Below are 72,089 nucleotides of genomic sequence, written 5' to 3'. Positions count from 1 at the left end.
GACATGATGCTTAACTAAAAACGATCCAATTGTCTCTTAAATAAGGAGAGGAAACACAAGTTCCTGAATGAAAACTTAAATGTGTCAGGACACTATCAAAGACTTCAGAAGGTAAATTGATTAGGAGAGCTAACATGACTCAGGTGGAGCTAAGGGTGTCCTTGAAGAGGTATGCTTAAAAATGTTCTTTAAAGAAAGCTTTCTAAGGTAAGCCCTGTCTAATTGAGGATCTCAAATAGGCTGTTTAGAGAAATTATAAACTGATGCATAAGTAAGTGATGCAAAAATTAAAACCTGTCAGCCATCTTACTAAACAGGACAGAAAGTTAACTGAATAAAGCAGGGAGATATTTCTGATGAAGTTTTTCTCTTAGAAGTTTGGGGTTTTTCTGTGCTTCACCTATGCAGTCGTTTACCATCCTATCTGAATTAGCTATTTGACAACATACTTTTATTCATATTTTATCTTAATCTAGCTTGGGTTAAGTATGATTTTTAAAGTAGGTAGATAAATAAAATGTAGGACCGTAGCTGACTCACCTTAGCTTCCCAGTCTATCATCCTGTCTCCAGAGGGTAACAGAGCAGGCCTCCTTTTCAGATGCATTGTCCAGATGGAGAGATGACTGGACGGGTAGAAAAATCTGACAGTAACCATGAAAGCTTTCTAGTACATACTAAAATACAGAGTGTGCACTTGAAACCTTTTTAGTGACAGCTTTATACCAAGGTGAAACTCATGCCTCCAAATTTCAACTATACAAAGTTAGTTCTCTGGTAAATTTCTGAAATGTGAAAGAGATTTGGAGTAGGTGATCAACATACTGACGGCCTTTCCTAGTCATCACGAAGATCAATATCTTTATATAAATAAATATGAGACAATCTCTACTTTCTGTTATTAACTCTTTATGTTTTCAAAGTCTGCAAATATCAGAACACACTACCAGAATTGGTTTAAAAATTATACAGTTATTAAAAAAAATCCAGTATAGCACTTACTGATAAATAATAGACCATGTTATGAGAATTTGTTCAATTCTTCTGGCCATTTATTTCAATATATTTGTATTTTGAAATAGCTGTCTATTTCAATAACACAAACAGATCAGAATAATTGTGTTCATTACTCATGTGATCACTAATTTAATGGAAACTAGAACCTGATTTCTGACTTTTTTTGCCTTTTGCACACATCTATTTAAGCTTGCAGTTACTAGGAAATTAGTGTAGGATTTACTATAGTTTAAATAATAGAATGGTGAGTTCACTGAATTATTAACTTGAAATTGTTGCTCATAAGATTAAATTTTGTCTTTCTTATTAATTACAGACATTTCTGACAGTGTTGGTCTTAGCATAGGCAGAATAAAAAGATGAATTGCCCTTCTAATAAATAAGAGGAGCAAGAGACGTGCGCACATCTGCAGGGCTATGATCTTATTGGCATCATGGATATGTGGTGGCATGTCTCCTATGACTGGAGTGTTAGAATGGAAGGAGACAGGCTCTTTAGGAAGGACAGGCAGGGGAGACGAGGAGGGGGTATTGCCCTCTATGTCAATGACCAGCTGGAGTACATGGAGCTCCACCTGGGGATGGATAAGGAGCTGACTGGGAGCTTATTGGTCAGGATTAAAGAAAGGGCACGGACAGGTGACCTTATAGTAGCGGTCTGCTACAGGCCACTTGACCGGGAAGATCGAGCAGATGAGGCCCTCTATAGACAGATAGGAGCAGCCTCATGTTCACAAGCACTGCTCCTCATGGGGGACTTCAACCACCCCGATATCTGTTAGAGTGACAACACAGTGGGGCATAAGCAATCCAGGAGGTTCCTGGAAGGTGTTGGTGACAACTTCCTTCTCCAAGAGACAGAGAGGCCAACAAGGAGAGGTGCTGGTGGGGAGTGTGAAGCTCACGGGCAGCCTTGACTGCAGTGACCATGAAATGGTGGAGTTCAAGATCCTTAGGGCAGTGAGGAGGGCGCACAGCAAGCTCGCTACCCTGGATTTCAGGAGAGCGGACTTTGGCCTCTTCAGGGATCTAGTTGGCAGAGTAGCATGGGATAAAGCCCTGGAGGGAAGAGCGGCCCAAGAAAGCTGGTAAATATTCAAGTATCACCTCCTCCAAGCTCAGGAGTGATGCATCCCAACAAAGAGGAAGTCCGGCAACAATGCCAGGAGGCCTGCATGGATGAACAAGGAGCTCCTGGACAAACTCAAACACAAAAAGGAAGCCTACAGAGGGTGGAAGCAAGGACAGGTAGCCTGGGAAGAATACAGAGAATTTGTCCGAGCAGCCAGGGATGAGGTTAGGAAAGTTAAAGCCCTGATAAAATTAAATCTGGCCAGGGATGTCAAGGGCAACAAGAAAAGCTTCTATAGATACATCAGTGATAAAAGGAAGACTAGGGAAAATGTGGGCCCTCTCCGGAAGGAAACAGACCTGGTTACCCAGGACATGGAGAAGGCTGAGGTACTGAATGACTTTTTTGCCTGTCTTCACTGGCACGTGCTCCAGCCACACTGCCCAAGACACAGAAGGCAAAGGCACGGACTGGGAGAATGAAGAACCACCCACCGTAGGAGAAGATCAGGTTTGAGACCATCTAAGAAAACTGAAGGTGCACAAGTCCATGGGACCTGATGAGATGCATCCTCAGGTTCCTGAGGGAACTGGTGGATGAAGTGGCTAAGCCACTATCCATCATATATGAGAAGTTGTGGCAGTCCAGGGAAGTTCACACCGACTGGAAAAGGGGAAACATAACCCCCATTTTTAAAAAGGGAAAAAAGGAAGACCCAGGGGACTACAAGCCAGTCAGTCTCACCTCTGTGCCCGGCAAGATCATGGAGTGGACCTTCCTGGAAACTATGCTAAGGGACATGGAAAATAAGGAGGTGGTTGGTGACAGCCAGTGTGGCTTCACTAAGGGCAAATCGTGCCTGACAAATCTGGTGGCCTTCTATGACGGGGTTACAGCTTTGGTGGATAAGGGAAGAGCAATGGATGTCATCTACCTGGACTTGTGCAAAGCATTTGACACTGTCCCGCATGACATCTTTGTCTCTAAATTGGAGAGGCATGGATTTGACAGATGGACCACTCAGATAAGGAATTGGCTGGATGGTTGCACTCAGAGTTGCAGTCAATGGCTCGATATCCAAGTGGAGACCAGTGACGAGTGGTGTTCCTCAGGTGTCAGTATTGGGACCGGTGCTGTTTAACATCTTTGTCGGTGACAGGGACAGTGGGATTGAGTGTACCCTCAGCAAGTTTGCCGATGACACCATGGTGTGAGGTGCAGTCGACAACACTGGATGGAAGGGACGCCATCCAGAGGGACCTTGGCAGGCTTGAGAGGTGGGCCCGTGCGAACCTCATGAAGTTCAACAAGGCCGAGTGCAAGGTCCTGCACATGGGTCGGGCAGGCTGGGCAGAGAATGGATTGAGAGCAACCCTGAGGAGAAGGACTTGGGGGTGTTGGTTGACAAGAAGCTCAACATAACCTGGCAATGTACACTTGCAGCCCAGAAAGCCAACCGTATCTTGGGCTGCATCAAAAGAAGTGCGGCCAGCAGGTCGAGGGAGATGATTCTACCCCTCTACTCTGCTCTCATGAGACCCCACCTGGAGTATTGCATTCAGCTCTCGGCCCCCAACATAAGAAGGACATGGACCTGCTCGAGCAGGTCCCAAGGAGGGCCACGAAGATGATCAGAGGGCTGGAGGACCTCTCCTAGGAAGCCAGGCTGAGAGAGTTGGGGTTGTTCAGCCTGGAGAAGAGAAGGCTCCGGGAAGACCTCATAGCAGCCTTCCAGTACCTAAAGGGGGCCTACAAGAAAGTTGGAGAGGGGCTTTTTACCAAGGTATGTAGTGATAGGACAAGGGGTAATGGCTTTAAACTGAAAGAGGGTACATTTAGATTAGATGTAAGGAAGAAGTTCTTCACTGTGAGGGTGGTGAGGCACTGGAACAGGTTGCCCAGAGAAGTTATGGGTGCCCCATCCCTGGAAGTGTTCAAGGCCAGGTTGGATGGGGCTTTGAGCAACCTGATCTAGTGGAAGGTGTCCCTGCCCATGGCAGGGGGGTTGGAACTAGATGATCTTTATGGTCTCTTCCAACCCACACCATTCTATGATTCTTTGATTCTATTCCTCCATGATTATTTATTTATTCTATTATTTTGTCATTAAATTACAAAAAATGGAAATTTTTAACACATTGGTACTAAAATTCAGCCCAAAAGTAAAATGTAGCTCTTGACTTTGAGAGCGGTATGAAAATCTCTCCCTTTACAGGGAATGGCTATTTTTTATAGTATATCTTTTCAAAATAAAGTTCCTACATATTTTATCGAGATTGTTTCCATTTTCAAATATTTCAATTTTATGAATTCTGCTTAAAGAGTTTTCTGAAGGTGCCTCTGAAAGAGGTGCACAAGAAACAGACAAGAAACAATGCACGTAAGTGGCAGACCAACAAAACTTCCAGTTAGATACTAGGAGAAAAAAGTCAAAATGAAAGTAGTCAAACACTGAAACAAGTTTCCCAAATAGACTGTGGGATATCCATCGCTGGAGATACTGAAAATTTGATTTGGTGTAATTGATTAATCTAATTGAGCTTTGAAGGTGGATCTAACTTTGAAACTGGCCCTACTTTGATCTGAGAATTGGACTAGATGACCTAGAATGGTCCCCTGTAACATAAATTATTTTGTTTCCATTGTCCATTTATGTATAGAAATAATGATACCTATTTCTGAACAGTGGCTGTAAAACATTGTAATAGAACAGTGCCTGTTGTAGCTTTAACCAGTTTGAAAAGGGATATAATCACTGAGTGTAATTCCTTTCAGAGATCTACTAGAAACACTTGGTTATATTAGGCACAATTTGGAGGGAAAGTTTGTAATTTTATGAAATCAACAAATGTATTTGGGGAAACAAACAAACAAACTTACGTTTATTTGTGTCAGGTCTAAAACAGAAGCAACAAACATGAAATAAGTACTGCTGTGGAACAACACTTCCCAGTGGATTTACTCTGTCCAGTTTGGGGTCTCCTCATTGCCAGTGAAATGTTGATCAACTTGGGCGAGTCCAGAGGACGCCATGACAATGGTCAGGATGGGAGGATTTGCCCTGTGAGAGGAACTGAAGGACTGGAGCTTGTTCAGCCTTAAGAAGAGACAGCTGCAAGGGAACAGCAGCCTCCCTTGTACCTGTGGGGAGGTCATCAAGGAGATGGAGCCAGGCTTTTCACTGTGGAACATGATGGTAAAAGGAAATTCAAATTGTAACTGCTTAGCAGTGGTAATGCGTGACCAAAGAATGATTTGGCATGGAGGTCAAGAAAACCCAACTGCAGAAGGGATTAAACTGGCTGGAAGCAGGAATGCCAGAGACAGAATGACTCCCTGTAAGGGAGTGAAGTCTCCCTTGGTGATGAGATAAGAAACAGCTGCAGCCTTGTTTTGTAGCAATCCTGGAATGATGTGAGTACTCAGGGGCCACCTTTGAGCAGTGGAGCTGGTGCTGGGGGATGGACCCAATGCCAGGCTGAGGTGCCCCATGCTAACACTCACATGATTGGTGCTGGTGCAGGTGTATATAAGGAACCAGCTTGTGATGTATTTTTGCCAACTCCTTGTAGAACCGCGATAGGACTCTGTCTAATGCCAAGGTCAACCCATTACAGCATTGTTCTTTTTTTTTTTTTTAAATATATTTAAGCACAAACATGTATTTAATTCATCTCAAGAAGTAAAATGAAAAATCCCCAACAGTGGGAAGATGAGAGACAATACATGTAAGCAGAAATAAGAGAGAATCAGACTGGAAATGAGGAGAAATCTCTTCCCCATGAGGATGGCCAGGCAGCAGAGGAGGTTGCCCAAAGAGGCTGTGCAGTCTCTGTCCTTAGAGGTTTTTCAGATCCAACTGGACATGGCCTTGAACATCTTGGTCTGACCTCAGAAATGACCCTGCTTTGAGCAGGAAGTTGGGCTAGAGATGTCCTGATGTCACTTCCAGCCTGAATTATCCTATGATCCTATGAGCTAAATTTGTTGGCCAGTTACCTGGTTAAATTATCCATAGTTTTAGGAATGATGTATTAACAAGGAAAACTTACACCTTACCTATAATAATAGGAGTCTGGATGTTCTACACCAAAACAAATTTCATCCTTACTGACAGCTGCACAATCCACATATGTATTCTCCAGATACTTGTTTGTAATTATTACACATCAGGTAGGAAATTCATGTCAACTATTCCTCTAACTTCCAGAGACTTTCAGCTGTAGCCTTTACAATGAATCATGGATTGACCAAAGACCCTGGATGATTTGAAGAGGTGTACCATATATATCAAATATCTCAAATATAAGGAGAAAGTAAAGGAAAACTGAGTTTATCTTTCTGTGCATGAAGGAAAGGGAAGACATTTTACTCAAATGTACTATAAAAAAAGAGTTGCTTTTCTGGATATTTCAGGCCTTTCATTGCTTGAGTTATATCAAGTTGCAGTTGTCACAGTCTACTGTCAGAACTGGTAGGTTCATTACTATGTGATGTTTTTCTCTAGAAAAGCAAGTTTTTCTAAAAAAAAAAAAAAGTGAAAGATTCTAACAGAATTATATATACCCTTAAGTTGCAGTTCATCTAGAACTTTAGAAGGATCCAGTACATAGCAGATGTGTCATCCTGTATTCACAATTCTTATTGGTTTATGTAGCAGGTTTAGTCCTATAAAGGTTCTTAAATTCAGATAAATTATTCTCTGTTATATACTGTATTTCAAATAAAATATCACATGATTTTAAAAGCTGTAGTAAATCTGATATTGAATAAAGTCTAAAATTAGTTATTTTTAGACTCAAAATATAATTTTTTGAAAGTATGGCTCATTTCTTTGTTCACTTCATATTTCTGAATCAGCCTTGAGTGTTGACACAAAATTCATTGACATGAATTTTTACATAGTATTCCTGGTCACAAGAATGCAGATGGCATTAGAACTGTGCAAAAATTCTTACTTGGTTTATAATTGCCTCTTTGTAAAGATAGAAAATCAATTAAGCAACTTGACACAACAAATGCTATTACTGAATATAGACCTTTTTGTAAAAGGAAGGTGACAATTTCTCTTTCCATAACTGTGACAGGTGTGATACACTTAACTGATCAACTGGAACCAGATCTCATTTTCAAATTGAATCTCAAGTCTCTTTAGAGGTTGTTCTATACATTATAACCTTAATATAACTGCCTTTAAAGAGCACTTTTTTCCCCCATTTCTTTCAGATAAAGACACATTTAACCCTCCTTAGAGTTGCCCATTTTCTCATTTTTCTTCTTGCTCTTTATTATTTTCTGAGTTTTGGTGCAATTTCTTCTTATGTTCCTCCTTTGCTGTCTCTTGCAGATCAGCCTACTTGTGGCCTATCTAGTGGGACTTTCAAAGGCTGCATTCCCTGTTACATCTCTTCCTTGCCCTGAGCAATTTGAGGCATAAAAGGTACATCTTTTTGAAGAAAATAAAAGGAACTTATCATGCATATGTTGTGAAGCAGTTTTAATGTGATGTTAAAAGTAGAATTGTGCAGTTTATTTACATGATAGCTTGAAAAAGGATAAAACTTGAGGTAGCAAACAATCACTGAGAAGTGAAAGAAATCATATATAGAGCATATAGAAGCATTAACACTAAATATATTCATTCAGTACTCCTTAAGTGTCACTAATTTGACTTCTTACTCATGAGTTGGTTATGGTGTGCCAGACAGCTGGGGCAGCCAGCTGACCTATTTTACTCTCTCTGGACCCAAGGCCCAGAAATTTCTGGAAATCCACCTTCAGCTATTTTCTCTGTTATTAGTTCACCTGTCTTTTAAAGTTTGCAAAGATCAGGCCAGTCATATTTAATACATGAGCTTTGTTAAAAATGACATATAACTAATCATGGAAGAATGTCTTCCTATAATAGCAGTAGTATTGATTTTTACAGCCATGGCGGAGTATTCTGATACAATCCGCTCACTTCTACTTAATGTTTTTCTCGCAGAAACTGAAGTTTTTCAAAGAGTATATCAGTTCATAGTTGGTTGGACACTGTTGTTCCCTAAAACAATATTGTCATGTTTGGGGTTTTTTTATGAAAGTATATATTTAGTTCAAAAAAGAATGTTTATACAAGCTTAAGATAGACTTTAGTACCCCACTCTGGGTATTCTATATGCTAGCCTTGCGAATAACAGGCTTTATAAAATAGACAATATTTAGACCTAAGTTAGTTTATTCTCTCTTGGACCCACCAGAAACTTGTATTCTTAATGGATGACACTGCTAACAGTTCAACTCATTGCCTGTTTGCAATTTCTTTTAAAAGTCATTACACAAGTATATAGTAAAATATAAGTAAAGGGATAGAGGTAATATCTAATGAACTGTTTACTATCTATCTGCCTAGAATTTCTTCTTCAAAAGGAAGCATGAAATAAAAGTGGAAACAAGCACTTATTAATATGTCAAAATCAATAAGGTCAGACTAAAGAAGGACTGTGACTTGAAAAAATGCTACCCTTGACAAAGGGGTACCACTTAAAAGATATACATGGAGGAAAAGCATAAATTAATGTAAAAATAACGGTTATATGAGCTAAAGAATTTATTGTAAAATTTCACACTTCTTTGGAAATATGTTTAAGTTATTATAAACTTTCTTTTGAAATTTTGGATTTAATATTATTACTGATTGCAGAAGAATAATTGGTGTTCCATTTAACAGAAAATGAGATCTTTGTCTCCTGTTAATTATCGTTAGGATCTCTTGCATTTTCAAAAATATTTTATCTGAAATACACTAGTTGGTACTAAATCAATCCTCTCCTGAAAGTCTGCCAAAAACTGTTAAGTTAATTTTTTAAAATATAACTCATACATTAGCTTTTTTGTCTTTTTATTGGAATTTGTTTTTCAAAAATACCATACATATATTTTTATTATAACCTATTGTTACCGCATTCTGACACTTTGGTAGTTCTTACAATCTTTAGTTTTAGCACAAAAAACTACAAATGTTACTGTTCTTTTATAACATCAGATTTATACTCTTTCTAAACCTAGTCCCCTCTGTATGGAAGAACTGAATTTTCTCTACTTTCACTATATGTTAAAAAACTTTTGTGAACATCAGGTATACATGTAATGAGAAATTTATAGAATACTCTGTAGATGAGAGGCAGGCAAATATATGCTTTTTGAGGTTCCAATATAAACCCTATTTCATTTTCCTTTACATGCTTCTACAGCTTTTGTTAATGTTTATTTATATTTTTCTTTTACATTTACAGTTTTACTTGGGAACTGGAGAGGTCTGAAGCTTCCTTATTAGAATTCCTGATATAATCACATCATGCTGTAATGCGCTCACAGCCCCCTTATGTATAATTTGACCTTATCCATATCAAATATTACATAATCTTCTACATTAATAACATTGATTTATAGCAAAAATGACTACTTAAAGAAATATCTATTGTTTAACACAAGTTAGACAAGTATAGCTTCAAATCAGTCCATCCTTTTTTGCAATACAACTTGCAGTGATTCAGAAAATTTGCTAAATAAGATGATAATTCTCACTTCAATACTTATTTTGTAACATTACTGACTAAAAGATATCTTTCCCTAATTTGAATACAGCTCTGATATACGTGCCAATATGGTACATATCATTAGTAACATCATGGAGTCCTTTTGAGGCACGTAAAATACATATATTGTCTGAGACATATAAAATAATTTATAGACAGCCAATATTAGAATCAAAAGACATATATAAATACACAAAATGTTGGAAATTAAATGTCTTAAGTTATTGTGTAGTTATTACACAATAGGAAGGACCAAAAAATGTGACAAAAAACATTAATATGAAAGGGAATTTAAGACCTTTAGGAGGAAAAATACCAAAGCTTGATTCTGTTATAACAATTGGGACAAAATTCACCAGATAAAATCCAGAATGCTGTGAAAAATAAATATGGGATATCTCTTTCTGCACTTGAGAAGCTGAACTGATTGTATGGGGCAGTGCAATGATATCTCAGGGTAATTTCATAATCACATGTTGGACCACTTAATTCTGGCAGAGAAATATTTTTCTTATTCCAGAGATTAGTTTGGTTGGCAGTAGGCCAGATGCCCAAAGCAAGGTTTTTATACTTCTTATTTCTTAAATGAGGAGAGTCCAAGTGTGCAAGAAAGGAGAGGTGAGCAATCAACTGAAGCTATATGGCTAAAAAAATATGCAGAATCCAAGATGGATACCTGGCCCGAACACCATCTGGCAATAACTGGATCATGTCTCCTCTATCTAGGGCTCCTTCTCTCTATTATATTTTATCCTTGGACAACTAGCTGGAGAGGACCAAGCAAATCCAGGCAGCTTAAGGGATCCCATAGTTTCACAATATGGACACTCTGGAGAACAGTTCTTGAGCTTACTCCCTAGTTCCCTTTTATAGATGTACCCCTAAAGACATGCATGGAAGAAGGTGCCTGACTAAGTCAACCAATAAGAAGCCTTACGTACAGCATTTTGTCTTAAATCTTGAATTTTTTGTAGGGTTTATCTACCTAAATGAAGGTGTGGGAAAGAACTGCCTCTCTCATCCTAGTAGTCTCGCACACTATTTTTTTGTTTCAACCACTAATTTTGGCTGTTGCAGCTTTAAATTTTATTTCCAAAAGCTGAGCAATCATGTGGGTCTAACATAGACTGAAAGGTACACACACTTTTTATGAAAAGGTAATTGATTGCAGATATATATTTGGGGTAGAGATTAGATCCCACCTTTTGCCACGGAGTGTTCTATATTTAGAACTATCTATGCGAGAATTACTTGTACACAGTATATTGCATACCATATAATGCATACACTGTGCATACTTTTCTGTTAAGTATACTACACATTATACACACAAGTCTTTCTTTTTCCAGTTTGGACCATTGTTTCTTTAATTATCTTATGCCAAACACAACAGTATCAAAGGAAAGGAATTGAGAGCACTTTCAACTGAATTGACAGAATCATGGAATCACAGAATGGTTGGCTTAGCAGGCACCTCTAGAGGTCATGTTGTCTACCCTGCCTGCTCAAGCAGGATCAGCTACAGCAGACTGCCTAGGACCATGTCCAGACTGCTTTTGAGTATCTCCAAGGATAGAGACTACTTCTCAGGGCAACCTATGCCAGCACTTGGTCACCCTCACAGTACAAAAGGGTTTCCTGATGTTGAGAGGGAGCCTCCTGTGTTTCAGTTTGTGCCCATTGCCTCTGGTCATGTCAGTGGGGACCACCGAAAAGAGCCTGGCTCTTATATATGTTAAAGAGATCCCTCCTGAGCCTTCTTTTCTCCAGGCTCAACAGTGCCAGCTCTCAGCCTCTCCTGATATGAACGATGTTCCAATCATTTCATCATCTTCATGGCTCTTTGCTGGACTTGTCCCAGTAAGCCCATGTTTCTCTTGTACTAGGAAGCTCAGACCTTGACTGAGCACTCCAGATGTGGCCTTACCAGTGCTGAGCTGAGAGGAAGGATTACCTCCTTCAACCTGCTTGTGACACTCTTCCTAATGCAACCCAGTAGTCTGTTGGTCTTCTTGGCTGCAAAGGCATGCTGCTGGCTCATGGTCATATTCTTGTCCACCAGGACCCCCAGGTCTTTCTCTGCAAAGCTGCTTTCCAGCCAGTTGACTACCAGCCTGTCCTGGTGCCTGGAGTTACTCCTTCCAAGGGGCAGGGCTTTACATTTCCTTTTGCTAAACTTCATGGGATTCCTGCAAGCCCATTTCTCCAGCTCTTCAAGGTGTCTCTGAATGGCAGCACAGCCTTTGATATATCAGCCCAGTTTCGTATCATAAGCAAATTTGCTGAGGGTGCGCTACCACTGGTATTACACTACAGCAGTTGTTTATAACTTGCTGGTGGAACACTTGCATATGAATCCCTCCAAGCAGTGAAGGAGAGCAGTTAGGAAGTCAGTGACAATCTCTTGTAGCCTGAGTGACTGATCATGCCTCTCTTGGAGAGAAAGAAAAAGGAAGAAGATGTTGCACTTTAAATATTAACCAATACGATCCAATCTTTTTAAACATTGTGAACCCAAGTTCAGCACCTCCTGAAGAACTTTCAGTTTTATTTAATGATTTATTGAGTCAAAGGAGGAGAGAAATAGTAGAGCTTTTCTTTGCTAGACTAGTAGGTAAGCTGCTTTCTTGAAAGCAGAAGAGCCAGGTCCAGATTTTTCTGCCAGTTAATAATTAATTTTTCAGATAGAATAGCACTGCATCAGAAATTTATGAAGTGCTCAATTTGACTTTTGCAGTGTTGCATGACTAGTGCAGTCCTCTGGGAGATTAAAGCAATGACAACAAAAACTTAAAAGACTAGCTAGGAAGACTTTATGACTTTTTAGTGCAAATATTCTAATTCATACATGAGATACAAGGTAAGCCTCAGACCCTTACAAGTTGCAGCTAAGGGATTCACAAATTAGTTAGATCTTGCTAGTGAAACCATGGAAATGACAAGTTAAAAAATGGACTAAATCTGTATGTTGTAAATGTATGTAAGATGTAAATTTATGGTGTTAAAGGAAGTACAACTTTAGCAAAAAGCAAATGGGTGAAAAAACTTTGCAGTAAAATTAAATGAAGTTGTTGGCAAATATAAATGTGTCCATAGAGTTACTGGGGTATAATCTTCCTATCATCTTCCTTCCTTCCTTCCTTCCTTCCTTCCTTCCTTCCTTCCTTCCTTCCTTCCTTCCTTCCTTCCTTCCTTCCTTCCTTCCTCTCTCCCTCCCTCATTGTTCTTGCCAAAGCTACACACTACCTCAGGAAACTCATATGGTTGAAGAGGTTAAGTAGCACATAAGTCACTGATTTGATTGATATGACAGCATCATTGTTGTGGTTAAACCACGACAATCCTAAACAATGAACTGCAGTGCAAAAGAGATGGGAAAAACAAATCAGACAAAACATAGAAGTCTACATAAGTCTACATCAGAATTAATAATCGGGATAGAAATAAAAATAGAAAAATAAAAAGATCAGTAGTACTAATCTTATGTCCAGAGTAAGCTAAGTAACTGGGCAACTAATCATCTTGCAAATTGTGCCATTATAAAGGTAAAAAATGCAGAATAGTGCAGCCATAACATGATCTGGAAGTATATGAAAGGAATAAATAGAACAAGATAGTAATGCAATTCACAAAATAAAAAAAAAAAATATTTATTGGGGTTCTGACAAAATAAACACTTAAAATAATGGAGAATATGGACTGGGACATGTTCAGTAATAATTAACATTACAGGTTTCCATACTTAAAGAAAAAGGATTATAAAAATTATAAAGTGAATCAGTAATGCAGAAATGCACGGCTTTTTAGTAAAAAAGACAATACCTCTGTATAGACTTTGAGGTCATGGACCTGAATGTTTCTATCTAGGACCCCCTGGCATTGCATGTGCAAAAAAGAAGTCCCACCATGGGATTTGAAGGTAATGTACCTGGCATACTCTGTGAATATAGAGATGTTTTTCATATACTAAATTGCATTTAAAAAGTAAAACGTCACCTCTATATAGACCTTTACAGTTCTCCAGTGGCAAATATACAAAGGAAAGTGCCCCAAGAAAGTAAACAGCGATGTGATATGAGATCTGACTTAGAAGAACTACAGGTGATGTGCAGTTCTGTGCCTCAGAATTTAAAAAGGATGTTAAGGTACTAGTTGGACTAGATGATAATTGTAGGTCCCTTCCAACTGAACTACTCTATTCTATTCTGTTCTATTCTAAAACAGAGAATGGCTTTGCAAAATAGTGCCTTCGGTGTGAGGAAAACATGTCATGCTAAATAAACCAAAATACAAAAGTAGGCAAATGTGCAAGGCTATATTCAGTAGTTTAAGTTATCTCAGGCCTTATTCAGAAAGCATTTCTCAGAAAGAAACACCAGCAGGTGAAGAAGAACCTTTAAGAATCATGGGTGTGACTCTGTTTCCATAGGACTGGTAACTGTATAAACTACACTTGCTCTAAACCTAGGAAAGAAATAATACCTGTAAGCACTTTAAAAGAACTTGGAAATGAGAAATGAAAAATTGGAACAAGCATGTATTTAAAAGGTCTATGATACGGATATTTTACTATCTGGGTTTTTTTTCATCTTTTACGTATGTATGCTGTTGTAAATTGGCATATTCCTCTTCACAAATAGAAACTGGACATTCAGTTTTAAAGTCAGATTACGAATAAGAATGACTTAGACCATAAGAAAAGATATAGGAGTTTAAAGTTCAACATGAAAAAATTACCAGTGACTGTGGAATTTTCTCAATGAACTTAACTGACATAAGGCTTCTTCAATGAAGTGAAAAACTGAACGTCTAACTGAGAATACGATGCAAAAAAGGGTATGTTTACACTGCCTAAGACTTTATCTTTTGTGACCAATACTGACCCCAGAAAACAAGGTCTAATTTGCCTAAATGTTTGAAAGAACATGTTCAATAGGTGTGGCAAAGGGCTAAAGAGAAGAGACAGTGTTTCAAGGATTTTTAAAATTGGCCAGCTCTAACTTGCTAGCAGCCAGAGAAGACAGATAAAGGTCTGTCAGCTTCAACTGTACTAGCATCTCAGCAATAAGATTCTCAAGTGTTCATGCAGTGTTATTCATGCATTGATACGTGCTATATAAATTTGAATTAACTAATCGTATTTACATGCACTGTCAGCAAAAGGACTTGTCATCATTTTCGTTATTTGCATCATTTGACCTACAGAATCTCTACAAATATTTCTTTGATGTCTCATCAAAGGCAGCCTAATAGAGGACAATGGAAAGTGCATTTTTATATTTCTTCACTGCTTGTAGAGTGCTTATGAATTCATTGATACAGCATGATCCTCTTTGTCATTAATTTTTTCCTTCTCTGGTAGTATGTTATAGGAACCCAGTCAGAAGGAAAGAACAGCTCTGTGTTAGATCTGGGGATAGACAGCAAAATGATGGCAGCTTAACTGCAAAGTAGGCTCCAGTACTGTCAAGACTTGGATGCCTATGGGCATCACTAAAAGCAGACATTTACACATACAGATGAAGTTTATCTCATCTAACTTTAAGAATAAATTATTTTAATATTTATATCAGAACTATTCACGCTACATCCCTTGTAAAGCCAATTAAAAAGAAACAAATAAATGTTCAGGGAAAATATTTCATCTTACTGTAGACTTCTTAATTAGTTAATAATCATATTCCAGATTCCACTGATCTATTTTACTTGCTAATTTTAGGATGAGAGATTTAAATTATGGAAGTACCTATTCTTTCCATCATTTATAAAGGAGTCTAGAATGACTGGCTCAGCCGTAAACCAACAGTAAAGTTGGTAAGCAGTGTGTACTTGGCAAAAATTTATGTGACAAGAAAAGTAGAGAATTAAGGTAAGAATTAAGTAGAGAACGAAGGTTCTTTGCTTGGGCAACAGCTGAACAAGGACTTTAAGGAGTTAAGAGCACAAAGAGGTGGGCATAGAAATTCAGGTAATGAAGTCCTTTGTGGATTACTTTTACTGTCTTTTGAAAGTCAAAGCCCCTTTTAATAACCTCTTAGGTACACTCCTTTTGATTTCAAGTTTTTTCCATCTCACCACAGTCTGCATATCCCTCTAACTCTCTCTACTACTCCTTCCATTCATATAGCTCCCTCTTTTCCCTTTTTTTTTTAAACCATATTCCCTTGACATTAAAGGACTCTTCTAAGATAAAAGACAATTATTTTTTAAATAAATAAACAAGAAAATCAATAAATAAGAGTGAATTAAATTTGCCCTTAATATAGTACATAATCTGAGTTTTAATTATATTTGCCTAATTTTAAGTACAAAGGAATTAGTCATTGTAAGGATAAGAAAAAGACTTTTAAGGAGCAGTTCTTTCAATCTCAATGTAGATGTCTAAAACTGGTTAGCAGAATCACACTCAAAAACACCTATACTTCTTTATTTAGCATCAAGATAGCTTAAAGGGAAACTCTGATGTTGATGACATGTCCAGTGAGCAATAAGCAAAAATCAAGAAATAGAATATGTCAAAGAAAACCTTAAACTTTTTGCTTTGATTTTTGATCTATATTCATCTCAAAATAGCTTCAGGAGAATTATTAAGAGATACATGCCAAATTGCATGCTGATAAAGCAGAAAGGCATTCAAACTGAATTTGAATTAAGACTTAACGGAGCTGAATTAAATAAGCTTCTTTTTTATAAGGTTAAAATAAATCTTTATAAATGAGTAAGACTTTTATTCAATATTTTCATTACGGGTTTCTTCTATCAGACACAATTTGTCTTATTGCCCTTATCTAAGAAATGCATTATTGGGCCTTGGTTCATTATCTACATACCAATTAATTCCTTTTTTGCTTTATTTATCCTTTTTCCTGTTGACTTCTGCTGCAGTAAATTATCTCTTCCATGGAGAACAGGTGAACAGAGAGCAAAAAAGACTTATTCTTGGTAACTAATGAAATTGTAAGGCTAAGTTACCTGAAATTCTATAAAGCATTGCAGATGGCACCTTCCCTTTTAAAGTAAAACTTACCATTTTGTCTGCATAACCAACCTCCACAGGATAAAGGTCAAAGATCATTAGACTGTTTCGATGTTAAGTCTCAAATGGATAGAAAAATGTGCTTCATCTATGCCACTGGTATCCAATAATATTTAAATTAAATTGTTTCTAACTTATAAATCTTACATATGTTCCTGCTTTTGATTACTTAATATATGATGACATGCTGTAATTATTCATTACTGAAGCACACAATATGCCAATAATGTCTAAGATACATAGTTTGCCAAGTGTTTCGGGTTTTTTAAAATTATTTTTATATATGAGTGAATGTACCAACTAAGTTCATATGACATTTAACTAAATGGATTTGGGACTGAATATTTAAATGTTTTTTATGACTTCATAAAAGCCGTCTAAATCAAGTGCTTTTAGTAAAAAATCAAAATCCTGACAAAATTAGCTTTATTGTTATTATTTTTATATCACAAGCTAATGACCATAACAAAACAGCCAGACCTTTTTTTGTCTCTAGGATTACTTAATAGCATCAGATAGAGATAGACTAGATGGTCCAATATCTTACTTTTTCACTTAATAATTCTACCATTTTTTCTCAGCAGTTCATCCAGATTTAATTCATCTGCTTTTCTTAAATATTTCTAAGGAGGATTCTTTCACAGAATTTAAGAAAAACTGTTGAGTGGTCCTTAGTATAATCCTAAAGCAGATAGCTTGCTGCTTGTGGATAGCACAGTTCTCTCAGCTGACTTTTAATAGACCTTTGGTACTCAATCTAAATAAAGTGTCCTAGTTAGGTGAAAGTAATTTAGAAGTTAATTACATGTTAATTTATATACCCCACTACCAGTAAGGAAAGAAACAAGCTAGTGAGCTTTTTCAAATGGGGAAAACAAAGGTATTTGTCTAGAAGTAGAACCTGTAAAGTAGCTAAATTCATTGTTTTTCATCAACAGATTTATCTTGTTCAGTAATTGGATCAATCATCCCCATCCATTGACTTCCAGTTAAACAGGTATCCTCATGCTTTATTGAGCCATAAACCATGAAAACAATGGAAGCCTACCTTGTTTTCTAGGAATATGTTTCATTTGAGTCATGCTGAGAAGAACCCAAAATTATCTAGCTTTGAATGCAATTAAAAAACACCTAAAAAAACCTCAGATGAGATTTGAAGTGGTTATATATATTGAATTCTATATAGTTTAGCTCTAAAATCAGCTGGAAGCTGATTACATTTCTTCACATTTCTGCCTTCTATATTTTTAGTTTTATTTACAGATTTTCTTCTGCTTCAAATTAACATATTTTGGAGAACACTGTAAAGATACAGGAGAGTAATGGTGTTTCATTCCTAGAAACAGTATCTTTGCATGGAGAATTTGTTGCTGTGTAACTCTGCAACAAATTGGTGATGTGCTAAAGATGGACACTAACTGTAACAACTGTGTTCTAAACAAATAACTGCTTTTTCAGAGGTAGCTGAACCTCAGTGTGTAAAGAGTATGTATTACTCAGAGATCATTAGGAGACAGTCACCCTTCTTTACAGATGGAGCAGTGAAAGGAGCTGACCATTTAACTGGACAAAGTTTAGTACCTCTCATACACAAAGAGTGCTGAGGGAACTTTCAGAATAAAATGTAGGTCAGCTGTGGAAAGATTAGGTGGTTGCTAAGCAGAGTTATATACAACATAGTTCTGGATTTCAGCACCTAACCTCTGCTGATGTCCTGGTTTAGATGCTTCAGGTGAGACCAAGAAGTCTGATGAGACCCGACCAGACATTAGATGCTCAAGTCTCAGAAAGCAATTAAGAACAAATGCCTCCTTGCTGTAGCTCTTAACCCAAATTTCAGTCAGAGCCTGTATTTTGGCCCTGAATGTCTCAGGTAAGGATAGTCAGGATTTCCCAGCAGAATCCCAATCTGGGCATGCAGACACCTTTTTCCTGCTGAATCATCACTATGATTCAGACGACGCAGAGGTGCCTGGACTCTATCAAAAGAATTAGGATAAAATCTTAGACTCAGTCATAACCCTTTTTTTCTCTATAGGCCCTACTGTCAGCTCCCCTATGCCAGGGTTTAGCTGCCTGTGCACCAGGGCCGCAGGGCCCAGCTCTCATTCAGCTCTGCTGCGTAACTGGGGCTTGGGCTGCTGAGAGAGAGACATAGACAGTGTTCTTGGAGATGAGGAAGTCACAGGAACAGGCAGTGGTGGGACTAGACCCTTAGAGGCTCAGGTGTTCATGAGGAAAAATGTCAGAAGGAAAGGTAGTATAAAAGCCTAAAAGACCAAAGCCGGGGCAGCCAGGCAGCAGGGTAGGTTCCATCTGGCACTGGTCAGGGATCACTGGGTCAAGCTGGGCCATCGACATCCACAATGTCAATGAAGCTGAGGCAGATGGCAGCTAGGCAATGCTGAGGACCTACTGGATGGAGCCATGGGGCACACTGCATCCCCTCCTGGCTGTCACCTACCAGCCAGCAAAGGCACCTCTGTCGTGGTTTAACCCCAGCCGGCAGCTAAGCACCACGCAGCCGCTCGCTCGCTCCCCCCCCCCCCCGGGATGGGGGAGAGAATCAGGAAAAAAAAACCTCGTGAGTTGAGATAAAGACAGTTTAATAGGACAGAAAGGAAAGAAAAACAATGATAATGATAATAATAATATGACAATAGTAATACTAAAATAATTAAACTATACAAAGCTAGTGGTGCACAATGCAATTGCTCACCACTCACCAACCAGTTAGTTCCCGAGCCACGATCCCCCCTTCCCAGTTAACTCCCCCCAGTTTATATACTAGGCATGATGTCATATGGTATGGAATATCCCTTTGGCCAGTTTGGGTCAGCTGTCCTGGCGGTGTCCCCTCCCAGCTTCTTGTGCCCCTCCAGCCTTCTTGCTGGCTGGGCACGAGAAGCTGAAAAATCCTTGACTTAGTATAAACACTACTTAGCAACAACTAAAAACATCAGTGTGTTATCAACAGTATTTTCCTACTAAATCCAAAACACAGCACTACACCAGCTACTAGGCAGAAAATTAACTCTGTCCTAGCTGAAACCAGGACAACCTCACTGGGGTGGTGAGGACACCCGTCCTCAGCCTGACAGCTCGCAAAATTTTTGCTGTCTTTGGTGTGTGGTAGGCAATGAATGACTGCCTTGTATTTGTAAATTGTGTATGTCCTACTTGCTTGCGTGTCTCTGTGCCTGGCTAAGAATGCCCAAACTAATTGATCCAAAAGAGGGGCAGTAATACTGTCCAAAAATGTGGTTATGTATGATACAATGTAACTGTGTGGTGTAAATCTACATCTGAACTAGTGACCTTCAAGTACTTTTAGATTCAGCAGAGAATAATAGACACTTCAAATCACAGAAAATCACAGAATCACAGGATGGTTGAGGTTGGAAGGCACCTCTGGAGATCATCCAGTCCAACCCTCCTGCTGAAGCAGAGTCAGCTAGAGCAGGTCGCTTTGTACCAGGTCCAGTCAGGTTTTAAATATATCCAAGGAAAGAGACTTAGTAACTTTTCTGGGAAACCTGTTCCCGTGTTTGACCAGACTCACAGCAAAAGTTTTTTCTTGCATGCAGGCAGAATTTCTTGTGTTTCAGTTTGTGCCCATTGCCTCTTGTCCTGTCACTGGGCACCACTGAGAAAAGTCTGGCTCCATCTTCTTCATCCCCTTCCATCCCCTCCTACCTCCTCCCAGCTATTTATACACATGGATAAGATCTCACCTGAGCTTTCGCTTCTCCAGGTTGAACAGTCCCAGCTCACTTAGCGTCTCCCCATATGTCAGATGTTCCAACACTTTAATCATATTCAGGGCCCTTCCCTGGACTTGTCCCTGTATGCCTATATCTATCTTGTACTGGGGAGCCCAGAACTGGAAACAGTATTCTTGATGTGGTCTTTCTAGTGCTGGCTAATTTAAAAGTCAGCTGCAGAATGAGACAACCCATGCTGTAGAGGTGCCTGTTTCTTCATGCTACTTATAAAGAAGACTTGGGTCACAAGCAGCATGATAGATATCTGAATCCTATCCACTTTCACCTCATTTTGCTCATCCCTAAATACCATGTTCAGCCATTTCCATTTAAAACAAGGGAGATCATGCTGCCACCCACTTTTTCAGTAAGAGATGGTAGCTAAAGCATTTCCCAGAAACTTGATGTAACTGCTAAGATGCTAAACAAATAATAGGAAAGAGGGTAAAGGTAAGGAAGGATCAGAAAGGGATGACCTCTATGATCTTGAAAATGGATCACTGTGCAACTAGAAAACCAGCAGCATTTCCACGGGGCGGGGGGGGGGGGGGAGGAACCCAGCATGTACAAACTTCAAACTGTGGCCTCATGGCTATGTAATTTGGAAGAGACATTTTGCTGCTACAGTATTACTAATGGTTTTTCTGATTTTCTCCAATGACCATCTAGTGTGTAACACATTAGCAGTCATGAGAGTAGTATCCCAAGCTTATGACTGCTGTCCTAACAGAGAAACTGTAGGGTTAAGCTTTTGTTGCTTGTTTTTCTTTTATTCTTGTAAATCTCATATAGGCAGCACTGAGATCTGCCTCAAAGCGAATGGCAAACCTTTCCCCTCTTAATGGTTTATGCAATTTCCTAGAAAATGGGCTGCATGTATCTGAATCCCTTCAGAGCAGCATGAAAGCTGAAGCCAGTTATCTCATTTTCTGGATGAGTGCTTTAGCCTGAAACTTGTATGCAAAAGTCAATTGATGCCATCTATGTCTCAAAAACTGAGCCGTCCTCATTTAAACATCACCTTTAAGAGGCAGAATACGTATTTTAAATCCCATTGGACAGATACACTTGGTGTACAGCTAAAGCCGGGAGCTCTGCACCCAAAAGAAATGAGAGCATTCTTAGTATGTTTAGGTTTGCGGTCAGCTAGCTATAACCTAGCTATATAGTATAAGATTCCCTGCTTATAGATGATAACATGGAAATTCATTTCCAAGACACCGAAATATAACTACAGAACCTCAGAACATTGTCCACTTCTTGGATTTGGACATAAGCCCCAGCAACATTTTAACTTCATGCTGGATTTAGATGGAGCAGAAACCAGTTTGTCCTATCCCTAGCGTTCTGGGAAATCTGAGCGGGTGACCCAAAAGGAAACATCCTGTGCTAAAGCTATAGTCCAGTCTGGATGACTGTGGGCCCAGGCTCTGTGAGTATCATGGTATGCATCTAATCTACATTTTTTCAATGGCCTAGATCATTCTCTTGACAATCTAGGCAGATGATAAAATACTTTAGGGAATCACTTCAACACATATCAAAACCAATTCCAACTGTAAGAAGGTTATCAATAATGTCTTCAGACTTTCTTATTGTCTTAGAGAATGCTGATGCTCCTTTTCACCATTTCTATTTTTCCATCTTACATTTTCACTATTCAGTTGTACAAATGAAATACTATACACAATTTTCTTTCTGAGGTTTTACTGAATTTTGAAATAAGATTCCTTATGTATTCATATATATGTAAATACTTAAATGTGTGTTTGTTTTAATAGAAAGATGTTAATATGTTATACAAGCTCATCCTATAAATATCGAGTTTGGGAAATTATCTCTCACTGGAATTTGATAGTATAGCCGTTACTGCAAAAAGATTTTGACTTACAGTTATAAACATTTCACTTCTCCCAATGAGTTTAATTTAAGCTCATGGGTAAGCCTGTGAAAGAATGAAACTATCCAGAAATTCTGCCCATATTTTTAATGTGATTCTCTGCAAAACACTTTTGCATGCACTGAATTTCTTCCCTTTTTGATATTTGATTTTATGGGAAATAATTTTGAAAGAAGTATTCCAGCAATACTTCCAATTCTTCCTTTATTAACATGCCATTAACAGTGTTGGATAGAGCCGATGTCTATAACTTGAATCAAGGATGCAGTACTGAAGATTTTTTTTTTGCAATGAAGCAAAGTGAAAATCAACAGCATGGATATTTGACATTTTTCATGCCCGTAATCTCCATTGTCATTTCCTCTCCTTCCCACCTCCATAATGTATAAAAAATACAAATTTTTCTTTTGAGACACACAGAGAAATTTTCAATTCTATATTTAATATTTGTGTTATTGTTATTCAGCAATGGAAAAAACAAAGTTCTTCACTGCCTTGAGATATTGTACATGACTTGGGAAGTCTGAAATAACACATATGCTTATGTCCTTTGCTGATCAAGAAGCAGGCTCATGCAGATCCTGTGAGAGCATGAACACAATTGCATTTTTCTTCTGTGAAGTAGATAGGAAATGTATTATCAGATTCATGGCTTTGAGACCACTTTCCTCTCACCTTCTGTGATAAACTAAAAGCCTTGAATAAGTACAATGATAATTTTCAACATATTTTGAGTGCACTAATGCAACTTAATTCACCAGTTTTTGTAAAAACAACTGAAGTTTTGAGAGTCATAGAAGGAAGAGAGAATTGGCCTGTTAAAAGGCTCTAAGAGGTTAAAAAGGTGGTCAGATTAGAAAGAATGGTATTGTCTGAGATAGGAAAGTAATATTTCAACACTGTAGAATATTTAAGTTTGACAGAAATAGGTGGACCATTATTTCAACTCAACTGTGTATGGGACTCCAGTATTATATGCTGACATAGTATTGGACTGAATATGATTGAAAGTATTATGGGGATGATGCTTTGCATATTTATTTATTTTGTCTAGTGAATGAAGAACAAAATTTCTTTTCACTATTTTGTTATATCTGGAAGGTGTTATTATAGAGAATATTTATGAAAATGTTACACCAGTAATATAACTAGCTGACATAACTGGAGGCTGTAAAGGGCTTATCTAATTTTCCTGGTTACCTAACTTGCCACTTAGGCTGAACTATAAGTATTTTTAGATGCTTCTTTTGTATTTAACATTACTAAACAGTTCTACAATTTAGCTCATGCTGTATTGGGTTTGCGTGGCAAGGTTTTGGTAGCAGGGGGGCTACAGGGGTGGCTTCTGTGAGAAGCTGCTAGAAGCTTCCCCTATGTCCGATAAAGTTAATGCCAGCGGGTTCCAGGATGGACCCGCCACTGGCCAAGGCCGAGCCCATCAGCAACAGTGGTAGCGCCTCTGGGATAACATATTTAAGAAAGGGAAAAGAAGTTACAGGGGAGTAGCAGTTGCAGCGAGAGAGAGGAGTGAGAAGATGTGAGAGGAACAACTCTGCAGACACCAAGGTCAGGGAAGAAGGAGAGGGAGGAGGTGTTCCAGGCGCCAGAGCAGAGATTCCCCTGCAGCCCGTGGTGAAGACCATGGTGAGGCAGGCTGTCCCCCTGCAGTCCATGGAGGTCCACAGTGGAGCAGACATCCACCTGCAGCCCGTGGAGGACCCCATGCTGGAGCAGGTGGATGCCAGAAGGAGGCTGTGACCCTGTGGGAAGCCTGCACTGGCGCAGGCTCCTGGCAGGACCTGTGGACCCATGGACCCGTGGAGAGAGGAGCCCACACTGGAGCAGGTTTGTTGGCAGGACTTGTGACCCCACAAGGGACCCATGCTGGAGCAGTTCATGAAGAACTGTAACCCATGGGAAGGACTCACGTTGGAGAAGTTCATGGAGGACTGTCTCCCGTGGGAGGGACCCCATGCTGGAGCAGGGGAAGAGTGTGAGGAGTCCTCCCCCTGAGGAGGAAGGAGCAGCAGAAACCACGTGTGATGAACTGACAGCAACTCCCATTCCCTGTCCCCCTGCGCTGCTCGGGTGGGGAGGAGGTAGAGAAAATCGGGAGTAAAGTTAAGCCTGGGAAGAAGGGAGGGGTGGGGTGAAGGTGTTTTTAAGATTTGGTTTTATTTCTCATTACCCTACTCTGATTTGACTAGTAATAAATTAAACTAATTTTTCCCCAAGTCAAGTCTGTTTTGCCTGTGACGGTAATTGGTGAGTGATCTCCCTGTCCTTATCTTGACCCACGAGCCTTTCATTATATTTTCTCTCCCCTGTCCAGCTGAGGAGGGGGAGTGATAGAGCGGCTTTGGTGGGCACCTGGCATCCAGCCAGGGTCAACCCACTACAGGTTCAAAGGAACATAACTTATATGGAAAGCTAAGAATTATATTTAGTCTAACTAAAGTCTTAACAGCCTAATCATGTGTTATTATTAGTCCAGTTACAATGACACTAATGTTTATAGTTCAAATTTCATACAGTTAATATGATATATACACCAACCTTGAAGTAGTGACTCCTGCCCTCTGGGCCCTGAGATCATTGGCTTCAGGTCAGGGTATCATCAGCATCCCTAGTGCTTTGCTGGGAGGAACATTGTGGTGGGGACAGCTGATTTCTTCCTCTTTATTCTAGGATTTGCTTAGGGTTATTTTCATGCATTTGCCACAATTCCACTTTACATCCAAGCTTACTGTATATGGTTTGTTTTACAGTAACTCAGATACTTACTGTTTGTTTTCTTTGTTAGCCCTAAAACTGGTTTTACATAGCTCTCAAGACTGAATTCCTTCAAGGACCAGTAACCAAACACTGGTGAAATGCTTATAACCTTGGAGCCCCTAGTACAGTCCTGTGTGCATATTTTCACAGCTTCTGCTATCATCCCATGTCTGTACTACTCTATGTTGTATTTTACTCCAAGGTCTTAGATAGTTCATGCCACTCTGAATAACTGATTGTTACTACTGTTAGTTACGAATACAAACATATATATGTATGTGGTATATAAAAATATATATATGTAACATTGTTACACCACTCAGTTGTACAAAGCTAAGCAAAAGCTAAAACAAGTAGGTAATAGTCATCTGGTTGTTAGATAACTGCTGTTACAGTTAAAGAAGCCTAATGAAGCTCCTGGCAGGTCAAGCTCAGATAAAGCCTGTAAATCTTGAGGCCTCTGTGGCCACCTTAGCACACAGTCTGCTGCAAGCAATAGCAGCACCATATTTCCTAGGCTACAGGGCTACACACACTACACTTACTTAGAAGGAACAGGTATATAGCCTTACTAATTTTATCCTGAGTGGATCAAAATGCTCCAACAGATGAATCTGGGTGGCATGCTTTCTTGGAGCACCTCATGGATCTCTTTCATCCTTGATTTCTTTTGATTAAGGTTAAGAGTAATGCCTTTACTTGAGGCTGCTGGAAAAGTTACTGCATGAGTCTTTACCCGTCTTGTATGTAGAAGACGATAGTGGTGTCCTTGTGGACCCTAGAATTGAAAAATATCATGAGTCCACTAATACAGTCATAATTTCTTTATTATCTAAATTTGACTAGATACCAAATAATGAGTGCTGGTTTAGTACTTTTAGCTCAGGAAAGATTTAGTACAACTTTAAAAGACTCAGAAAAAGGAAATAAGTCACTCCACGTAAGAGGTGACTAAGTAAGCTAGTTTGGTAAGGAGGTAAAATAGCGGAAAAATAATAGAGGTCTATAAAAATCATTATCATCATAAAAGTTAATTTTTTGCTGTCTTTTCAAATGTAAGAAGAATTACAAAACACCAGCTGAAAGAAGTAGGAAGCAGGTTAAAAGTCATAAAAATGAAATGATTCCTCAAATAACATGTAAAGATAAGCTCTGGAGCTCTTTGTCATGTTGTAGCTGCTAAGGTTTACTCAGGGTGAAACTGGGACAGATATAGAAGAGAAATACACCGAGGACTCCAAAATACATTAAATAAAACAAAACTCAGGTTTTGCTATTGAAGTTTATTCTCTTCCCTAGGCATCAATTTTTACAACAGTTGGAGACAGGATACTGAATAAGATTGGCTTTTACTCTGACCAAGTAAGACAGACTTTGTATGTAGGTTTTTTTTTCCCAATGTTTCTAGTAGTTTGCTCTAGGCTAGTTGTTATGAGACAGAGGCACCTAGGCAACACATTCTTAGTTTTTGGGTATTGTCTGCAAGTCAGACACCTGCAAGCATTGTTACATCAAAGCTGTATTTACCTAAAACTTCAAAAGACCATCACAATAATGGATATTTTCTGCGCAACTCTGAATATACTAATAAAATAGCTATTTATTTTTTATTCCTTTCAATAAGATATTCAAATTATTTCAATTTCACACCAAAAAGGAGGGGAGAAGTTATAAAGTAAGCATGAAATAAGGTGGGAAAAAATGGCAAATACATGTGCACTGACATAGAGTGAAAAAAGTTCCGACATTTCAATAACTACCTCAAGAGAGTGTTTACTATAACTGTGTGTCTAGAGGTTAGCAGTAAAAACGTCGCTATTTAACTTTCAGGTGCTCAGCTGCATATTCTTCATTCATTTCATATACAGAGCTCTTAGCAGTGATACCAGTGGGCATTTTACACACAGCGTAAAGCTGCATATGATGTAGAGATTCACATTGTGCATAAAACATCAATCACACGTAGCAAAAAAACCCCAGGTGTCCCAGGTTTGCACATATAAAAAGCATAATGTGCTTATTTGTATGCCAAGATCCAATCAGACTCTTTTCCAAGTTGACAGTTACTTCCTTACAGTCCTGATGGGGATCCAGACCTAGGAGGTAACTAAACAGACACATCTACGATGAAGACCTTTTACTGTTAAAAATTTCCAGTAAGAACATCTCTGAAGTAAAGAAGTACTCCCTTCATGTGCCTGAGGGAAGTCTGTCAATTTCCATGTATTTTTATTTTCCTGCTCCCTCCTCTTCCACTTCTTTCCCTTTTTCTCTGTCCCTTCTCTCCTCCTACCATCTCTGTCTCCTGAGCAAAAAGTTTCTTTGGTTTGTTTGTTTGGGTTTTTTTTAATAAATATGTGTAAGAAGCTCTTACAGAAGAAGAAAGAACTTGACTTGCACAGAGGATACTACTTTCTTTTTTTTTTTCCAAAAACTACATAAAAATGTTTTTAAAGGAAACAGTCAAATATGTACTGTCATAGGAAAAGCCATTTTCATTTTTTAGAAATATTTATCTCATTTTATCAATTTCACATTCTAGAACAGTCTAAGTCTATGTGAACATTGTTATGATATTATTTTGCTAAATGTATTTATAGAACTGAGGAAAGAACTTTATAATTTATTTTAATAGTATTGAGATAAAAATATAGAGTAAATCTAAATATCAAGCTTGATCTTGTAATACAAAGGTCTATCATTCAAAACAGATATCTGTGATATTTGCATATGATTTTCCATGCTTTCATTTCCTGATTTATTTCTCCTCAAAGGCAGAAGGATATTTTTGTCTTATTTTGCTCTGTTAGGAAAACTGAAAAGGAGTGTACAATGGGCAAAAAGTATTTCTAGCCCTCTATGCTTTTGAAGATATTCTGGGTAATACATAAGTGACTTTTGCACTTTTTTTCCCTCATTCAATTACAACAGCTTATTTCACATTACTCCTTTTCTACATATATACTTCACTGTAATGCGTTATAGAAATGTGCATGTCAACTATTCTAGTCTGATACATTATTACTTTTTAGCTTTCTTTCTGTTATTTGAAGAATGGTGAATCTTCACACATCTAATAACACCTAAAAGGTAAACCAGCAATTGCAAGTTTAATAGCTGCTAAGTGCAAACTTATACAAAATGCAATTACTAGAGTTCAAAGTCTACTCTCCTTGCTTCTGGTGAATCATAAGTTATTCATGGCCTCTCTTGTGACATGTTGTTATTCATGCTAGTCATGTTGAGAAGGTAATGCGCTTTTGTTCATAGAATTTTCAGCTGGCTTTTTGCTCTCCCTTTCAGCCAGTCCTTTAAAGTCAAAGAAACATTTCTATTAAACTTAATTGTCATTGGATCAGGGCTTCTGCGAGGAAAAATCAGGTAGAATAGTACAAAGACAATTATACTGGCATTGAAGGTTTTTTTATTAGTGTTTAATAAATTCATACAACAGAAAAGATTAGCAAAATGCACATGATCACCTCTGCCATTGAAATAATTCTCTAGTATTAGAGCAAATAATCATTTTAATTACATGTTTATCATTGGATGTATTCTGTTTTCATTACTTTCAGATTTCAAAGGTTATTTGTAAAAAGCAAAATAAGAATCAATCTTTAATACTCTAAGTTCAATTCTGTTAATTTACTAAATCAAACAGCCAGATACAATGTACAAAGCACCTTGATCTTCCCATGCAAATTAAAGCATTAATCTCGGTTCATTGAGATAAAAGCGTTGCCACATTTCCCTCACTGCAGAGGCATCAGAAAAACAGAAGGTGATTGCATGTAGGCTAGATGTACATTTTTCCTTTTCATTACGGAGAGATCCCAGGACACCTAAACTTCTGACTTATGTTCCCCAAATAAGGGATTCATTTACACGGCCTGAATGAAGCTTTGGGTGTTAGCTTCAGAACTGGGACCGAAACAAGCAAAAGACTCAAAGTGATGATAAATTACTGAAACCAGTCAAGGCTGAAATTTGGCTGACAATGGTCTACAACAGTGGTACCTGGAGAAGAGGGGTGGATGTGAGACAGGGTGTATGGAAGGTATCAGGAAATCCCAATATGGTAGGGGATCCATAGGTGAAGATATACGAGGCATATTAGAGGGAGCAAATAAGTCTCCTGGAAGGAGCACCAGAAGAGAAGGTGGTGGAAATACTGGCAGAAATTGAAAGAATAGGGAGATGATATAAATTAGTACGATAAGTCTCCCACCAATACCCTTATGACAAGGTTAACAGTTAAGAGTCAATGATGGGAAGTGAGGAAGAACTGTGCAGTATCTGCCGTGACTCCTCTAACATGTCTTCCAAGAAGCTTTGGAAGAAAAGACAGCCGCATACAAAAGAGTAGCTGACTACTAGCCCATAGCATCTAAGACAAGATGTTCATCTGCATAGATTTAGTAACTACAATTTTATATTTAAAAAATGATTTTAGCTGTTTGTTATAAAGAAAAGAACCAACACATAGTAAACAATCACAAGATTGATACACAATTGCTTAAAAATATAAGCTTATATATTCAATAAAATAAGTAAATAAAAATGCAGTTAATTAGACCCTTAATATCACCAGAATCTTCTGTGGAGGAATATTTTCCAATTAAGATGGCTAACTAAGGTAATTTTTGCTATTTATTGCCTTCCATAAGAAGCACAGAAAAATCCAAAATCCTTTACAGTCTTTGCATACTCTCAAAAATTCCTGTTGTTTGGTCTTCTTCATCTGTTTTTGTTTTTATTACTGTGTATATACTACCTGTGTAGTCTCCCTGCTACCAAAACCTTGCCACGCAAACCCAATACAACTTCTCTACAGATTTTATTTTATTTTTCTTGCAAAAGTCTGCAATTGGAATGTATGCAATAGATCGCACATTTTCTTTCAGTAATTTTGGCCACATGCACTTTCCTTATGCATTTTTAAGAACTCTTATTTTCACATAGGGATTGAACAAACCAGACAACTATTTCTCTGTGCTTCTCCAGAGTTTTTCTAAGTTCTGTATAAATTATAACTTGAAGGATTTTGTCATGCTTTCTGTTTAGTCCATAAACAATTCCTTCCTGGCAATCTATCTTAAATTTGCATTTGTTTTACATTAATCATATTCTACTATGATTGTCACTTGTAATTTGTAAATTACTTGTATGACCTTTTTGAGTCTTCCCAGAATCACATACCTTGATTAAGCAATTTAACACTTACAGTTATAAAAGTACAATTACAAAACATTTGTACTGCTAAGGATACCTTTAATCTGATATTCTGCTTCACGCTTAGAGTAAAACTTCAGTTGCATTGTATTTTATCATAATACCCATTTGTTCTCTTGGAATTCTCATTAATCTTTCATTGAATTTGTTATTGCATCAACACAAACTGTATCATTTATATCTGCAGCAATTTAGTTTGTTAAAATAACTGTATTGATAACACCGTCAGTGGTTAAAAATTATTATCATCTCAGGTAAAATCACGAAATTAGAGCTGAATGAACTGTAGACTTCTTTGTTTTGCATTTACAATCAAACCGTCTTCCTGTCATCCTATCACTCTACTCATTAGTATCAGTTAGGATAACTGAATTTTGTTTGTTTTACTCACTGTTTCTCTCTCTTCACACATTCTTTAGAAAGAAACATGTCAAGAAAAATATCTATTTTTTTAAACTTGTCCTATTCATAGTTTGATTTACATTTTCAAGAGCAGGTTTTCCCTGAAATTCCATTTCTTCTTGATTTTACAACTTAAAGGAAAATTTCACATTGCTTTGGAATTCGTAGAGTCATAGAATCATAGAATCATTTAGGTTGGAAATGACCTTTAAGATTATCAAGTCCAACCGTTAACCTAACACTGCCAAGTCCACCACTAAACCATGTCCCTAAGTGCCACCTCTACATGTCTTTTAAATACCTCCAGGGATGGTGACTCAACCACTTCCCTGGGCAGCCTGTTCCAGTGCTTGACAACCCTTTCATTGAAGAAATTATTCCTAATATCCAATCTAAACCTCCCCTGGTGCAACTTGAGGCTGTTTCCTCTTGTCTTATTACTTGCTACTTGGGAGAAGAGACTGACACCCACCTCGCTACAACCTCCTTTCAGGTAGTTGTAGAGAGCGATAAGGTCTCCCCTGAGCCTCTGTTTCTCCAGGCTAAACAACCCCAGTTCCCTCAGCCTCTCCTCATAAGAATGAATTCTTCCTTTTTGAGGAAAATTGTGCCACACCAACAATTTATGGAAATGTAAGTATGCATAACTTCAATAATATTGCTTCCTTTTTGTTTTCTCTGCCCCTTCCCTCCTTTCCCTCCCTCCCCTTCTAATTTATGGTAAAACACATGAATAATCTAATCAAATTTCAACTATTACCTTTTGCTTCAACTGTTACCTTCATCCTCATGATATGTGAGAATTATATGTTCAAAACTATTCGGTCTAGAGGGTCTTGGCCTCACTTTTGTACCTGCTCAGATGTACTCTTACTTTTATAATTCAAGGGAGAGGGGGAAGGGAAAAAGGACTAGGGGGTGAGGTGGGAGGGAATGGGGAGGAGGGGGGAGAGAGGGAGAGGGAAAGGGAGAAGGAGAAGGAAAGGGAGAGAGAAAGGGAAGGAACCGGTAGAACAGCATTATCCTTAGCTGAAGTATTCTACTAATACTCTGCAGTTACTTTTTTTTTTCCCTTCAAATTTTCTGCATTTTCCTTACATACATACATATGTATGGTCTAAACACACTATAAAATCAGAATCTTCAGAGGACTTCTGAAGATCCTAGACAAAGGGAGATGAGTGATGATCATTCTCATGGTCAGTTTAACAAATCACAACCTCTTCATGGCATATAAAAACCATAATTTTAACCCTTCTGGGATATGTTGTGCCTGAAATGTTAGGCACCATGCACAGGCACCTGTCAGGCAACCTGAGTTGCACCAGCTGACTATGCTGACTGAATGGAGTTGTCCTCTGTGGTTCTCCTGAATTTGGTTTACTGTTTCCAGTAGCGCATGAACCTCTGAGGCACTTTATTGAATTGCTGCCCTGTCCTCACTTGTAACTCAGCTAGAGAGATTAAAGCTGACTGCTACACCTGCATATGCTACTCCAGACGTGCCTCCACATTGTGGTGAACAAATCCCTGGTGTAAGGATCTACTTCTAAAAGCATATATCAACCCCCTCATCTCTCTTATTCGGATGATCCATTAAGTATTTGATGTATCATATATTCTATAAATGGTACATGCCAATGCTAGTAGTACACAGGATTTTAGAAGATGAAAGCAAAAACACTAAGCAGAGAACAGAGTGATGAAGAATGATAATGTACATTAATGATTGCATTTCTATGTTAACATAAGCCTCTCCTGGGCTAACTTGTTATGCAGATATTTCCCCTTTGGCTGACAGAGTACATCTGTTTTTGTTAGTCTACTTGTTGTGAACAGCATATTTTACAAACCAAGCAATTAGAAAGGAGAATTTTGTCTTGATGTGCCGATGCTGTGATGACTTGCTATTGGAATAAGATATTTTGCAATCAATAGTTTATTCTAAAATTATATCCCAGAAAAACAAACACATATTCCCTCTCTGAATGTAATTAGGATGAGTCTTGTATCTTTTCAGCAGGGAAAAGAAAGACAACCCCCCCACACACACATTCTAATTACAAATTAATCCAGTAGCTGAGAAAAATTTAAGTATGCAAAATTAGGTCACTCTTGATAATAAGGTTATTTTTCTTGAAGCTGTTATTTGTAAACCCCTTTTTGTTTAGGGGTGTTGTAGTGACTGTGTCAAAGAATGATTGTTTTCATCTTTGCTTGTTAAAGAGAGTATAAACTTTTAATTCAGAAACAGACCTCGCTTCATTTATTCCTGCCTTTATCACTACAGTTAGGTTCCTCAAATTTAGTCTGTTTGGGGCTAATCTGTATCACCATTTGAAAACTGAAGATAGTCTAGAAGTCAGCATCCTTTTTTACAGCAATCAAGTAACACTCCTTTTTATGAGCTGTCCTACTGGTAGCTGTCCTACTGTTGGAGCTGGTAGGATTTTGATATGAGGGAAAATTCTTATTCTTGACTTTTTAAAGTATCAAATGGTTCAGATTTGACTCACTTAACTCTATTTTTTACATTTTGGTAAAGGGTTTTGTAGCTTAAGGAAAAAAAAACAAGGTTTTAATAATTTCTGTTGTAATATCTCTTTTTTTCTTCTAAGTGTTCAGACAACGAAGTGTCTATTTCAAGAATTGTGGACTTGATCCTGCTACACTGCAAGATATGAAATGTGATAACTGTCTTTAAGTGCAAGATTAAATTTTTTGGTCATGGAAAGAACTGGAAATAGTTTTTAGAGATAGATTTCATTTGTATAAACCAAAATAATTTGTATCTATCAAAACTTCTTTATGGTTATTAGAAGAAAATTCTTCATAGCGTGCTTCCTTTTCATTGTGAAATAATAGCCACTTATACAAGTGAGGTGAATCTGTCTGCCTACTTCTGTTGGTTGACTGTAGTGTCTAGAAACCTAGCCAAGATAGAATGGTTATTGACAGTCGGATGACATGTCATTCTAGGTGGCTAACAACATGTAATATTTCACTAATATCAACATAGCTGACGTACAGAAAAAGAAATATTCAAGGTAATAATTACTCATGGAATGTACACAATTGTCAAAATTGTACCTGTTCCTGGACATTACATGAGAAATATTGTATTTACAAATCTAAATATTTAGTTAAAAAATGAAGGTTCACCTCCCAGATTGTGTATAAAACTGGTTAGGATGGAATAAGGCAATATAAGAAATAATAGGAAAAAAAGTAATGCTCTTTGTTAAGATAGTTCAGATTTATTACTGCTGTCTACTATGCTAATTTGCCACATCTGCTGACGTATGTACCATTAATTTTGTTATCAAAGTGGAGCAGCTGGATGCAGGCAGCCAATCTGCAAACTCATCTAAAAGTGAAGTGTACTTTATAAATACAAAGGACAGTAGTGTTTCTCCAACATACTACAAATACTTTATAAATAATCATCAAAGGTATAAACCTGCTTAAGCAAGATGTCTAATTTTCTGGCATAAAGCTTTCTTTTTTCAGATTTACCCTAAGTGTATATATAAATTTGCATTTGGATTTGAGTATAAGATGTTGTCTCCTACCTACTCAGAGACACACATATGCATATACAGAAGAATCATTATTCAATTGAAGTAGCCAGGTTTTTGTCTTTGCAGATCTTATTTTTACGTTGTAAGATTGCTTCAGTGCAAACGTGCATTCTAAAGCTGAATAATGTTTTAAAGGACAAAATGGACAAATGAAAAAAAAATATTTGAGAAGATTATTCAGGTGCTAGATTACTGGAATATGCACACTGGGCAAAATGTTACTATAATAAGGTTATTGGAAATCTTGCAATGGATTTCATTGTGATTTATTGGACATACTGAAGACAGCTGTATAGGAAATGCATTCTACAGTATTTGTCCAATGTATTTGTCCTCGTTGACTAAAACAGCTACACAGCATCTTAGAGTCACTACTGGTGTGTAAATATCTGCATTAGATCATATGAATCCCAGTGTATGAGTCTTTGTGTTTTTCTCATAAAGATTTGAATTATTTGGCCAATTTTAGCCAAGTTGTATGGAGGGTATGAGGGCTCAAACAGTCATAATTATAATTATAACATTGATATAACTTATTATTATTATTGCCATCCAGAGTGACCTGGACAAGCTCGAGAAGTGGGCCCATGTGAACCTCGTGAGGTTCAACAAGGCCAAGTGCAAGGTCTTGCACATGGGTAAGGGCAACCCTCAGTGTCAATACAAGCTGGAAGATGAAGGGATTGAGAGCAGCCCTGCTGAGAAGGACTTGGGGGTACTGGTGGATGAAAAGCTGGACATGAGTCGGCAATGTGTGCCTGCAACCCAGAAAGCCAACTGTATCCTGGGCTGCATCAAAAGAAGCATGGCTGGCAGGTCAAGGGAGGTGATTCTCCCCCTCTACTCCTCTCTGGTCAGACCCCACCTGGAGTATTGCATCCAGCTCTGGAGTCCTCAGTACAAGAAAGACATGGACCTATTGGAGTGGGTCCAGAGGAGGGCCACAAAAATGGTCATAGTGATGGAACACCTCTCCTATGAGGAAAGGCTGAGAGAGTTGGGGTTGTTTAGCCTGGAGAAAAGAAGGCTCTGGGAGACCTTATTGCGGCTTTTCAATACTAAAAGGGGGCCTACAGGAAAGATGGGGACAAACTTTTTAGTGGAGTCTGTTACGATAGGACAATGGGTAATGGTTTTAAACTAAAAGAGGGTAGATTCAGACTAGATATAAGGGAGAAATTTTTTATGATGAGGGTGGTGAATCACTGGAACAGGTTGCCCAGAGAGGTGGTAGATGCCCCATCCCTGGAAACATTCAAAGTCAGGTTGGACGGGGCTCTGAGCAACCTGATCTAGTTGAAGATGTCCCTGCTTATTGCAGGAGGGGTTAGGCTAGATGACCTTCAAAGGTCCCTTCCAACCCAAACTATATTATGATTCTATGATTCTATGATTAAATGTAGCATTTAGGGTAGAAGGGAGAGCAACTAACGTACCAAGCTGTGGGAAAACAAGACTTATATGATGAATGTTTATATACCTCCTGTAGCAATCAATTTTGAATCTTTTACATATTTCAAATATATCTATAAATATGTATACAGTTAGTTAGGAGAATGGGATCTTAGTGATTATTTTCTTTCGCAAAGCTTGAAAAATGGAAGGTAGGTAGATGTTTTGAATCAGGCTTCAAATATTCACATTTCTCCTTCATCTCTTTTGATTCCCATCACTGATTTCTGCAATGGCCTGAACATTATAGTTAAAATATATTGAAGAAAGATGTTATGGGTAAGAGCAAACACCAGACAATAACAGATAGTCAATCACCCTAGTAACTGTAGTCTTTAGGAAATCTGGATTCAACTTTTCCATTTCTCATAAATTTTTAGATGAAAACACATTATTACTAAAGAAATTTAATCTCTGCTCCAGTAATCCCACCAGGGACAAATAAAGAAGCCAAATAAATTAACACTGAAATAAAAATGTTTTATTGAGAGTATAGAAAAAATCAAATTTATTTTCATCATTATTTTACATGTGCAGTATTTTAAAATAAATACAGGTGTTAACATTTGAACCTCTAAATACCTGAACTAATTACACTGATATAAATGAGATGTTTCTTATTGGATCAAGCCCCTATGCTATGATAATATGTTGATAAATCAAAGCATTTTTTTCACAATAAATTAATAGAAAATCCAAGTCCAGTTTTTCTTTTAGATTATATGATTAGCTACATTATCTTATGCTTTTACAAGTATAAAAAAAAATTGAAAGCTGTTGATAATATTAATATTTTACAGAGAGATAATGCAATTCATTGAATAATACATTGGAGGACTGAAATAATAGTGTCTAAACTTTTTTATTTTTCTCTCACTTTTCCACATTAGACATGATATTTACCCTCTGTGCTTCAGATTCCATAGCTTTAAAAATGGGGATCCATGGATAAAAGCACTATTACAGCAGTTTTTCTTTGGATGTTGACTGATTATGTGCTTCTAATTTTACTGCCTTCAACCAGCTTCCCCACAGCAAAAGGTGGCAATCATATCTGTCACATAAAGGAAAAAGCTTTGATATGCTCTGTTAAATTCAAGGGGAGATAGAAATTGCTAATGCTATGTCCTGTAATGAGGAAATAAAGAAAAGTAGTGAAAAAGTAAGGGAGATTGAGAGGGCGGTGGGAAAACACTTCTAGGATGGCTGGACGCAGACAAACATATACAAATACAGATTACTAATACATAGGTTGTTGATGTTTATTGTAGTATTGCTAATACTTATTAGAAAGAGATATTGACAGCTAGCAATAAAAGTCAGTAGAAAACAGAAATTAAAACATAAGTGAAATATTGAAGATTAATAACTTCGTCATTGAAGGCATATTGACTACCTCTCCTTGCAAAATTCGTCAGTCCCATGGGAAAACTTCTTGGCCCCTAGGGCAAGGTCCATCAACCACAGATGTAAAGGAGTTTGCACCTGTAATGCTTATGGCTAGCTTCTGCTAGAGCAGACTGTTCATGTCCACCCTAACACTTGGTATTGGGAATATTTAGGCATCCCTATGACTCTAAGAGATAATTACTTTTTTTTTTCCTTCAGTTCAAGGTACCTGAAATAATTTGAAGATTATGTCATAGTCAGTCAGCAAAGTGTCTTTCTTATAGGCTGAAAGTGATGGCATATGTTGCATGTACTAGCTTATGATATAAGACCTTACAGTATATGTTAAGGGATGTTAAGATAGCCACCAAATCCCCTCCTCCTCTTGGGCTGGCAGAGGCAGAAGGTCACTACTGCAGCTCACACATGACACTTTCCAGGTTCACAAGCACACGCATATTCGTGGATCCCCCAAGCACTGGCATGACCCCTCTGCCCACACAGCACCTCTGCCTGGATCCTGGCCCCTCTTACCTGCCCCACAGGTTTGTTACTCACCGGCTGGTCCATCTCGGTGCTTGCTGCAAACATGCAGCACTCACACACTCGTCCCACAGGCACACCACACTCACAGATCCCCCCAAATACCAGCACGGACACCCTCCTACCTGATACCCCTGCCTGGACCCAAGGCCCCTGTACTCACTGGCGAGTCCATCTAGAATTTTGCTAGTGAATACACATGCACGCACCATGCGCACCAGGATTGGGGAAGATGCAGACACTCACACCCCCCCCAGCAGCCAGCACCAAGCACACTGGCTGTGACCTGTGGACCTGCTCCAGTCATCAGCATGGAGACCCTCACTCCCCCTTCCCCTGCACATTGCCTCATCAGTTGGCACAGTCCCACTGACCCCCTCCAACATGCGGGACCCTCAGGTTTGCAACCTCATCCATTGCAAAGTGTAGGTTTGCCTGCAGTTTCTTGATAGCCCATCAATTAGTGGGAACAACTAGGTTTGCTTCCGGTTATTGTTTGTTAACTTTAATTGGCCAGGTTTTATGTCTCTGTGTGTTTGTCTCCCTCCCTTTCCTTATCCTCCCAACTGAAAAAATAAACATTCTCACACCCCACCTACTCTTACCAATTTGTGCCACTGACCAGGTTTGTTCTTGTCATGACCTCCCTTATCATGTGTCGGTCAGGTTTGTCTCTGCACGTTCTGATTTGTGGCTCCTTTGACCAGATACCCTTAAAGGAGCAGTCACACTCCTCTTACATATGCTTACAGTATAAACTAACAGTTCTTTATTAGGAACAGTCAAAAGACTAAGATTCAAGAGTGAAATGGAAATCTAAGATGACAGTATGTGATTTGTTTGTGACTAATAAAAAGACTGAAGCAGTTCAATATTCCAGTTATAGCAGAATTGGAATTGGAATATAAATTTCATTGGAACATAGAAGTGATAAAGCTTGGACTTGGCATTGATTCCCAGGGTAGAGAAGCTCTGTCTAAACTGTGTTGGAGAAGACTACTTGCAAATCCCTTAGCAATGCACATGCACTAGCTATATCCTAAAAGCATCTTTCAAAAAAAAAAAACCTCTAGGAAGATGGGAGATACTGCATAGTGAGCTGCCTTCTGAACAAATATCTCATCAAAACGCTATGGAGCTCCTGCAGAGACATGGCCAGATGAAGATGAAGAGTAAATATTGTCCTAGGTACCTTCCTTGGAAATAACAGGGCCCTGAGGACAACACTGGGTCTTACCGACCCTGACCAGCCTCACCTGGGGCCTCCCCTCATCCACAGGACCAGAAGCCCTGTTTCAGCTCAACTCTGCACACCCAGTCCTTGCCTGAGCCAGGTTTTTGGTATACTTGTGTACTGGGTATGCACAGCAAGGTTTGGTTTTGGCAGCAGGGGGGCTGCAGGGGTGGCCTTTCTGAGGAGAGGCCAGGGGCTGCCCCATGTCAGACACAGCCGGTTCCAGCCGGCTCCAACAGACACACTGCAGGGCACAGCTGAGCAACTCAGCCAAGATGGTGGCACCCTGGGGAAAACCTATTTAAGAAAGGGTAAAATGCTGCCCAAGAGAGAGGAGGGAGAAAAAAAAAAGTGTGAGAAACAGCCCTGCAGACACCACGGTCAGTGAAGAAGGAGGGGTAAGAGGTTCTTCAGGCACTAGAGCAGAGATTCCCCTTGCAGCCTGTGGAGAAGACCATGGTAGAGTAGATATCCACCCTGCAGCCCATGGAGGTCCCCATGCCGGAGCAAGTGGATATGCCCTGAAGGAAGTTGTGTCCCCATGGACAGCCCATGCAGGATCAAGCTTCTGGCAAGAACTGTGGCCCGTGCAGAGGAGCCCACACAGGAGCAGGGTTTCTGGCAGGAACCACAGCCTGTGGGGGATCCACACCAGAGCAGTCCATTCCTGAAGGACTGTACCCCATCAAAAGGACCCACGCTGGAGCAGAGGAAAAGTGTGAGGAGGAAGGAGTGGCAGAGAAGAAGTGTTATCAACTGACTGCAACCCCCATTCCCCATCCCCTTGCACTGGTTGTTGGGGGGAAGGTAGAGGAGTTGGGAATGAAGTAGTGAAGTTGAGCCTGGGAAGATTGGGTGGGGGTAAGGTGCTTTTCGATTTGTTCTTATTTCTCATTATCCTACTCTGTTTAATTGGCAATAAATTAAATTAATGTCCCTAAGTTGAGTCTGTTTTGCCTGTGATGGTAGTTGGTAAGTGATCTCTCTGCCTTTATCTTGACCCTTGAGCTTTTCCCTCTTTTTTTCTCCCCCGGTCCTGTTGAGGAGGGGGAATGAAGGAGTGGCTGCATGGGCGTCTGGTAGCTGGCCAATGTCAACATGCCACAACTTGTCTTCAGCCCCGACTCCTGGATGGACCTCAGGTCTGAGTCGTAGCCTTGTCTCCAGTCTCTGACCCCAGCTCCGGCCCTGTTTCTGGCCCTGTCTCTGGCTGCTCCTGTTAGGACTCCACTGACCGCATCCCAGCCCTGGCTTGCCCCACACCAGAAGTTTCAGGGGCTCAACGGCACCCCACACCCTGCCCCCTCATGGGGCAGCCCTGCCCCTGCTGACAGGAGACAATATGTAACCATGGTATGGAGAGAAGAGGAGGGAGCATCACTGGGAGGGAAATACTGAAGCTAGAATAATGGAAAAATAGAGGACTTTCAGAAAGCAATTTGCTCCGTGGTAAGCTTGAACAGAATTTTTTAGCAAGTGAGATAGCATTGCAACCATTTTGGGGACAAAATGTCTGAAAATAAGCTTCTGTAGTGTGTTCATCACCTTGCTGACTGGAAGAAAGATAAATCATAGCCTTGTCAAGGGATAAAATGACAGTTCCTCTAGGATTAAGCATTTACTTTCCATCTGAATTAAAAAAAATCTGTAGATACTAAGGGATATGTGAAGAAAGAGATACTGTTGCTCTTAATGGGAGGAAACATAAGAAAGTATTTTTAATAGTATTAATAGAGAAGAGCATAATAACCACCAAAAAAGAGTAGTAACATAACAATATACTGAAGAGTTAGGCAGAGCTGAAGAGAAAATAGAACAATATCAGATAGCAGGATCCATCTTTACTGAGATATTGTAACAAGCATATCATTATAATATCACATCACGCAGTCTGCAAATGCTCATCTCCTAACAACCCACACAATGAAAGTGAATGTTTTAAATCCTGCTGCTCAGAGCGGATTATAGTAATTTCAGATCATATTCTTATTTGGAAATACTAAGAGTTGTCTTCAACATATTTTTTTGACAAATATAAAAATTAAGCAATTCTTGTTCAATTAGAAGTATCTTATAACATGTTTATATCTAAAGTGTTGCAGAAAAATGATGCTGATAATGTAATGACCTTGTGTTTCCTTGAGAGAAAAAGATTGCCCCAACAAAGATTTTGTAATAAATATGAGACAGCAAATTGTTCCTACACTACAGTGTCATTATGGAGATTAGTGATCTCTGTGATTAAGGTTGCCTCCAAGTTTCCTGATAAAGCTTTACTTTAATGTCTTTAAGACTTCACCCTTGAAAATTGCTTTGTCTTGGTAACAGCCACCTATAATCTAATTGCAAAGGAGAATGTTTTTTAAGGTCTGAAGAAAAAATGGAAAATCCATATGCTTTACCTTTTCATTGTAAAATAACTATTTGAAATGTTGTTTCAAAATAATGTATCTTAATTTTATCATAGGTAAAGTAGCTTCTTACAAGTCCTTTGCTAATTTTTTTATACACATCTCTCCTTGTATACTTATGTGGGATCTGTTTGTTGTACAGTTATACTATGGTTCTTTTTTCTTGATAGAAAAAAAGTAAATACAAAGTAAAGAATACATCAAAAAAATCCAATTTTAGTGGTATTTGCAATTCTACTTAGAAATCAAGAAATCTGAAAGTTTCATATTGGAATTGTCTGGCATGTTTCATTGTGAATCTGGTTATATTTTATTGAAAACATATAGGAAAGCTTTAAAAATATATTTGTAATTAAAAAGAAAAAAGTAATTGTATTGGGTCTAGCTGAGATGGAGTTAATTTTCCCCATAGCAGCCCTCATAGTGCTGTGCTCTGTATTGGTAGCTAGAAAGGTGTTGATAACACACCAGTGTTTTGGCTACTGCTGAGCAGTGCTCCCACAGCATCAAGGCTGTCTCTCCAACATTCCCCCCCTCACCAGTAGGCTGGGGGTGGGCAAGATCTTGGGAGGGGACATAGCCAGGACAGCTGACCCAACTGACCAAAGGGATATTCCATACCATATGACATCTGCTCAGCAATAAAAGCTAGGAGAAGGAGGAGGAAGGGGGGGCATTCATTATTTACTTTTGTCTTCCAGAGCAACTGTTAGGTGTACTGAAACCCTGCTTCCCGGGAAGTGGCCGAACATCGCCTGCTGATGGGAAGTAGAGAATAAAATCTTTTATTTTCCTTTGCTTTTACGCACGACCTTTGCTTTTGTTTTATTAAACTGCCCTTGTCTTGACCTATGAGCCTTTCGTTATATTTTCTCTCCCCTGTCCAGTTGAGGAGGGGGAGTGATAGAGCAGCTTTGGTGGGCACCTGGCATCCAGCCAGGGTCAACCCACCACATTAATTTAACAAAGAACATTATTCTTATATTGAACAGCTTGGGATCTTATCCTATTGCTCTGATGCTGAGTAAAAAAAGTCCAGTTTTCTTCACAGAAACATAACTGATTAAAGGGTTTTTTTTCCTGTACTAATAACTGTGAAATCTTATAATACATACATGTTCTCCATATTTTACATGCACACACACCCCTAAGGGACTTATATGTGAACTGCTCAGGAGTACAGACATCTCACGCTGGCCAAAGTATTGTGAGCAGTCTTTCTCTCTGCAACATTTTAAATCAAGGATCCTGCTGAATAAGATCCATTAAGCAGCCACACACTTGGTATGTAATCAATAAAGTGAAAGTAAAACCCTGACATTCCTTCTCTCCAAGGAAATCCAACGGGGAAAGAGCCCCAAGAAATGCGAGTATCCTGTTATCATTAAGTGGAAAGAAGGGGTACTAAATAAAAAATGATACTGATGTTCTATTATGTATGAGAGGCAATTCTACCAAAAGATAGTCATGCTATAAACTGAAAAAGTGTCTAGTTTACCATAGCTTTTGGACTAGCAAGCTATAAGTAACCATCCCTGGAGTAAATACTCATTCTAAAGTAAGGCTCAAATTTCCAGGATTAGCACAAATTACAGCCTAGAAAGAAAAGGAAGAGAGCAAGAGACTTTGTGTAAGGACCAAGATAGAAGAAGCTGTTTAAGATTTTTTCACCAACTGGGGGACAGGAGGAGCTGTTTGAGAATCCCCCATCCACTGTAGGATGGGGTCAATTGTCAATACTAGAGATAACCTCGCTTGTAGGTGACATACTGGACCTTAGCAGTGTTCTTGTGGTTAACCAGAAGAGAGAGTAGTGTAAGCAGCTGTTTGTGTGAGTGGAGAGCACAGCATGGAGCAGTCAGCAGAAACAGCAAGAGGCAGAACAAAAAGTTGCAACGAACATGGCAAAGCTTGAAAGGGTGGTGTGTTGGGTTTGTGTAGCAGGGGAGGGGCTACAGGGGTGGCTCTTCTGAGAAGATGCTAGAAGCTTCCCCGTCTCCAAACTTGAACCCGCCTCTGGCCAAGGCTGAGCCAGTATCAGCAACTGTGGTAGTGCCTCTGTGATAGCATATTTAAGAAGGGGAAAAAGACTGTTGGAGGTGAGAGTAAAAAGGTGGAGGAAGATGGAGGAAGAAGAAGAAGAAGAAAAAGAAGGAGAGCTACAGTAAAAAGAGAAGGAGAGGAAGAAGAAGATGGGAGAAGAAGAAGAAGAGGAGCTACAGTGAGGAGAGGAGTGGGATGTGAGAGGAACAACCATGCATACACCGAGGTCAGTGAAGAAGGAGAGGAAGGAGGTACGCCGGAGCAGAGATTCCCCTGCAGCCTGTGGTGAGATGGCAGGCTGTCCCCCTGCAGCCCATGAAGGGTTAACGGTGGAGCAGAGATTCCCCTGCAGCCCGTGGAGGACCGCACTCTGGAGCAGGTGGCTGGGCCCAGAGAAGGCCATGACTCTGTGGGAGAGCCCACGCTGGAGCAGTTTGCAAAGAACTGCAGTGTGTGGAAAGGACTTGAGTTGGAGAAACTCCTGGAGGGCTGAGCCCCATGAGAGGGACCCCACGCTGGAGCAGGGGAAGAGTGTGAGGAGTCCTCCTCCTGAGGAGAAAGGAGCGGCAGAGACAATGTGGGACGAACTGACCACAACCCCCATTCCCACCGCCCTGCACTGCTGGGGGGAAGGAGGTAGAGGTATCGGGAGCAAAGCTGAGCCAGGAAGAAGGGAGGGGTGGGGGAAGGAGGTAGAGGTATCGGGAGCAAAGCTGAGCCCAGGAAGAAGGGAGGGGTAGGGGGAAGGTGTGTTTCTAAGATAAGGTTCTATTTCTTATCATCCTACTCTGATTTGGTTGTTGACAAATTAAATTGGTTTATTTTTCCCCCAAAATTGAGTCTGTTTTGCCTGTGACCATAAGTGATGAGTGATCCCTCCCTGTCCTTGTCTTGACGCACGAGCTTTTTGTTGTATTTTCTCCTCCCTATCCCGCCGGGGTGGAGGAGTGAGCGAGCGGCTGCATGGTGCTTTGTTGCCAGCTGGGCTTAAACCATGACAGGTGGCCAGCAAAAGAAACAACTTCTGGCACCGTTCAGTAGAACCAATTGATCTCACAAGGTCATTTGTTTGCTTAGATTAAGCTTTGATATACTGGAAGTTTTTTTTAAAAACTATTATTATTGTTTTATTGCAACAAGACAAAGTTCCCACCTAACCTAGAAGATGCCTCATTTTGGGAAAAAGGAAGCTAACTGTAGTTGTATTTTTAGCATTTAGATATTGTACACTGACTTGTTCCATCACCTTATTCAAGTTTTCATTCTTTAAGACACTTGCTGGAGTTCCCACCCAAAACATGGGAAAATTACACCAACCTTCTTGATGTTCAGCTCGTGGTTATGAGTGAAGAAAATTTGGTTTATTTTTCTCACGTTTTAGGATGGGAAATCTAGCCAGTGTTTCAAAACTGAACCTGGGTGATGGTGTTAGCTACCAGTTTTTAGCAGAGTGGTTCCATAATCAAAGCCTACAGTCACAAATCTGAACTGCAAAGTCATGAAAATAGTCCAGTGAGGTGACCAGCTCATACTAAGTGCACAGCTAAGTTGATGGATGATAACCGATCGGTGAAAATTTAGTCTGGGGAGGATTCAATTGCAATATCAATGTACAAGTTGAAGGGCTTCACAGGTGCATCATGTTAAAAAAAGGGAACTTGCTATCTTAGGTCTCACCAATGGCAGGCCTATGGTACACTCCATAACTCCCCTCAGCACTCAAAAGTAAACCTGAGCTTGATTTAACTCCTAAACCCAAAAGTAAACCTGAGCTTAATTTAACTCTCCCCATGAAAAAAATACTTCTCAGCTAAAATGATGACTTACATTTGACATGAAGATTTTTTCTGTCATTTGAGGGTGTTGTGCAACACTTCCTGTTTTAAAGAAAATTTTACTAGTGTATTTTAATGATTTTGGTTGGTTTTTTTTTTCCAAAATTGAATGGAATCCATGAAAATTTATGTTTTCTTGGGAAATCAAATTATGTTTAAAAAAAAATCATGTCAAATTAACTTTAATTTATATTTTTTAAAAATGTTCCCCATTGCATTGCTCCAACACAAATAATATCTAATGAGAATAATGTCGTGTAGAGAGCATGAGACAGACATAATTCATGGGAAATACAGTTCGGATTTCTTCTCTTCTTAATCAAATGCTTAGTACAGTCGTACACTTAGGAAAGGCACCATAGAACATCAATACAGATTTGCACCTTCTTTTGCATCTCTGAACTAAACTTCAAAGAAGTGTTGCTTTAGTGAATGCTTCTTCTCCATTTTACTTACTAGCTAGCTCTGGCTCTATGGATAGTGGGTTTTTTGCTTGTTTATTTATTGTTTTTTAATCAACCTTCTCTCGTGTCTAGCTCTCCCCTAGGCGCCTTCCTTTTAATTTGGAATTATACTTTGCAGCTACCATATCAACACACTTTAGCATCCAACGTCTTTGTTGAATCTGACCTTTTAATTGAATTGAAAAATGGGATTGCTTTTCAAAAAGAAACCATCTAAGCTCAAAAGATACTGTGCTTGAACATATGAAGTACTACACAGTGGAAATTTTTCTAAAAAAATTAGGTCTTAGACTACCTCACATTGCTTAGTCCAAAATAACCTTAGACACGATATGCTTCAGTTCTGTACCAAGGTGAGAATGTGATCTTTTACCACCACCTCCTCTTCCCTTCCAGAGTCCTTACTGGATAGTTGTGAAGATAAATTGTTTGTGAAGTGCTCATATACATTAGTGGGGATCGCTATAAGAAAGTCCATAACAGAATCAATAGCTGTGCCTTCAGAGTAGGGCTTAAATAGTGTGCAATAATTTGGCTTGAGGCCATACCTTGAGCAATGAGAATAAAACAAAAATATTGAGTAGCTGCGCATTAAGTGAGAACCATCTATCCTGCGCAGTGAATGAGAAAGGGCCAGGAACAGAACATCCCAACCTTCTGTTTTGAAATGACATTTTCTTTTATTTTAAAAAGAGTGTATTGCATAATATATAAGGTAAGGAATATAGACAGGAAAAAAACAAAGTAGAATTATGCAAATAAGTCATGCATATGCAAAAAGGGATTAAAGTAAGGTTATCAGCCATTTTACTTCTCACTTTTTCCTAGCCTTTTATTCTTCATTTCTGTTTTCTATAACCTGATTTGTATACAAATAACCATTTGTATTCTTTCCAAGATGACTTGAAGTAATGATTCCATTTTTGTGTCCATTGAACTTAAATCTAACTGCATAGAATGTGATTGCCAACAGATTTCCTGAACGGGACACCTAGGGAATCAGAACTGGATGACTCACCATGACAAACACTTGTATTGCCTTTGAGACTATGGTATGGAATGCCAAGGCACAATCTGCCGAGGGCTGGCCAGCTCTGTGCAGGCTTTGACCTGCCTTCTGGACCATGTTCCACTCAGTGGTATAGATTTATCTTAATGATGATGGATTTGGTATCTGAAGTTGATTCCTTCCCTGATTCTTCTCCTATGTGATGATGTATACAGTTGTTTAGTAATGTATGCTATTTATTTTCAAGTCCACATGAACAGTGTGTTTGAAGAAAAGTAGGCAAGAAACTTCGCAGGAGAATTGGTCAATTTTGCGATAATTCTTTCTTGGATTACCAGTTTGTTCCATAGTCTTATCTAAACCAGTGTTGACCTTGCTTTAGACATCTAACTCTGAATTAGTTAATTAATTAATTCCTTTTACAGTCAATAGAGGAAACAGAGTGGCTCCAGAGGATAATTAGTCTCATCCTGAAGTAGGCCAGATAAATCACTGTATGCTTACTGTTATATCTTTCCAGTTGCTTTGAAAGAAGAGTGTGGTGACTAAGTCAAAGCTCATGTCTATCTGCTCCACTGTGGACCTCCATGGGCTGCAGGGGGACAGCCTGCCTTACCATGGTCTTCACCACGGGCTGCAGGGGAATCTCTGCTCTGGTGCCTGGAGCACTGCCTCCCCCTCCTTCTTCACTGACCTTGGTGTCTGCAGAGTTGTTCCTCTCACATCTTCTCACTCCTCTCTCCCGCTGCAACTGCTACTCCCCTGTAGCTTCTTTTCCTGTTCTTAAATATGTTATCACAGAGGCGCTACCACTGTTGCTGATGGGCTCGGCCTTGGCCAGCGGCGGGTCCGTCTTGGAACCCGCTGGCATTGATTTTATCAGACACAGGGGAAGCTTCTAGCATCTTCTCACAGAAGCCACCCCTGTAGCCCCCCCCTCCCCCCATTACCAAAACCTTGCCATGCAAACCCAATACAAAAATGTATTAAATTTCTTGAGATGATTCCCACCTTGGTCTCTATGAATTGACTCCACATGTTATTTGACAAAGAAACTACATATCTAGCTGTCTGATTTTGATTTTACAATAACATGTATTTGTATTTGAAAGAATGTTTTTAATGAAAACACCAGTACTTTCCTTTTGAATATTAAAATCTTATAAAGTTTTCTGTAGATGCAATTCTTTGGTTTCTGCTCTAAAATATGTTCTGTACCATGGTTAGTTAGAGAATAGGCAAGTGGTTTCAACTGTAGTCCAAGTTTCGTATTATGCCCCTTTTAATGCATAGAGTATGTCTACCTTAATTGTTAAGGAGATAAAAGATATCAGGTGTATTCTTAAATTTATGGCAATTAAACACTGCTTTTCAGTTCCTTAAATTGAACATCTGTAAAATAAATAAGAAGTTAATATTAAGGAGATTTCTAGCAAAGCGCAGAATTACATTTCTGAATAAGATCGGGACCTTTTCTCAGGAAAGTGGAGGTAAATGAGGACTTTGAGTACAGATTAACCTTATGCTATTAATTCTACCATTTTACAATAGGAAGTAAATGCTAGGAAAAAAACCCAACACTTTGCATAGAAATCGGTTCACTTGTCTGTAAGCCTTCCACTGAAAAAGAACAAGTTGCCATACTTTGTACTTTTAAATGATATAAAAAGTAATCCTTTAGAGTGTAGATAATCACAACTATAATAAACTAATACCTCTAGAAAGAATGAAGATTTCAAGTGGAATGAGATTTTTGGTATCACTTTAGGAATTGGAGGACTTTCATCTAAGACTTAGGCTGAGAGGACTAATAGACGAAAGATTAAAAGAGCAAAATATGCAGATCTCAATGAAAAAAATGGTTAGGAAGTGTCATGACAATTGTCAAGAAGTAGAGCCAACTGAATAATTCGTTATAAATACTATTAATTACAAATTTTGTCCTTTTTTCAAGCTGTGAATTGCTTGCAAACTAATGCTGAGTCTGTGAATGTATTCGTTATTCATACGTATTTGCCTATGGCCTGTTCACAGCTGCTCACATTGACTAGTCACTATTTGTTATTTTTAGTGTATGATTGCTCATCTTATATAGTATTGTTTTTGCTCCCAGATTGGCTCACACTGCACTATACTAAATAGGATAACAAAGAATAAGAGATAATGGTGAATTATGACCGCCATCCTGTGAACGAATTTTAAACAATTATTCGTACTAACTTCAAAAAGATATCCAGGACTCACAGACTTTTTTGGATGGCTAGTTGCAATCTGTGTAATCAGGAACAATGGACAATAATGGCTCACACAGAACAATTAACTCACTGCTGTGTATTAGTGAGGATATTTGTATATTATGATCTACATTATTTGACCAGCTGTTCCTACTCTGTTCATATGTGATCACAATGGCTCCCATAATCACCTATGCAGTATTAGTTACTTGGTTTTTAAAAGCTGTATTTTGTAGACAAAGAAGCTTGGTGTAATAATAGGAAGTGCTCATTGTAACATCCTGACAGCTGGAACTGGATGATAAATAAAGCAAAGATATTCCAAGTTAAGAAAATATTCTGAACGTTAGCAGTTCTTCCAGAAATGATTACCATAAAACCACCATGGACTCATACTCTTTAGTCACATGAGAAAGGGGAGGAAAAAGATTGAATGGGCAAGGAAAAACAGTCATCCTTTCAGTTCAAGGGATGGGTTATAGTTGTCACAATAATCTGCAACACCTTTCATCACTACCAACCATATTGCACCTAACCTCTGAGTAAGTTAAGAAATGTGTCATATCTATAGTACCGCAGGGTTGAATTTCAGCTGTCCTACTTCTATCCATCTTAAAAGTAGATAGCAAATGTATGTTAGTCATTCTATAATGAAAGGCAAGACAGATAAGCATCTCTTTCAGACAATTCATGCTAAGCCAGGATAAATGTTTTAGACAATGTCCTCTGGAGATGCCTATCTCTCTTCACTAGCTATTGTAAGGTATTTGAACTGGCTGCATCACTTTTGTGTAGTTAAAACTAATTTGGATTAATTGCATCATAGCCACCAAAACTTCAGGGAACAACAAGATTCTCCTTCCTCCCAGGCTATATTCTAAGGCGATGATTCTTTTTTCAGTTCTCTGGAGTGAAGAAGCAGTAGAAGCAAATTTTCTCAGGCTGAGAAATGCTTAAGAACCAGATCTTTGCTTCTTTTGTGTGCACAGATTATTATGTAACAAACCTTTGGTATTAGGAATAGTTTGAGTCTGAAATCCCAGAAATGTTAGAAAGTGGTGTTTTGGATTGCTCTCCTTAATGTAGGTTTCAAAATTACACCTAAAGCATACTTAAGGATTCTAAATATTTTGCTTAATATGACTCTCTATGTTTTTTTAGTGATGGCGATAACATCACAGCTAGTTCATCAAATGATTTTCTTTTTCTAACCATTGTTTGTATTCACCTTGCAACAGATGTTCTTTCCCCGGGAACTGATTTTATGTGAATATTTTGGAAATCTAGCTATCATTGCAGAGGCTGGAATGAGAATTACAGTTGAATGTCGACAGGATGCGGGGAGAAAATAAGATGGAAAAGCTCATGGGTCAAGATAAAAGACAAGAAGATCAGTTGACAATTACTATCCCAGACAAAACAGACTCAACTAGGAGAACAGTAATTTAATTTATTGCCAATTAAAGTAGAGTAGGATGGTAAGAAACAAAGACAAAAAAAATTAAAACAGCATCTTCCCCTCCAACTCCTCAGCCTGAACGTCACTCCTTCATTCCCCACTCTTCTACCTCCTCCCCCAGCCTCCCAAGTGGCACAGGGGGATGGGGAATGGGGGATTATGGTCAGTTCATAACAGTTGTTCTCTGCCACTCCTTCCTCCTCATGCCTTTTCCCTGCTCCAGCACAGGTCCTCTCCACGGGTTGCAGTCCTTCAGGATAAGCCTGCTCCAGCGTGGGTCCTCCTTGGGCCACAGTTCCTGTCAGGAGCCTCCTCCAGGTTGGCTTGTTCACAAGCTGCAGCTTCCTTCAGGCTATATCTGCCTGCTGTAGGAAATACCTCTCCACAAGCTACAGGGAAATACCTGCTCCAGTGGCGTCTCATCCACAGGCTGCAGGGGAAGCTCTGCTCCAGCACCTGGAACACCTCCTCCCCCTCCTTCTTCACTGACCTTGGTGTCTGCAGGGCTGTTTTGCAGTTTCCCCCCCCTCACTCCTCTCTCACAACTGCTGCAAAGTGTTTCACCCTTTCTTAAATATGTTTTCCCTGAGGCACCACCATCTTGGCTGAGGGGCTCAGCTGTGTCCTGTTTTGCAGGTGTCTTAAACTGGCTGTGTCTGGCATGGGGCAGCCCTTGGCCTGTCCTCACAGAGGCCACCCCTGTAGCTCTGCTCCACTGCCAACACCTTGACACCTACGCCCAATACAATAATACAGTTATGAAAACAATTTTTGGCATAAAGTAATTTTTTATTGGAGACTGATAGCTATTATCTCTTGAATTTACTTACTTATTTTTAAGCATTGGAAGTTAGAGAAGTTGTGCATGTAGAGATGAGTGACATTAGGGCAAAAAGAACGAGAATGCAGAAACACGGTCTTCCTCCGAGGAAGCTCCATTGGTAGCGCTCCTTAAATACTGACCTCCCTCTCTGTCTCTGCCCCTCTCTCTAAAATTGTCATTCTTTTAAGATAAGCAGATGTCATCAAACATCTATCCCTTCTTTGACAATGCGCTGTGTTCTTTTGTGAAAGTTTAGAAGTTTTTTTTCTCTGTCTAGACTTGTTTACAAATAACAATTGAGTTAGTTGGTGCTGAAAATATGTTTCCCCTATTGGGTAATAGATCCTCTCTTCTGAGAAATAGCTGCTAGTTGTTGGTGGGGGTTTTGCTTGTTAAGTTTTTAAAAAAACCTGCAGTTATATATATCCATTCTTTTAATAAAAATATATGTAAATAATAACTTCTTACTAAACAGCATACAATAGTAGATCCTAAGGCATGGATTTGAATGTGCCCATCTGAAGGATCAGTGGACGATATGTAACACTAACTAATCATACTTAAGACCTGAGATGAAAATGAGTTTATAAATTTTAACTTAGTTCATATTAGACATATATTCATACGAGAATAGCTACATATTCTGTACTAGGGAAAGAAATAGCAGAGGATGGAGTAATGAGGGAAGGGATTCAATAAGCTGAAGTTCACAGTAATAATTTACTTTTTTTTCCTTAGAGATAAATTTTACAATTTTCTCCAAAATTCACTTTCTTTTGAATCTCCTGGAGAAACCTGTAATTCCTAAGCATTGGTATCTCACCTCTTACATGCTATTTGACTAGTGTTTTATGAATCATAAATATGTTTTTTTCCATAATTAAATAGAAGAATAAAAAGGTTAACACTGTTTTTAACTGACATCAAGAAAATAACAAGTAATGGCCTGCTTAATCAATAAATTGCACAACACAAAGTAGACAAAATTCTCTGCTCTAAACTGGACTACTTGTATTATTTGCAGAAATCAGAAAATCACACAAAAAACCCCACCTCTATTTTAAAAAATAAAATTAGAAAAATTGGTAATATGCAAAAAAAAAAAAAAAAATTTTTTTTTGCTACCACTCTTTGTACAGAGCCAGCTTCTAATTTATGACAAATAATCAATAATACTCCTAGGCAATTCACTGCTGCTAAATTGAGACCTCCACCTGTTGTCTGATTGTTAAAATATATTACAAAAGTCTTTCCCTGATATAAAGCAAATGCTCATTCAATTTAGAAAAGGAGAGTTCCTTTAATGTATTGTTTTCATGATTTTCTAAGGAATAAATGATATTTCTAGGTGACAATTAATTTCCTCTTAAAATAAAGAGGTGAGAGAGAAGAAGTGTCATCCTGTGGAGGTGCCTATTTCTCTCCGTACATTATGCAGGAAACCTACAATAGCTGGCTTGCACTACAACATTTAATTTTTAAAACTGAAAAATATGATTCTGACATTATGTAACATTAAACAGCACACAAGTTGCATGATTTTAAAAGCAAAAATTTAATTACAATCTTAGATGAGTACCATTTAAAGGAGAAATAAAGAATTTCACAAACTGAAACAAGACGAGTTCATGAAAAAAGCTGTTCACAGTAAGAGTGATTAAGCAGTTTAACATGTTACCTTTAGAAACTGTGACTAATACGTTCTTGAGGTGTCCTGACAGGACAAAGCTCTGAGTAATCTGATCAAATTTCAAGGTTGCTCTGCTTTGACTGGGGTTTTGGACCAGATGACTTCCAAAGGTTCTTTCCAGTATATGCACTTACATATTCATAAGCACTTACATTTAGTTTAGCTTACCATTCATCTTCACTCTAATATATATCAACTTTAATTATTTGTAATAAATATCTCTGGTTTATATCTTTTTATGCAATTCATGGTGTTAAGTAATTATTTTATCCCGTTCTAGATGAATGAGAAACAATATGCATGCATAAAGGCAGTCGTATAGATATTTACTGCCAAATGCCAAAAGCTTCACTTCATAGACTTAATACATCTATGAACACAGTGAGATCATGTTCAGAATACTCTCACATAACCCACTGTTAATGCCTGCATCTTTAAAGACTGAGGATCCTGGTAACCTTTTAGATGTGTAATGTGTTTTCCATCTCTCCTCAACTTTCTGAAAAGATCAGAAACTTCTCCATTAAGTGAATGATGTAGTTTAACTGCCTTTCCATCCAAATGTAATAAACTTTTTAATAAGAACATTATAATGAAGCAGTGATGAAATTGTACCTTAGTTGAAGGAAATGTGAAGCAATTCTGTCAAGATAATATAGTGAGTAAGCAGCAACAATTAATTTGACCAAATGTAAGCCTCTGCCTCTGAGTTATTCACTCTACACGTCCATTATAGTCAATAGAAAGAGGCACTTCCAATAAGCACTCAATCTCGTTTTATATTAGATGTATAAAATAGATCAAATGAATAGCACTCTTGCGATTGACTACAAAGGAGCCTAGGAGTACTACTCAGATATAAATGAATCACACTGCAGTTCCTCACTCCCACTTAACAGCCGTTAGACTAGATCTGAACAGAATTCAGAATGATAGTTTCAAAGGGAATTTCAAATGCTAATTAGGCTTTTATTCCAAACTTAAAAATATATTTTTTTTCTTGTCAGAAAATAAAATTTATTTTACTAATTTTGATTCAGAATAATAATTTAGAAAATTCTTTAATATCTAAATAAACTTGACTAACTTTGAGGGTTGTTCTTGGCTTATTTTAAAATTAAATTTGATATTTTCATATTATGTCATGAATCTCAGTAACAGCAGTGCGAAGTACTCAACAATAGAGTTTCATATTACATCTTAAAATTACTTTTTTACAGATGTCAGGCAATTTAATAATATTCAGCTGAAATAAGAAATAAAGCAAATACGTATTTGGCTTAGAAGAAAATGCATTTTGCAATAGAAAGTATTTTGAGGAACATTTTTTGACCAATTCCACAGGAGACTACATTGTAATGTCTTCTTTAGTTTTAACCATATACTGATTCCTGTAGTTAGTCATGAAAACTGACACATATGTTCTGAGAAAGAAAATCAGCTGCTATGTATGAAGACAAGCTTATTATGTAGGTCAGTGAATGATTCACAGTAAATTATTTATCAAGGGAATGCAGTCGCTCTTTCTCATAGTGAGTGGTCTCAGAGCAAATAACCAATTTAATTTTGAATAAATCTATGAAAAACTATATAAATATTCTGTTCTCTGGATTGCTCATGTTTATGATGACTCTCTAGTTGGGGAAGAGCTATCAATATTTTGAAGCTCCACCAGAAATGCCACCCTTATGAACCATGAAGGCCAGGAGACAACCTACGAAGACCAGGGAGTCAGTAATAGTCTGGACACAGCTGTGTTCCTAGATCAAATTATGTACAGCATTCACGAAAGGAAATATGTGAAAGGTCTCAAAGTTGATGCATTTAAGAAAACAGGTAAATATTAATAGAGCTTTTAAAGTTAGGAATTCATTGAAGATACAGAATGCTAAGAACTACAGTTCCTATTTCTATGTTCTTCACTTTAACATTTCTTTGACATCTGCCTTTACAGTTGCTTGGGAATGCTGTATCATTTTAAAAAGCACTACTGTTTTCAGGCAGTGCACACTAGTGTTTCTATGCTACTCTGTTTTTTTTGTTTCCTCAAATTACATAAATGTAACTTACAGCAGCTGATGCTTAGTTCTTGTTAACAAGCACCATCAACTCCATATAAGATCCCAAACTCTTAAAAGGCTGCTTACAAAAAAAAAACAAAACCAAAACCCCACAACCAAATATCATAGTATGGGGACAAACTATTTAGCAGCTTAGTGTAGCACACATGTTTTCAGAAAAGACAAATCGATCTTTGATGAGATCATTTTTCCTTTCCCTGCATCACTGTTTGACTACCCATCCCTATTCTCCAGGCTCTGAGGAAAGGACATTGCAGAGTTTCTGAGAAGGCTGAGACTGGCCACTCAGTACCTTCTGTAAAAAGTTCTTATTTACTTTCACAGTTGCAAGACTGAGACAGAAGTTCAGCCCAATTTTTTAAATCCTTAGCTCCTGGACAATTCTGCTGTCACTGTCTACCCTCTCCAAGCCTGTTAAAAAAAAAAGCCCAAAACAAAACCAAAAAACAAACAGTAAAAGAGATGCTACAGCTTTTCATCCTACATCCTTTCTACTCCCACTTATATTATCCTTTTGTGAGTTAGCTGCACAATGTGTTCAAAGCTTTCTAGTTTCAGACTGATACAAGTCTGTAAATGCTTACAGTTGTTAAATACTGCTTTAATAGAATCATAGGAGCATAAATAATTCAGTCTAGAAGGAACTTAGTATGTCTCTAATCCAAACTCCTGCTCGAATTAAGGTCAGCTCTTAGGTCAGACCATGTTCCTCAGGGCTTGATCAAGTCCTTGGAAACCTGGAAGGATGAAGCCTGCACAACTTCTTGGGACACACGGCTTGACTGGTCTCATGGACAAAAATTTTTCCTTATATCCAATATGAACTTCTTTCATCTCAATGTATGCCTGTTGTTTCTCACCCTCCCACTTTGCACCACTGTTCAGGCTTTTCACCCTGCAGGTACCAGCGGGCTGTTGTTAGGGGTTCCTGCAACTGCCTCTTCTGCAGGCTGAACCAGCCCCAGTTCCTCAGCCCCTATTCAAATGGCAAGTACTCCAGCCTTGACCATCTTGGTGGCCCTTCCCAAGAATTGCCCCAGTTTACCAGTATCTTTCTTGTTTTGGGAGGAGCAGGGAGAATAAAACTAGATGCAAGATCTAGAAAAGCAGAAGGATCACACCCTTGACCTGCAAGCAATGCTCTTCCTAATGCAGCCCAGGATGCTGTCAGCCTTCTTTGCCACAAGGGCACATTGCTAGCTCATGGTCAACTTGCTGTCCACCAGAACCCACAGATTCTTTTCCACAAAGCTGCTTTTGACCCAGTCAGCCTTCAGCATGTATTGATGCATGGGGTGATTCCTGCCCAGGGGCAGGACTTTGCATTTCCCTTTGCTGAATTTTGTGAGGTTCCTGTTGGTCCATTTTTCCAGGCCTCCAAAGTCTTTCTGAATGGCAGTGCACCAATTTGGTGTATTGACCAATCCTCCCAGTGTTGTATCATTGCAAAGCTGCTGAGGGTGCACTCTGTCCCATCATCCAGCTCATTAACAAATATGTTAAAAATTATTGACACAATATTGACCCTTGTACACCACTAGTAACTGGCCTCCAGTTGGACTTTGTTTTGCTGATCACAGTCCTCTGAGCCCAGCTATTTAGACAGTTTTCATTCCACCTCACTGTGGTGGTGGTTTGATTCATCCTCAGTAAATTCATGGTGTCAGAATTGTCTTCATCTCCTTTGTGTGTCCAGAAATGTTGCCCAAAAGACCTTGCTCCATGATTTTCCCAGGCACTGAAGTGTGGCTGCCCAGCCAGTAGTTTCTCAGATTGCCTTCTGGCCTTTTTTGAAAATGGGTGCAACACTTCCCTTTCTCCATTCATGGGGAGCTGCCCCAGTCTACATGACCTTTCGATGATGATAGAGAATGGCCTCACAAGGACATTAGCCACCACTCTCAGCAGCCATAAGTGGCAGCCTGTCACCTCCCAAAGACTTGTAGAGATTGAGTTCTTTCAAGTAGTCCCTGACTCAATCATCATCTGCTGCTGGTACTTGTCTTCCACCTTCAAAGCTTCCTATGTGCATGGAGGACTGGCAGGCCTTGTTGGTGAAGATGAAGACAAAGAAGGCATGGAATATTTCAGCCCTAACTGTGTCTCCTGTCACAAAATCACTCACCCCATTCAGCAAAGGGTCCACATTTTCCTTGTTTCGTTTTTACTACTAATGCAGCTCTTCATCTTGCCCTTCACATCCCTTGCAAGTCTCAGCTCCAGCTGAGCTGGTTCTCCTACCATCATCCAACCATTTTCTACAGTTGCCTACTTGCCTGGGTAGTGTATTTCAACATTCCTCCTTTGAACCTCCTTTGAACTCCCTTCATCTCCTCTGTACTGCCCTTTTGCTTTGAAGCTGTCATGAGTTCCCTGCTTAGTCTCTGCTAATCTTCGGATATCTTGTTTGCCAAGTATTGTGATAGATCCTTCTTGCCCTTGGAAGATTCTGTCCTTAAAGACCTGTCACCTTTCTTGAGCTCCTTTGCCCTTCAGAGCTGCCTCTGGGGACCCGCCTACCAATTTTCCTGAATAAACTGAAGTCTGGTCATCTGAAGTCCAGGGTCTGTACTCTGCTATTCTCATTCCTGGCTCCCATGAGGAGACCGAACTCCGCTGTTTCATGGCAACTGCAAACAAGGCTGTCATTGATTGTCATATCCCCAGCCAGTTCTTCCTTATTAGTAAATAGCAGATCCAGCTGTGCATACTCTCAGTTGTTCCATTTGGTGTCTGAAGCAAGATATTATCCTCACCCTTTAGAAACCTTGACTGCTTACGTCCTGCCATACTACCCTTTCAGCAGCTGGAAGGGAGTTTAAGGTCCCCCATAAGATGCCAGGCCTGTGACATGGAGACTTTCTTGAGATATTTAAGAACAATCTTTCTGCTTCCTGACACTGATTGAGTGGTCTGGAACAAACTACTACCACAATGTCACTCACACTGCCCCTCCTCTGACACTGACCCGCAAGCTCTCATCCTGCCAGCCATCCATCCCACAGGGGAGCTCCCTAGACCTGAGCTGCTCCTTCACAGAAAGGGCAACCTCCTCCTCATCATCTCACATATTCTCACTCCTCTCTTCTGGCTCCTGTTGTGCAGCAGTTTTTTTCCCCCCTTCTTAAATATGTTATCCCAGAGGCACTACCACCGTCGCTGATGGGCTTGGCCTTGGCCAGCAGCGGGTCTGTCTTGGAGCTGGCTGGCATTGGCTCTATCAGACATGGGGGAAGGTTCTAGCAGCTTCTCACAGAAGCCACCCTTGTAGCCCCCCCACTACCAAAACCTTGCCACACAAACCCAATACATGTGTAAACTTGAAGAGGTCTTCCTTTTGCTGTGTTTTTCCATTGTTGAAGTCTCTTTTTCCTGTAACCGTGCACTCTTTGTTCTCCACCTGTCCTCCACTTCTTATACTGCAATGAGTTTGCATATATTTAGAAATAACTAAATTACAAAGTGCATTATTTTAATGCAGGAAATATTTTCTCTTCCAAGACAAATATAAGTACAGTAAATATGGTTTTTTATTAATATTTTACAGTAAGGTTTCTGAAACTAAAGTCCACACAGCATGTTCCAGTGAACAGCTGGCTAGTTATGTTGTGCTGATTTGGTTGTTTTTTTTTTTTTTTATTTCCAGCTGCTAAACTTATGTTAAAAGATAACTTAAATACTTTAAGTACTTAACTTGTGTGAAAAATTGCTGTTTCGATACAATGATGTTATGCTTTAGTGAATCATGATCCAGGCTGTTAAAAATTGAGACATCATACTACAGAATTGTAATTCCATAAGAAAGAATATCTATAAATGAGGGCATGTTAGGACTATAATAAATAGAATCATAAATAATGACAGAAAGCCTGTAGCTAGAATCAAATTATTCCTTAAAATTCAGCTGCTAGCTTCCATTTCCCATTTACATCTTGCATTTTTTTTTCCCTAGAAATTAAACCCCAATGTATTTCAATTACAGGAAGTTTTAAAAACAAACTTATTTTGATTACTACATCTCAAATTGGCAATAAGTAGCTGAGAAAGAGTGGGAGTTCTCCATTACTAGCAAAATCAGCTCCTGGCTTCCCACAGGCAAGCACAAGAACTAAATGAAAAAAATAACATAAATAAAACCAAAATGCTGCAGAATCCCATATATCTTTGATTTCCAAAGCCCTGATGAATCAAGCCAGAGAAATAACGTAGCATCATGTATCAGGTCAGGAACACAAACGCTGAATAAAGAAGAAAATTATTGGCAAGTCATTCACAGCATGTTTGTATCTCTCTTCTCCTCTTTCAGTTGTTATTATATTTTAAGTAGTTCTGGTTATATTAACTCATCATACTTCACTTTTCTGTTCCCCAGGGTGGATGACGTTAAAGTATGCTTACCTTGCGAAATTCATCCTTTATTATAACATTTCTATTAAAATTATGCAATTACAACAATTAGAGCAAATGGGTCTAAAAGACATTTCAGAAGTACTGTAGTCCATTCCTCTGCCACAAGGTAAAACATTCACACATAAATGCTTCTTGACAGTTGTTTGTCTAAGATGTTATTAAAAACTGAATAAATGATGGAGATTCCACAGCATTTCTTACAAATTATGGTGTTTCCCCTGGGCACAATTTTAGGGCCAGTTCTCTTCAAAGTCATTTACCAATGACTTGGACACAGGAGTTGAGTGCACACTAAGTAAGTTTGCTGATGATACTAAATTAGGAAAAGCCATTCATTCTCTCAAGGGTAGAGAGGCCTTACAGAGAGATCTTGATAGATTAGAGTACTCGGCAATCACCAATCATATGAAATTAAACAAGGACAAATGCCGGATTCTAAACCTGAGATGGTGTAATCCTGGATGTATGTATAGATTGGGGGACAAGAGAATGGAGTGCAGCCCTGCAGAAAGGGATGTGGGGAGTCAACAATGTGCCCTGGCATCCAAAAGGCCAACCGTATCCTGGGGTGCCTTAAGCACAGTATAGCCAGCCAGTCGAAAGAAGTGATTGTCCCACTGTATTCAGCATTGATGCAGCCTCACCTCAAGTACTGTGTGCAGTTTTGAGCTTTAGAATGTAAGAAGGATATAAAAATATTAGAATTTGTCCAAAGGAGAGCAACAAAGATGGTGAAAGGACTGGAGGGCATGACTTAGGAGCAGCTGAGAATACTAGGTTTGTTCAGCTTTGAGAAGAGGAGACTGAGGGGTGACGCCATTGCTGTGTACAACTGCCTCGTGAGGGGGGGTGGAGAGAGAGGTGCTGATCTCCTCTCTGGTGGCTGGAGACAGAACATGAGGGAATGGTTTACAGCTGCATCAGGGGAAGTTCAGATTGGATATTGAACTCACTCCAATCGCCTGGTTCAGTTTTGGTGCCCCAAACCAGATGGAGTTCTCCAAGTGAGGTGTTGTAAAGTGGAAGGATTTCTTCACTTATTTTATTTTGATGCACACATATTTGGGGACCTGTATAGCAACACAATGTATGTCACTACACCATGTTTCCTTCCTTATGATACTAATTATTATAGACATCTATTTTCTGCTAGCTTTTGTAATAAACATCCATGGAAGTTACACTACAATTAATTCCACCCTTCAAAATTCCCTGTTTAATGAAGAGAAAGCAACAGTGAAAAACTACTTGTCACCCATTTTCAAGTAGGTAGAAGATGCATAAAATACATATATACACATACACACACATAACATGGGGCATGATGTGTAATAATATATGTGTATATATAACGAAATATGTACTTCTTCATAGTATCCCACAGATGTATTCCAGGTTTTTTTTTCTGATGACGTTCTGGTATTATGAGATTATTTCCATTTCCATTTCACTAAATCTATGGGACTGTCAAATTTCCAATTTTGTATGGTGTTTCTGAATGTTTTGTGAGGATATGGATAATGCCAACCTTGCTTCATTCTGCATTTCTGAAAGCTGCACCGTTTTTCTTCCTCAGCTGATGGATAAGTAGTTCAACTTGAATGAATGCTTACTTCACAAGATTGATTTGTTTGGCAGAAACCTGGATAGGCTCGAAGATATGAGAGCAGTGTTTTTCCTGCATGGGTTCACAAGAGCAAGAACAGAAACATTTTGTTTTGTGATATAGTTGTGCAAGAGTTCTTCAAAGCTTCCTACTTTGGGGTCAGAGTCAAGAATATACATGGTTATGCATGCAGTAGTAAACCATCTAGGTGAGTTGCTGAAATAGAGGTTTACTCTTAATGGAATAAATGACAACTACATTCACTTGAGCAGTTTTTAAAAATGCAAAATATCCCCAACTGCTGTTCTGACTACCTAGCTGTCCACAACATACTCATTACTTAATGTTTGTGGCTTATATGTAAATATATTGCCTCTTATTCCCACCTCACATAAAAAGCTCCAGCTAGCAATAATTTATTTTACTCAGATGATTTAGACACTAGTCTAGCTCTGAATTTGGATTCTTTCTTTGAGTGAATATCTAATGTTATACACCTCTCTCCAGATAGTCTGAAAAGATACTGGAGTATGTTGGAGACAACCTTTTACTGCAGATGAGGGACAGAGTAACCGGTTGCAAGTGATTTAAAATCCTCATAATAGGGGATAACAGACTGAGAATCAGAAGATAAAAATAGAGTGGTTGAAAGTGATCAAAAAGAATTGGACTCAGGTGTTCTAGTAATTAGGTTTCTTGTCTTAGCTAGTTATCTAATCTCTCTCTTTGGTCATCCTTTTGTAAGTGCCTATCTATACAGACTATTATCTGTTGTTGTCAATAAAGAAAGATGTAATTAGTTCAGGCTAGACACTTAATTTTAAGAAATGTAAAATTACCTGAGAAGAATATTATTTTGTACATGGAAAATCACATTAGGAATCCAGTTTTTTGAAAAGTCTGATGCCTAAATAATTCATTAAGTAACAAAATCTATTGATTTACAGACAATATTAAAAAAGATCAGGCACGTTAAGTCATTTAAAACGTGTTTGAAAAAATCACACCACAAATTTTGTGTACTTCTATAGCAATTACTCTGTAATTACTGTAAAATATTTGAGAATGGGATAAGCTGGATACATATGCACACATATTTGCGGAGCTGTATAGCAACATAGTGTATGGCACTACACCATGCCTACAGTGCAGTGGAGGGGGAAGAGGCAAACCAAAGTTCCTGGGTTCTCATGGATAGTCCCATTTGGATTTCACCTCTTTCTTGTAAGAATCCACTCCTGTATGGATAACCTTATAGAAGTTTATTAAATTTTCTAATATATCTCAAATAAACTTACAGTAAGTTTGTAGTTGGTACAAAGTATCCTTGCCTCAGTCGCCAACATGAGCAGCTCCAGTGCCGGCATGATCCGCAGTGGAGTGCTCTAGCGTGGTGTGCAGGGGGGTTTCCTGAACTGCGGAAACCTCAGGGGAGCAGAGAGACCCTCCAGGAGCCTGCAGCTTGTGCGACAGTGGCTGGTGAGACCTGAGCGGGCCCAGGAGCAACGGTGGCCAAGCCCCCTTCCCACCTATAAAAGAAACTCCTAGGGAGCGCTAGCGACCAGGAGCACCGCGAACAGGGCGTGGTGCATCAGCAAGGGCGTGGCATGTCAGCAAGGGCATGGCGTGTCAGTTTGCACTGCAGTTCACACGGAAGGGCGTGCAGGAAGGGCGCTGTAGCTCTGCCAGCTCGACCAGGGAGCAATGGTATCTACCCGGCAGAAGGCCACGTCCTCTCAGAACTCTGCACCCGTCATGACTGATGCAGCTTCCCAGACAGAGCTCTGATGGGAACACACTGCCACCCAGGTGTCAGGCAGCAGGGTGTGCCCATACTCTTACGCCAGTATGGGATGGCAGTAGTAAGCACCTCTGTGGGAGCTGTGCCCAGGTAGAGGAACTCCTCCACTTAGTGACAGAGCTCTGGGAAGGAGGTGAGAAGGTTGAGGAGTATCAGGGAGTCCAAGAGAGAGACAGACTACTGGAATCGCACCCTACCTTCCCTGGGTCAGGCCCAACAGGCAGACAGGACGCATGATACGGAGGATTCCCTACCCTCTCTCCACCTGGCTGAACGTGGTGACTTAAGGGATAGGGGGGAATGGCGACAAGTTCCTGCCTGGCACAGCAGACGTGTCTCCTCCGTGACTACCCCAACTTCCCAGGTGCCCTTGCATAATAGGTACAAAACTCTGCAAGTGGAACCAAACAATGACAAGGACAATGGTTCATCTAGCTTGGAGGTGTCACCAAGGTTAAGTCAGCCTACGCCCTGCATCAAAACCACTTCCATAAAGAAAAAAAGACAAGTTATTGTCATAGGAGACTCTCTTCTGAGGGGAACAGAAGGCCAATATGCAGACTGGACCCACCTCTTAGGGAACTCTGCTGCCTCCCTGGGGCCAGGGTTAAAGATGTGATGAGGAAACTTCCTACACTGGCACGGCCCTCGGATTATTATCCATTATTGATTTTTCAGGTAGGCAGCGATGAAGTTGCAACTAGAAGTCCAAGGGCAATCAAGAGAGACTTCAGGGCCTTGGGATGACTGGTTAAGGGATCAGGAGCACAGGTAGTGTTCTCCTCTATCCTTCCAGTTGCAGGGAATGATGAGGGAAGAAACAGGAAGAGCCAGCAGATCAATACCTGGCTCCGAGCCTGGTGTCACCAGCAGAATTTCGGATTTTTTGATCATGGGTCGTTCTACATGACACCAGGCCTGCTGGTCACAGATGGAGTACACCTATCTCAAAGGGGGAAAAGGATCTTTGCGCAGGAGTTAGCAGGGGTCATTGAAAGAGCTTTAAACTAGATTTGAAGGTGGAAAGGGATAAAACCACACTCGCTAGAGATAAGCCTGGGGGCAGCACACCAGCGTTTGAGGGACAGTGTGCTAGCGAGGTCCTTCAGTCCACTCCATGATGTGCTGAGTACATTGGAGCACATCTGAAATGTCCCTGTACTAATGCATGCAGCACCCTAGCCATCTCAGTGGAGGTAGGGGATGGAGATCTACATGGCAGCAAAGATGCACGAGTTGTTGAAGTGTTAGAAACCACAGAAGCACCTGAAAACAGTCACATAGGAATTAGGCCTTCTCCCCCCGCAAAAGGTGGTGGGATCAATAGCCCAAACAGGAGGAGTTGGAAGCCATTGTGCAGCTGGAAAACTATGATATAGTTGTGTCGTGGTTTAACTCCAGCCAGCAACTAAGCACCATGCAGCTGCTTCCCCCTCCCCCCTCCCAGTGAGGTGGAGAGGAGGAAAAAAAAGTAAAACTCGTGGGTTGAGATAAGAACAGTTTAATAACTAAAATAAAATAAAATACACTACTAACTAAGAATAATAATTGTAATGAAAAGGAATACAACAACAACAGAAAAATAACACCCAGGAAAAGACAAGTGATGCACAATGCAATTGCTTACCACCTGCTGACTGATGCCTGAGCCGCAATCCACCCCTCCCGGCCGACTCCCCCCCCCATTTAATTACTGGGCATGACATTCCATGGTATGGAATATCCCTTTGGCTAGTTTGGATCAGCTGTCCTGTCTATGCTCCCTCCCAGCTTCTTGCACACCTGCTTGCTGGCAGAGCATGAGAAACCTGAAAAATCCTTGGCTTAAGGTAAGCGCTACTTAGCAACAAGTAAAACATCAGAGTGTTATCAACATCATTCTCACACTAAACCCAAAACACAGCACTGTACCAGCTACTAAGAAGAGAGTTAACTCTGTCCCAGCCGAAACCAGGACAAGTTGCAATCACAGAAACATGGTGGGATGACTGGAGTGCTGTGATGGATGTCTAGAAACTCTTCAGCAGGGACAGACAAAGAAGGGGAGGTGTTGGGGTAACCCTGTATGTTAGGGAGTGTTTTGACTGTCTAGAGCTTGACGATGGTGAAGCTATAGGCTTGGGGAAGAGTGGCTGGAAAGCTGCCCAGCAGAAAAGGACCTGGGGGTGTTGGTCAACAGCCAGGTGAATACGAGCCAGCAGTGTGCCCAGGTGGCCAAGAAGGCCAATAGCATCCTGGCTTGTATCAGAAACAATGTGGCCAGCAGGACTAGGGAAGTGATCGTCGCCCTGTACTCCGCACTGGTGAGGCTGCACTTCGAATACTGTGTTCAGTTTTGGGCCCCTCACTACAGGAAAGACATTGAGGTGCTGGACCGTGTCCAAAGAAAAGCAATGAAGCTGGTGAAGGGTCTAGAGCAAAAGTCTTATGAGGAGTGGCTAAGGGAACTGGGGTTGTTTACCCTGGAGAAAAGAAGGCTCCAGGGAGACCTTATCGCTCTCTACAACTACCTGAAAGGAGGTTGTAGTGAGGTGGGTGTCGGCCTCTTCTCCCAAGTAACAAGCAATAGGACAAGAGGAAACGGCCTCAAGTTGCTCCAGGGGAGGTTTAGATTGGGTATTAGGAAAAATCAGGTTGCTCCAGGGGAGGTTTAGATTGGATATTAGGAAAAATCAAGTTGCTGCAGGGGAGATTTAGATTGGATATTAGGAAAAATTAAGTTGCTCCAGGGGAGGTTTAGATTGGATATTAGGAAAAATCAAGTTGCTCCAGGGGAGGTTTAGATTGGATATTAGGAATAATTTCTTCACCAAAAGGGTTGTCAAGCACTGGAACAGGCTGCCCAGGGAAGTGGTTGAGACACCATCCCTGGAGGTATTTAAAAGACATGTAGACGTGGTTTAGTGGTGGACTTGGCAGTGTTAGGTTAACGGTTGGACTCAATAACCTTAAGGGTCTTTTCCAACCTAAATGATTCTATGATTTTAAGGTAGTATAAAGGTAAACTACAAAGATCAAGTATTTAAATTACATATATCTTGTAGAACAATGACCTGAATAAAGCAAATTTATTTGGATTAAAATGAATTTGCTAGAATTAATACTACAGAGAGATTAAAAATACAAGAACGTTCAGTATTGTAGCAATAGCAAATGTGTTATTAATTACTTCAGAATAATATGGAAAAGATCTGTATACTCCGTTTAGTCATTCTATATTGTGTAAGATTATTCTAAATTGCTTGACAGTAAAATATCCTCTTGACACAAAGTAATTATAATACATGAATGGATTTTAACATCATAATAATTTGAGATACATTATTTCAGATAAACAAATAAATTGCCGTAGTCTCTAAATGAGCTTCTCATTATAACTCTCTAGAATTCTAAACTGTCCTATAATATACTTTTATTTATTTATTTATGTTATTTGAAAGTAATTAATCAGTCAAGGAATCTCTGATGACTAGAAACGAAGACAGCAAAGGGCATATAAAATTCACTGTATTATTTAAAATTAAATGAACTGAAAATGAGTGATGAATATGAAAAAAAATTATCTAAGAGACCACATTCAAAATTTACAATATATTTTCTAAAAGATGGTTAGTTTTATTTGACAACAGAGACAAACATGGTTATTTGTAACACAGTGGTCTTTTAAAATAAGAAATAACTTCTGAAAACCAGAGTGGGAGGGAGGGGGAGGTGTCAGAAAGAGTAAAAGAATCAGATGTAATTCACACAAGCAATGACACCACCACAAATTTTAGCTGTCCAGGCCTTCAGAGGGGGTCAATATTAGTGTTTCAGTTTCATCAAGAGTGCTCTTCTGAAGCAAATTTCCCAGTTGGCACCAACTATGCATCTTTCTTGTGCTGTGGGTTACATAATGTTCTTTTACTATGCACTTCAAATTCCTTCAAAATTTAACTAAGCTGAGATATGCACCTATGTAGGGCACCTATGAACCTTACCATTAATGGACACTTAGTCCATGAAACTAGATTAGAGGCAGTCTGAAGCAAATGCTTGTGAATGCATGAAACCCCAAATACGTTGGGGTTTCAATATTCTGCTCTGTAGTTCTGCTTATATTGAACCACATTTTTTACTCATGTAGTCACTGCCTAAATTGTTGTAAAGCAATTTTGATAATGAACCAGTGATACTGCCTCAAGTAATAGATATTAATAAGCATTTACTAAAGCATTTTACCAGCATCTGTATGTATCTATAGATGCATGCATCTTCTAATGGATTGTTACTGCTGTAAGGTGATCTACTCAAAACTATTAGAACAGCTGCCTAAACATGTCCAGGCGGCGCTAATAAAACATTACTTTTGTCTTTTAGGAAACCGCAGCCTGAAGTCCATTGAAGACAAATGGGTTTTTAACAAGGGGCCCCAAAAGAATAAGCACAAGATGACCTTGAAAGTTCATGCACGAGGTGATATTGGAGGTTCGAGAGCTACAAGCAAAATGTCCAAATGATCAGTCTCTGTTCATTAGAGGAATACAGCTTTTGGAGCCTGGCAAAACCTGTTTCAAGGACAGTGAGTTGGCTGTGTTAAAAAACATAAAAAATAATTCTAAAAGGACCCAAGGGTGAAAAAGAACAGCCACTGCTCAGACTTTTTGCAGCAAAGACCTCAAGACAGTGGTGACTTCCTGTAGTCCCCACCCCCTTCTTATTGAAGAAGTCTAGCACCATTGACCTTAGCATCCAGAAGGGCCTGGAAAGAGTGAGCAAAACATAAAAGAAAGCTTAGTGTAACATATCTTGGTTGAATTGCTAAAACTTAATAAGATTATCAATTAATTCTTGGCTCCACATATAAAGTGTGTTTCTTTAGCACACACAAACTGAACATGATGTTTGGTCTTGTGCCTTGCCTTTGAGGCTTCGTTGAAATTTGGATGCAATGAAATGTCCATCCTAAGTTAGTCCTCAAGGCTGCATTTTAAGATGATGATTCTGTTTGTCCTGGCAGAATTAAGATGAGCTGTCCTAGAGAAGCTCTTTGTGTTCTTTCACAGTCATTTATAAGACAAGCTCAGATTAAATTCTTGGTTTAGATCATTAAAATTAGGTGGAATGACTCTCATTTGCAGTGCCCCAAACCCCTCCTTTTCAATGTATAAATCTGAACATCCACCTTATTTTGATTCTTTTGCTACTGACCCAGCAAAACAGTAGGTAAGAAATGGCTTATCATGAGGATGTAAATCACGGTAGTCTGGAAACTTTTTAGAACTGTAAAAGGTCTGCAATGAAATTACAGGATTAGGGCAGGATGCTTTCTTCTCTGTTACTTATCTGTGGCACTTTATACTATTTATCGTAATGAATCATAAATGACATATGCAAAAAGTATACCTTTTCAGTGTTATTTTTTGTCCTGATACCCTTACTGCTTGATATCTCTTTAAAATACTAAAGCACTGATTCTTCTGTAAAATGAGACAGTGCCAAGGAACAGCAGTCTGAACTTCAGTATAATTTAATAGCTGCATTGGACCAAAACTTTTATGATGGTCCCCTTCCCCACTGTGCACAGAAAGAGGATGCACATTTTGGGGAAACGTTATTTAGTAAGGGATGAGTCATGCTTTTGCAGATATTAGGATCTGTGACTAGTTAAGAAGGGTGTTGCAATGAAAAAATTGATACAACCACCTGTTTAATTTGAATGGATTTAATATGTTTGATTTTTGTATAGAAATGATAAAAAAAAAAAGATTGTTTTGATTGGTGATTTTTAAGTAATTGTGATCCAGGAGGCCTTTATCAATTGTGAATGCAAATATCTAGACATTGTTGAAAGTTTATATTCTAATCACATATAAAAATAAATTTGAGAAAAAAAAGTATTCAAATTAAAATTCAGCATAACTGCTGAAGAAGATATCATTAAGGTGAATTATTCTAATAATTCCAATTATTCTTCTCCTCATTTATAAAAAGAGATTAAGCGTATAATAAATAGGTAAGAAATTCCTGTAGGACTGATGTGGTGGGTTGACCCTGGCTGGATGCCAGGTGCCCACCAAAGCCGCTCTATCACTCCCCCTCCTCAGCTGGACAGGGGAGGGAAAATATAACTAAAGGCTTATGGGTCGAGATAAGGACAGGGAGATCACTCAGCAATTACTGGCATGGGCAAAACAGATTTGACTTGGGGAAGTTAGTTTAATTTTATTACCAATCAAAATCAGAGTAGGATAATGAGAAATTAAAACTAAATCTTAAAACACCTTCCCCCGACCCCTCCCTTCTTCCCGGGCTCAACTTCGTTCCTGAATTCTCTACCTCTACCAGGCACAGGGGGACAGGGGATGGGGGTTTCGGTCAGTTCATCACACGTTGTTTCTGCCGCTCCTTCCTCCTCACACTCTTCCCTGCTCCAGCATGGGGTCCTCCACGGAGACAGTCCCCAAACTTCTCCACTGATCCCCCCACCTTCCACCTGCTCCAGCGTTCCCCCCCAGTCCTTCAGGACGCTGCTCCAGCGTGGGTCCCATGGATCACAGTCCTGCTGCACCCATTCCAGCGTGGCTCCTCTCCATGGCCACAGGTCCTGCCAGAGCCTGCTCCAGTGGGCCCCACTCACAGCGTCCTTCAGCATCCACCTGCTCCAGCGTGGGGTCCTCCACGGGCTGCAGGTGGATGTCTGCTCCACCGTTAACCTCCATGGGCTGCAGGGGGACAACCTCACTACACCACAACCTCCGGCACCTGGAGCACCTCCTCCCCCTATTTCTTCACTGACCTTGGTGTCTGCAGAGTTGTTTCTCTCACATATTCTCACTCCTCTCTTCGGCTGCAATTGCGCAGGTTTTTTTCCCCATTCTTAAATATGTTATCATGGAGATGCTACCACCGTCGCTGATGGGCTCGGCCTTGGCCAGCGGCAGGTCCGTCTTGGAGCCGGCTGGCATTGGCTCCATTGGACATAGAGGAAGCTTCTAGCAGCTTCTTACAGAAGCCACCCCTGTAGCCTCCCTGCTCCCAAAACCTTGCCATGCAAACCCAATACAACTGAAAACTGGAAAGCTGACCCTTTGCTTCATTGTTGGATCATCCTGACATCCACACCTTCAGGAATCAGTGAGGATAACTGTTCGTTGTAACTGCAACTGAGTGGAGATGTCTCAAAGATGTGAGATTGTGTTCTCACTTCTCTCATACTGTGTCCCCAGTATCTTTATCTTGTCCTTTCTCTCCCTCAGTAAGCTTCTCTTTAACTGAATTACATGGCACCAGGACATTGCTTTGATATTTATGATGCCTGGCCACGGAAAAGGACCTGGCCAAGGAAAAGGGCCTGGTCAGATCTGCAAAATGACATTCTATTCTGGGTATTTGGAGCAATCATAAACAATAGCAATCATAGCTCATCTAATACATTCTCAACAATAAGCACATGACCACGATGGATGAGCCAGAACAAGAACTTAGACGTTACCTATATTTTCCAATCCTTTTCTTATTTTACCAGTTATTCTTTTTATGTATTCCTTTTTAGTTTTCTGCTCTCTGATGAGAAGCAAAAATGGACAGCACAATTCAGAAAACACTAAGTCTTTGTGTTCATGTTGTTGTTCTGAAGAGACTTTGAAAACAACTTATAGAACCTAAAATTTCCTAGCACATTAAAAATGTAAATCATTATTTTTTTGCTTCATAGTATTAAAAGTTATGGAAGCTGCAGATTCATAACGCTATTCTTGCAAATAAAAAAATCCAGAACCTCAGCGTGGTAAAACTGTTTGAAACTCAGAATTAGGCAAGAATTTGTTGTATTTCCCATGAGTTTTTAGACAGCTTTTAACTCTTTAAAAACTAGATATCTGTTTAAGATAATTAATCCTGCAGGCTTTTTCTGTAGTCACCAGAAATAGATGGACAAGCAACATGTCTGGTCTAATACAGTGGTTTAAGAGAACAAAGAAAATTTCTAAATATACTGATCTTTCTCCATCAGCAGTAGAAAGGGAGATAGACAACTATTATAGACTAAGTTTTAGATGGCTAAAAGTAGCTCAGGTGACTACCACTGTGAAGTATGGAATTTCTCATAAGAATGATACCCAACCTTTTGATAAATGCTAAGAGATCTGAACTTTTCAATAAATTCATTTAACTTTTTGGAGGATAACTTTCATTTACTGCTTTTGCTTTCCAGTTTCTGGAATGACCAAAACTTGAGTTATTAAAATACTCTGAAGGAATAATGCCAGATTACAGAAATCTTGTGAGAAAACTTGACTTATTTTTTTTCACCTCAATGCCTGGAACAGAGAGCTTCAGTTACAGTAATATGAATTTTTTAATTCTATTTATTTTACAATGAGCTGAAATGTTGAGGTATTTCCTAATTGTCAGGCCTCAATTCTGCATTATGAATTGCTGTAAACTGTTGGATTTGTGTCAGGCTCGTTCTGACTTTTAAATGGAAGCATTGAATATTACAGGCTAAATCCTGAAGTCTTAGCTGTTCAAAACTTCCCTTGACTTCCTTGCTGAGGACAAAACTAAATGCAAACTTCAGCATGAATAATTAACCCCTGATCTATCAGTCCTATTTAACTGAAACACACATTTGTTTTCTTTTGGAATGAAAAGATTTATATTTCCTGCTGATAACTGGGGGGGTTTCTTTGTTGGGTTTTTTGGTTGTAGGTTTGTTTTTTTTTTTTCATTACAACTTTTCATTACATCTTTTGCTGCAGGAAAGTGGTTTATTTGCATTTTTTTTTAATTCTAAAAAAAGAAAAAAAGAAAAAATCTCCCAATATTTGCTGGCTTTATTTTATCTGAATTCCTTCATATGCCACTGATAGTATGTCCTCTCTCATGCTCTTAAATTAAGCAACTCAGCTCTTCCCCTCACTATCTTTCCATCTTTTTGGAGCAACAACTGTTCCTTTCCACCAACCAACCTAAAGCTGGAAAAGCAAATTATTTTCCCCCCTGCTGACATTGCATCTCACAAACTTCAGTGGGTTTCTGATTACGTACTCAAGCTCAAGCAGTTTTCTTCCATTTTCTATTTTTTTACAACGTGCTTCTGTATTGCACATGTACCTTCCCATCTAAGAATTCAAATCACTTGTGTCCAATAGTGTTTGATGCCTGGGCCTCACTATACCTCCTGTGGTTCAGCACAAAATTGCTTTTTCGTCTTCAAAATAGAATGAGAATGTGAGCTCTCTCTTTTTGGTAACCTAAACACTAAAAG

Source organism: Gymnogyps californianus, chromosome 1 (assembly GCF_018139145.2).
Source record: "Gymnogyps californianus isolate 813 chromosome 1, ASM1813914v2, whole genome shotgun sequence".
Taxonomy (NCBI): Eukaryota; Metazoa; Chordata; class Aves; order Accipitriformes; family Cathartidae; genus Gymnogyps; species Gymnogyps californianus.
Note: the sequence above shows the minus strand (reverse complement) of the source record.